Here is a 71,642-nt window from a genome sequence, read left to right on the forward strand (position 1 = left end):
TATGGAAGATATTCTGCGTAGCCCCAATCCATCTTGGCTCTTTATACAGATAACCCAGCTGTGTTAGCTAGATCACTTCCTCCACACCTTGTAACCAAAAAAATTTCAAGAAAACTTTCTAAAACTAGAACAATGATTTGCCAACTGCGATTACAAATTAACCCTCAGAAGAGTTATAGCTGTGCTCTTCACTAGAATTCTAGCATCTCCCAAAGGGGACATCTTTCTGTTTATTATCAGAATTCCATGCAAGTAGAAGCCAGATATGCCGGAGTGCTGCTGGACAAAATATTACGCTTCAACAACTATATTCAGACCATTTGTACAAAGGCATCTAAAGCCATCGTCTAACTGTACCGACTGATAAACAGAAAGAGCAAATTAAACACAAGAATCAAATTGCTTTTCTACCAGATGGCGATTCGTTTTATAATTACAAATGCTTCTCCAGCTTGGAGCCATACCTCCAATGTTAATATTCTTAAAGTGAATCTAGTGCAAAACAAATGTTTACGAATGATCCTAAATGCTCCATGGTTCGTCAGAGACGTTCAGATGCATCGGGATACAAATATCCCATATATCTACTCTTTCTTATTTTCTCTAGCAGCAAACTTCTTCTTGAAAACGACGACACACCCTAATGAACTGATATAAAAAGATGCAAACTACAGGGAAAAGACCTTTACAAACATAAAAGATCTAAAACCATCTTAATATCGAGTGAAAGTACATAACCTCCAAGCCCTCACATGCCAGCCAATAGTTCATAAATTTTTCCCCTTCATTGTATCTAGATATCAGACAACGGGGAGTATAAAAAGCATATTGCTCCGCCCTTTGAAACAGTAATGTTCTGCATTCTGACAATAAGAAAGTCGGAATGAGAAAGTTGCGTGAATGAACAGACGCACACTGTTTTTATTTTCAGAGGCGTTTAGTGATTCTTACATTGCATTGGCTCCGACCCAGCTGGAAACACACTTTATCCCCCCCCCACTGCAGGAAGGTTCACGATGACTAATGGCTGTATAGGCTCCACCCGCAATGAAGACCAATAGTGGAGACTATATTACTTAGGGAGGTAGGAATTTAGAGTTGAGGCCATGTGAGAACATAGCACTCCTTCCCCCGAACACTAAACGTTTTTAGATATACGGGATTTTGCTATTAGGCTTTCTGGTCTACAGGATTATTTGCTGTGCAACTCAGTAATCCTCCAGGGACCGAAAATATCTCCAAAAAACCGGTATTGTTCGATCACGTATGGTGAACATTAATGATATTATTCAGAACTTAAACAGTGATCAAGCACTTCACCTTCCGAGTGGCCCGGTTTTCAAATGTGTATGCTCGGACAAATAATCCCGATGAGGATGACGAGGATGCAGGTGATATCACAACTGTCCCACCACAATCTAAGAATCCCCGACAGATGGATTCCCAGGGGGAACATGCAAATAAAAGACAGAGTAGAGCAGATGAGCATGTGGAGGAGGTCGCAACAACACAAGAAGTCCCGGGCAACAAGGAATGGCTCCCCCAATTATTCTATGGGACAAGGAAAAAGTAGACCTCTGTCTCCCTGATCCTCAGGAAACAAAACTTCTACTACTCCTAGGCCAAAAACACAGGTCAGGGGTGAAAATTCAACCTACCGTTGTAACCGACTATAGACAGATTACCAACGTCATGCATAAAGCTAATTGCTGTATCATACTTTCGCTCTAACTAGCAAAAGGAATCTTAAGGTGATGCTCAGAGGGTTGCTGAGGGCCTCACTAATGATGAGATCACTGCAGACCTCATCAATCAGGGTCTGACCCCAATCAAAGTACGCAGAATGCTTAGAACAGATAAAAGGCCAATGCCACTAGTGCTGGTCGAGCTTATCAACATTCAGAAGAGGATTTACGAGCTGACAGCTCTGAAGGTCTCAGAATAACAATAAAGTTGCTCAGGAAAAAGGCATCAACAGGGCAGTGTCATAGATGCCAAAAGTTTGACCATGCCCAAAAATTATGCAAAGCAAGTGTCTGAAATGCGGTGAAGGTCATCAAACCAGCACCTGCACCAAGCCAAGATCTACTCCGGCCAGATACGCCAACTGTGGAGGGCTACATGTCACAAATTACAAAGGGTGGGATGTGGCCCTCCATCCAAAAAACTGTGGGGCAGTAAGAACTATCCAGTCTCTCCCATATGATACTAGATGCAACTATGGTGGTCATCCTCCAGCTCAAATAAATCCAACACTGATAACTCAGGAAAGAAAGCAACTCCCAACTATAACCACAACCAAAACATATGCTGAGGCAGTACACACAAAGAATACAGCATCTCATGAACAAGCAAGTCCAACCTAACATTAGTCTTGACTGCCTCACTAGCTACCATGCTACACGAATTCAGTAAAACCAGTATTTCACCACCCTCCACATAAAGATTCCTGCAAGTAACCCACTCAATTCTAATAGCCCTCAGTCATGAATAAAAGAAAATTCCAACCAAACTACCTCCTGATCACAGCGTGGAATGGCAATGGTGTCTGACCAAAAAGATTCTGGAACTAGAAGAATTAGCACACAGGCACAATTCTGACATAATGTTAATCAACAAAATACACATCAGACTAGCTAATAATCCCAAACTCAGAAGTTATTTCATGTTTAGAATTGACTGACTCAGCGCCACTGGAGGAGGCACTGCCATCTATATCAAAAACTATCTAAGCCATAATGTCATAACCAACCCACAAACCATCAACCTGAAGGTAACCAGCATCGAACACTAACAATGCTAGCAGACTCAAAATTTATACAGCATGCAATTCACCAACCATTCCCCTACTAATATTAGATTTGGACTCCATCCTCCGCTACACAGATTCCATTATCATAGCAGGAGATCTAAACATACAGCTTGGTTTAGCACTGCAATCAATAAAAATGGCCGCACTTTACACAATTATACAACACTCAACTCTGCTGTTGTAGCAGAACCCACCCAGCCCTCATCATAACCCTCAAGGAACTTCAGGTGTACTATTCGTCATCATTCTTGGAAACATCAGATATCAAACCAACTGGAAATGGTAAACGAGCTATCATCAGATCAGAACCCCATCATGCTTAAACAAGGTACTCAAGATCAACTCTCTCCCCTGCATCCCTTCATAACATGGGACAAGCTATCCAAAATTCTCCCAGAGCATACCGGCCCAGCACCTGCCATCCACAAAAAAAAGTAGATAAACAAAGTGAATAACCTAACAAACCAAATCAACAAAGCAATAACATCAGTCACTAAATCCACAGTCATCCACTCGACCAGCCGGATCCCAGAGGATATCATGGACCTAATCAGAACTAAAAACAAAGCCAGAAAGAGATATCACGACACAAGAGTCCCACAAGATAAAACAATTCTAAACAACTTGAACAGACAAGTCAGAGATGCTCTTAAAAAACACAGAAATCCAAAATGGGAAAGTAAACTTACAGCACTCAATCCAGATGATCACAATCTGGAAATTCTTAAGAATCCTTTGTACCGAAAGTTTGCCCCTACTCCCCCATACAAACTAAGCACGGAGTTATACACACAGATAAAGAAAAAATAGAAGCGCCAGTTGATACTCTGGAAAAACAATAAAGTCTATCCTTCGAAAACTTAAATATTAACCTCGTTTACAAAGTTCACGAACAGGTTAAGAGAGCTTTAAGATAACCAAAGGACAACTCCAAACGCATCACCTTCACTATCCCAGCAGAAATATTCAACATCATAATCCATTTGGATAACAAAAAGGCTCGTGCCCAGATGACATCACCAATATAATAATAACGCTGTTCTCACGAAAGGCCGTAGTGCATCTAGTTAATATAACTAGATTGTAGCACTTTCCCACAGCTTTGAAAAATGCTGATATCATACCATTAAAAAAGCCAGGAAATAACCTCCACTTTCCTACAAAGTTATAGACCCATTAGTCATTATCCAGCCTGGGAAACGTTACTGAAAAATCATCCGCTCAAGACTACAGGAAAAAAAAAGATAAGCTTGGAATCATCCCAAATGAACAATTCGGATTCCATAGAGAACACGGCACAGTATAACAAATCCACCAATTAGTGGAAGAGACAAGATGGATTTAACCGGAACCTGTGCACAGCTGCGGTATTTTTAGATGTCGCTAAGGCCCTCGATAAAATCTGGCATCAGGGCCATCTCTACAAACTTATAAAAACTAATATACCAATAAATTTAATAAGGATAATTAAAGCATACCTCAGTGAAAAACATATGCAAGTAAAAGTAAATAGAATAATCTGATCCAGGCTCAAAATCTTAGCAAGTGTTCCACAGGGTTCTTTGCTGGCCCCTCTACTATTCTCAATCTATGTAACAGACATTCCACAAAGCTCGAGAACAACCATCACAGCTCTATATGTGGATGACACGGCAATACTAGCAAGATCTCTCAGTCCCAATCGGGCAATCAGATGGCTCCAAGATAGTATCACTACACTGGAGAAATGGTTCGGGGGCTAGAGGATCCAAGTAAATCTCCTCAAAAGCTCAGCCATACTATTCTCTAGAAGGAAAATCCCCAACAAAGAAGGCATCCAGCTCTTTGAATAAAAGATTCCATAGCAGACAGAAACCAAATATCTTGGAATACAACTAGACAAAAAAACTCCAGTTTAACAGCCACATAAAACTCATAGGTTCTAAGACATTCAAAGCCATAGCTTAACTCTACCTCATGATAAGCGCAGTAGAAGACTAAACATACACAACAAGTTGCTAATTTACCTGATGGTAACACGTCTGGTAATTACTTACGCTTTCCTAGCATAGAGCCATACCACAAAATGAAAGATTCTAAAACTGCAGCGAATTCAAAATAAGTCTTTGTGGATGATTCTGGACGCCCCATGTTATTTTTAGAAACACCCAGATTCATCGAGAGGCCAGAAATCCACATATATCTATCCTTCTTCATAATCTTGTCGAAAAGTTCTTCTCCAAGATAAGCAATCACCCAAACCTTGGATCTTTTGTAGTTTGCAAATACAAAAGATCCAAGTAAATTCTACTCCCAGAAGAACACAGATAATTCTACTGGCACCAAAGGGCGAGCGTGAAGCTCAAAATCGCATCCACAAAGGGAAATATGAAAAATATGTTAGCTTCACCCATTTAGTCAGTAACGTTGTTGTTGTTTCTTTATATGCATGATATTGATGAACTTTTTCCCTTGAATATTATTTTTAAATAACATGCTATTGCCCATGAGTCAGAAATGCCCTTCCACTCTCAAAAAAAAAAAAAAAAATAAATAAATAAAATAATAATAATAATAATAATAATTAATAAATAAATAAAATAAAAATAAAAGAGCACCAGTCCACTCAGTTTGGGTATGATAAGCAGTATTGGAGAATTCATTGCATATTTATGTATTATGCATGTATGTATCGTGGTCACACACACACACACACACACACACACACACACACACACACACACACACACACACACACACACACACACAAAAACATGATATTCGTTAGTGTCTGTTTAAGGATTCGAAATATCATTAAAATTTTTTTTTTTTCTAAAATATCAAGCGATATGAACGGTCTCTGATATTGCTTCTGTTGAGTTGAATAAATGCAATAGCAATAATTGTGTTTATTTCTAAAAATGCATCTCCAACTACAAAAAATAATGACATAATGATCATTAGATTTCTTTTATGATTTGCTTTGTCTGCTTTTTATTAATCCGTTGCTAAAAAGAGTTAAACGCCTTTTAATATTTAGTTAATTCTTCATTATCAAAGATAAGATTAAAAAGTCATTAAAAAATACATATATTAACCTATATTTATAAGAAAGGAAAATCTTGTTAAGGCAACCAAGATGAGAGCAGATAGAAAAGATATTCTCGCATTGGAAATCGTCCTTCTTAAAGACAAGTCGGCCATGAGAACGTACGGAATTTATATACAAAAATAATATTGTTGGCTATTATGGTCGGTAGGTGGCGTTGATGGTAGAAGTGTCGATGTGTGCAGTTGGAGAAATAAGTGGTAGGGCAGATGGTGAGATATGGGTAGCAAAGTGAAGTGGAGCGCCCTCCAGCGACGAGTTGTTTGACTACTTGAATCTGTCACATAATAATAATAATAATCTCCAGAATATTTGAGAAAACATGATAAGTTAATCAGATAATTAATATAAAAGAAAAGGTGTAGTGTAATAAAATATTTAATCTTTTCCATTATTGTTTTATTTATAAAACAATAAATTCATTCAATTCATTTCATTCATTCAACATAATTTATATTTCATGCACTCATTTCGTCCTGCAATATAAAAAATGTATACTAACACATCTATAGGTAACTCTCTATGTTCATTTTACCACAAATTCATATTTTTATGAACAAAAATTGGCTGTTTAAAATTTAATTTAAAAAAAAAATCATATCGAATGCAGACATTTCTAATATTACACAGTGAGTAGTACCTTGCTCTCGGTTACGTAGATATGTTTTTATTATTAATTCAAAACCTTTAATAAATGAGATTTCCATTTTTTCGTAATGTAAAAATTATGTTTTTTGCACAGAAATATCAATTCATAAAATGGCATTTTTTTCCTATTTTCTACATTGCTTGCAGAGTAAATACAGGCCCCCACGCTACACAAAATATCAAAAATTAAGAAATTCTCGTCCCATTGTTAAATGTTTGGATAATTGTTAATACTGGAATACTTTTCTGCTCTTTAGTTTTCATCTGGGGGGGGGGATTAAAATCTTGGCCAATTACACTGGCCAACAAAAAAAAAAAAATTCTGCTGATTATGATCTGACACTTGTTTTTTACTAATTTGGGTGCTCTGATTTCAAATATCACACCCATTTTTCCCTATCACGTCAGGTTTTTACTCTATGGCATTTTCTTTTTGATAATTTGTAAGTTTTTGATAGTTCTAAGGAGGCAGTACTATTCAGAGGATCAAAAACAAAATCGATTTTTTAATGTTATTTTCTGAAAGTATGTACTTTTAAAAATCTGTTCCTAACTTTTTATCAAGAAATTCGAAAAATTCCCGAAGATATAGCCTATTATTCAAAGCGGTGCGCAGATCAGAATCGGAGCGCTCACCGCTCTCGCTTATTAGTAAACGAATAAATGCGTAAGAACCTGCAACGGCACGCCTGGCGCTTTGAATGCGAGAGAGGCCGATAATTAGATACATAACTAATTAACAATATTCATTAAAAATTACAAGAATATTTATAAAAAAATAACAATTTTACTTACACATGAGTTTCAGGGAATAAGTTCATCGCCTACAGCACCTAAATTCTTGGGAAATCTATCAAGATGACTGTATAGGAAATGAAGCTTTATGCTCATGTTGCAACCTAGGTGCTGGAAATTTTCAAGCGTTGTTTCCACTAGATCTTTGTAATTGCACGCTTTTTTGTTTTCAAGAAAATTATTCGCAACCATCGTAAATGAAGTCCAGGCCTCTTTCTCAATTTCGTTCATAGAGTTGATGAAATTTGGGTCTCTCATTAAAGTTCTAATTTGCGGTCCATCAAATACACCGGCTTTAATTTTTTCATAACTAAGGCGTGGAAATTTTTCACATATGAATTGGAAACAGTCACCTTGTAAATCTAAAGCTTTAACATACTGCTTCATAAGACCTAGTTTGATGTGTAGAGGTGGAAAAATGATTTTTTCTCTGTCAATTAAAGATTGATTTATAAAATTCTGTTCTCCATCATTTAAGGATATTCTAAGAGGCCAATGTTTCTGACTCCAGTGTTGGTTTCTAGCTCGACTATCCCAGAAGCATAGAAAACACGGAAACTTTGTATATCCTCTTTGAAAGCCATGTAAAAAGTTCACCATTTTAAGATCCACACAGATGATTCAGTTATGGTCTGTATATTTTAATAACTTCAGAACCTTTTTAATGTCCTCATATGTTTCCTTTAAGTGGACTGAATAGCCAATAGAAATTGAGCCATATACATTCCCATCGTGTAGTAAGACACACTTGAAACTTCTGTTTGAACTGTCGATAAATAAACGCTACTCATTTGGATGATATTGTACAACACTCATTTCAGTTAGTAAACCTGACACATTGTTACAGTAAACAAACCCACACTCGTGTTTAAAATATTGTACAAGATTACTTTCCCTGCTACGATAAAAAGTTATCTTCGTATATCTTGCTCCAGTAAGATTTTTTCATTTAATATTGAAGCTAACAATTCGGATGATTCCTTTGATAGACCCAAATCTCTTACTAAGTCATTCAATTCCGCTTGAGTAAAATATTGCGGTCCAGAACTAGAAATTACATTTTCATTGTCTAAATTAACATCTGGGTCTTGCTCCTCAAGAACATCTGGCACATCCCGATCATGCTCGTTCTCGAGTAAAGGAAGTCCTTTATAAATTGGCACGGCTATTTCATTGGAATGAGCAACTGGCCGAATTGCTGAGTCAAGATTTGGATACACAATTTTTTTCTTATTCTTCTTATTATAACCAGAAGTCTCAACTAAACAAAAATAGCAATCATCTCCTTGATTTTTCGGTTCACGCCAAATCATTGGCATGCCAAAAGCTAATTTTTGGCGTTTTCGCTTGCTCTACTGTCGTAAATTTTCTACACATGACTTACACACTTCATTTGGAGCCCATGACTTGTCCTGATCTGCAATTGTTACGTCAAAGTATGCAAAGTACACTTTATTAACGAAATCAGTGATATTTGTCCTTTGACTGGGAACAGTAAAGCTGCTACAAATGTAGCAGAAGGAATCTACACTATTGACACAATTTCGAGTAGTAGACATGATGTATTTTCTTCTCTACCGACTAACATACAATTAACAAGACAAAAAAAAAAATCAGCGCACCCAAATTAGTAAAAAACAAGTCTCATATAAAAGTCAGCAAAAATTGTGTTGGACTGTGTTATTATTATTATTACATCACACCTCTAGGTAGTTCAAAGACTCATCGAGGGAGGGGCAACTCTACAACTCTTCGTTTCACTACTCCACCAACCTTCATCATCTAACACTAACGCTATCTACCGCCGACTACTTCCACTAGTACTTTCACAGACAATCACAAACATCCATGCCCACAGCGGGATTCGAACCCGCAGCCTTTTGGCTGGAGAGCGGATACGCTGACCACTCGGCCATGCAAAAGGAAAACCTAACGGCAAAGTTAATCAGATATTCCACAACACATTAACACTCAGAAACACAAATTGAGCATTTCGAGTTCCAGTTTCAAAAATATTGATACTGATTTTGTAAAACCAAGTACCAGCAATGAAAGAAGAGTTATTGCTGCCGAAATAACTAGGGCAATAATAATAATTGACAATTGATTCACAGCAATAATAATAAATCTGGCAACCCTGGTATATAGGGGGAGCGTAAACAAAGCAAAATGGCAGCAGTAATACAAGGTCATTCGTAAGTATTGAAATCCTGCGTATGTTATTCAAAAATTTATCTGCAGGGATATTTTTATAAGTAAAACTTTCTGTGATGAGACATGGAAATCAGAAAGGCATTAATATTTATGCTACACTTCAGACCTACCGTACAGCACATTTAATCCGAATTCATTAAAAAATGGGACTTACTATTACCAATGGCCGTACATTGAGATTTTGGGCATCGATAATTTATTTAACATTGTATATAGCGTTTTCGCATCCATATTTTTATTCTGATTAGCAACCGCGAGGGAAATTATAATACGCAAATTAATTGTTGCCGATAGGAACCTCCACTGATTCATGAGATGTGATGTCCCTTGCCACTACATTTGTTGCGACTTTGACGAGTGACTGCTAGCTTTTGTAAACAGTTGTAATGACGAAGTAAAGATTATCTGCGTAGTCCTTTTTTCATTAACTAACAATCGAGAGAATTCCTGAAGAAAATCGTGCCCTTTTTTGCGCCATAGCATATCCAGTCATCCACAGATTCCATTTGAACGCGAAACGTTGATTTCAGAAGATTGTTCAGTCGCTTTTTTTTTTTTTTATTTGTGTGTATTGTACGTTATGAAAGGTGAAATTTTGTATATAGTAAGTATATACAAATTCATCCAAAACCTTTAGATTTTTCCATTATGCAGGAACCAGCGTCTGTTGGTGCCACAAGTGATGAAAATCATTAATTCATGATATTCATTCTCTGTGTGTGTTGTGTAAATTATGCCCCTGAAGAAGACAGCCTGTTAGTTTTGTACTGAACCAAGTACTAAACTAACAAAAAGCACCAATATGTTAATAAGTTCTATACCTATTATAGTACTGAACCAGCGGGTATAAAATATGATATTATAGTTGATAATCAAATGTGAAATACAAACACTGATGACAACTGAACCATGTTATGTGTTTCAGTCATCATCCATTGTGAAAATTCAATTTCAAACCAACTGCTATTAAATGCTCCTAATGGTTGTTAACAGTATTAATTGCCCCTGTTATCATTAATCTTTAATACTTCTGTTTTATGGAAAAGCTTCCTTCATCTTCATTCCCAGAATCTGTGATCTGGAGTATACAGAGCAAATATGGTTGTAATTTTCTCTTTTTGAAATTTCTGATCTTTGGTTCACCAAATATTATTATTATTATTAACACCTGACCTCCATGGAGTCAACAGACTCATCACAGGAGTTACACACTCTTACTTAGAAAGTTTATCAAACTATCGTTAAACTTCTTCATGTGGACTTATAAATATGGACATATGTTTACATTTACCACACTGTCATGCAATGCATTCCACTCACTTACCAACCACTCTTTTTGTGCAAAGAACCTGCTTCTTACTTCCTTGTAGCCTCCATTGCCTTGTTAGTTTTAACAATACCCTATGGTTGGAAAGACCTGGGTTTGAATCCAGTTTAGGATGTGCAGAAACTTTATCAGGGCTTTGTAGTTGGTGAGTTAGTTGGTCAAGTGCTATGGAGTGCAAACGCCACTTCCACTGAGCTACATAGGCTCTTTCAGTTTTTGGTAACTTATGAAATTAAAGAATTCCCATTTTTCATCATTACTTATCTTAGTCAAATTGATACAGTAAAAAGTGCCCTAGAAGACACAAATGTAAGATCTGATAATGATGTAGTCTTGACAGGTAACAGATTGATATGGAGAAAAATGGTTGATAGAAGCTAGTAATGATGTAAGTTTTTCATGTAGTACTATCATATCCTGTACACCCCTGGAGGGTGCATGTCACAAATTTGATGATGAACTTTATATTTGGTTCTGCAGCACGTTTGTCTTGCACCTTACTAATTATGCAGTTTAATATAAAAGGGCTCTGATTTATATATATATATATATATGTATATTAATCAGAGCGTCTGTAAGCTCATTTGGTTTCAACAGAGCTCTTTAGTTGGAAAGACCTGGGTTTGAATCTCATCTATGATGTGAGGAACCTTTATCGGGGCTTTTCAATCAAAGGTGAGGTAGCCAGCCTCATGGAGACTGATGATTTTGATTGGTGATGGAGGCAGGTGATTTTTATAGGCCAGAGGAAAATTTAAAGCAATGAACTTCCAAAAGGTTTTCACAGCCTGGTTGGACAAGTGGACAGTATCTGTACTTTTCAAAACCAATAGACTGTGGATTTGAATTCTTATGCCATAGACATAGGAAGTTTTTCTTTTGGTTGTAACCAGCGGTGAGCTATAAGGGGCTCATGCGAGCCCCTTATAGCTCACCGCTCTTGTTCTTCTTGTTTAATAATCTTTTAGAACTAGAAAATACCACCGTGGAATGTATACATGCTACTATAATTGCTACTTTAAATTCATATGGATTTTCTGATAACTATATGAAAAATCATTTCATTGCATTTTGTTCTGATGGAGCTAGTGTAATTAAAGAAATAAATCATTTTGAAATATTTATGGATAAATTATATGCTTTTTATCATCAATCACCAAAAAATCAACGAGAATTAAATATGATTGCAAAAGACCTTGGTATCGAAATTTTAAAGATTGGCTGTGTGTTTGGACCACGATAGGTAGCTTGCAGTTTACGAATGGCTTTTGCTTTGTGGAGAAATTACCCAAGCATTTATGCAAACATTTTGCATCGAACGATAAATATAAGGGCTTTTTAAACCGACTTCTCAATTTGGAATTTTTAAAATATCCAGCATTAATGATTGATATGCTACAGGAATTATCATATCTGTCAGAAGCTCTACAAAGTCGCAATATAAGTATTATAAGGACTAAGTTAGGCTTTTTTGCTTAACGATGTGAGCCCTTTGTTAAAATTTCCATAACTCACCACTGGTTGTAACCAAGAAGAATAAATTTACAAAGTAAATTATTTTTATCAGCCTCTTTTGGACTTCTGTGCACAGATCTCGCTTGGTTGTATTGGTAATCAGGAAACATTGGAGAGATTGCAGAAGTGAATAACTTCTGCAATCTCATTATTGCAGAAGTGAATAACTTCTGCAATAATGACCTTTGGAATATTGAGTATGAGGAGAGATTGAGGGAATATGATCTTCAGAGCTTGACAGATAGGAGTAGGAGAAATGATACAATTGAAAGGTATAATTTGGTATGAGGAGCCTATCAAATAGATACAGAGGAATTATTCCATAGAATAATGGGTGAGGCAACAACAAGTGGTCATCCCTGGAAACTGTACAATGGTCATTTGAGCAAGGAAGTGAAAAAGTAGATTTTTTCACTTGTGGAGTGGAATGCAGCGATTGGGTGGTGAGTGCTCGAATATTTAATTTATTCAAGGCAATGAATAAATTCATATTCCCACATCAGATAAGTTAAGCAATGTATGACAGATTCCATGGAAGATTGGAAGTAATGTTAATACTAATTCTAATACTAAATTTACAAAGTAAATTATATTTGACAAATTATATTCTTGTAGAAATTTTTTTACCTTGGGTGTAATATAATGACAATTTCTAACATTAATGGCAATGTTAATTAAACGAAATAAGAATATAATATAAATTATATTCTTATTTAATCCTTTATCCAAGTTAAGCAAACAAAGTTTGCAAAAAAAATACTCAGCCACTGCATACAAGGCTACTTGTATGCAGTGGCTGAGTATTTTTCAAGCCACATCAGACCTCCAGAAAGCAGGATATTTGCACACTCGGTAACAAAAATTATCATCAACATAAGTTGATAAAAAGTTGAATTTTTATTATGATGCGACCTTTCTTGGTTTTTTATAGCTGTTACACAAGGATCCTAAGTTTTGTCTAAGATGCATTTCTGCAAATGGTAACTAATCATTAAATGATTGAATTTCAGGAATAACTTTCCATCGTGTTTATGCAATAATGGGGAGATGCATTCCAATCAAATTCTGAAATATGTGTGCAGGATTCTTGAGATCTAGTGCTCTTGATTTTTAGATAAGTAATTCTTCTAACAGTTGAGGTTTTCACAAAAAAAACTTAGATGTTAGAAGCGGTGGGTGGGGGGATGGTATATGAAAATGAAATACTTGTTAAATATTTGCTGGGTCTGTGCCATTTTATATCGTTGCTCTTCCTAAAATAATTTACTTCCTTTATGAATTAACCTCTCTACAATAACTATATGACTTATAAAATTTTCCTCACTCTAATATCTGTATCACTTCTTACGTGTTCATTCTATAAGGAAAGCAAATTCTTTATCTCTAGTTGATTCCTAATTTTACTCACGTGCTTACCCTGACTGTCATTCCTTGCTAAAAGAAACGAATCCTCTAATTTCTTTCTGGGACCATCTCCTCATCAGATATTGACAAATTTATTTTTTAAAGCTGTGCCAATATTTTCTTAGAATAGAATGGACTCTTATTCAGGGAGACTTTTCCAGGCCTTTGGTGCACATAGGTGAATAAATTTAATGCTTAAACTCATAAATTAAATGCTCTACTGTGGCTAAGTAAATTCTGGTTTGCAGTCGTAACCTCTATAACATGTTATGCCTTTCTTTCAATCCCCCCCCGCTATGGTTCAGATTAATGAGTGGTAGTTTTGGTTCATATCTCAGGCAAAACTCAGGTATAAAAGAAAAAACATATTTATTGGAATCTAAAGACATAATATACACTGAGACCAATATCACTTTCAATTAGTTCAATGACATGCTAAATCAAACTTTTTCAAACTGATTAATACTCTGATACATGAACAATAAATCCTTCTTTTGAGTTAGAGACTTAACACACATAATATACACATTATACACTTCTTATACACATTATACACTACCAAATTTTCTACCTACTATTTTAGTCTTGCAAAATAAACTGGTCACAATCATCTATAATCATTCCTAACAATTTGTCTTATGGATATCAGCCACTGCTAAATAATCACTTAAAGTTCTCAAATACTTTCCATACTTGATTAATACACTACAATGATCTTTCTCTTTTTCAACTGGGTAATTATACAACAAAATCTGTACTTTACCATTTCTTGGGACAGAATCTCCAGGTCTTTTAGTCACAATCATCTATAATCATTCCTAACAATTTGTCTTATGGATATCAGCCACTGCTAAATAATCACTTAAAGTTCTCAAATACTTTCCATACTTGATTAATACACTACAATGATCTTTCTCTTTTTCAACTGGGTAATTATACAACAAAATCTGTACTTTACCATTTCTTGGGGCAGAATCTCCAGGTCTCCCGGTCCGTCTGAACTGTCCTTCTTTGTTTGAACTACCTTTCGATTCTTCCATAAGCCTGCGTCGATGTGGTGGGTCACTATGGTCATCAGATTAAACTATGCTCTGCACCTGGCGTTTTTTTCCTCGTCTATTCTCGATCTGTTTCGGGCCATCCTCGTTTCTAACTTCCAGTTCATAACATACGTTCGTGATAGTATTCTGTCGGAACTTTCAGCGAAGGCAGCATGTGCCGACATCTCACGCTTCAGTACCGGCAGAAATTCAGACATCGAAGGGAAAGGTGCACTCTCCAATATCGAACTATCACCAAGAAACACCATCAGGAACCACCGGTCCACGAGAGAAGTCAAATCATCATACAGCAAAACAGGCAAAAAAAGCCTTGAGAAAGGGGTGCAAACCCTTTTTATTCTCTCTTCACTTTTCCCCTTTTTAGCACCCTCTTACTACTGTCTGCGATCTTTTCCTACCCACTACTTTCTTCGTCCGTGGCAACTTTGGCACATCGTGAGATCATAGCAGCATCTTCTGGGAAACGAATGTGCATCGCTTTCCAAGATTGCCAATGCCTCAGGCCCACCCGTGACCTTTGGACTAATGTTTACATCTAATTTACCCATTCATTGTATACATGATGCATGGTATCACAATTCTACTAAAAGGAGGTAATTCTATTTCTATTTACAGTTAGTACTTTATTTCTTCTGCTTGAGTACAAGTTTTTTCTCTCAGCTGATTTTTCTGACTTGTTAAATCCTGAATGAATTGTTTCTTTAATAAAGTGCTTCATTCAGGATGTAACATACTCCTCTTAAACATGCTCTGAACACTTTCAAATATGGTTAAAATGCATTAAAAATAAAATCATCTTATAACATTAGAAATTGCATAATATATTCTTTCAAAGGTAGTTAGTCTAGTCTAGTCTTGCTGGTCTAGTAATCTTGTCATGTCATGCTAGATTAGTCAGAATTTCAGGCGTGAGTATCAAGAATTCTCATCTTGTCTGACAGATGTTACGCAGCATGACAACATGCACAATATTTGGAAATTTCAAATGCCCTAATATATCAGCTGAACAAAATTATGAATACAGAAATAATTTTAATTATTATTATTAACATCTGACTTCCATATGCATTCCACTTTCACCTACCACTCTCTATGCAAAGAATTTGCTCTTCACTCCTCTGCTCACACCCTCCTTATACAATTTCCAGCAATGGCCTCTAGTTCTACACTCCTCTTCCATTCTATGAAAAATCTCCTCAATGTCAACCTGATAATAACCCCTGACTAGCTTATGTCTCAATCATATCTCCCTACCCCTATTCACGAGGCTTTGCAATTTAGATTCTCTCAATCTGTCCTCATACTCCATGTTCCAAAGACCACTGGCCACATATTCTCTGGACCTTTCTAGCATATCCTCATCATAATGAAAACCTGGCAACCAAATCTGTGCACAATAATCCACATGAGGCCTGATCAGAGCCTTATACGATGGCATCATAACCTCTGTTTCTGCACGTAAGGGTCCTCCCATCGTTGCCATTAATGTTAGAAATACTACGTTTATATTTTTTCTGATAGACAATGTTTAATTATTAGCTGTTTGTACCTATACTATAGCTAAGTGGTTAATTCAGATCTATATCTATCTATCTATCTATCTATATATATATATATATATATATATATATATATATATATATAGCCAGCCTGTTTGTTTAGTGGTTAGCGTATCCGCTCTCCAGCCAAAAGGCTGCAAGTTCGAATCCCGCCGTGGATGTTTGTGATTGTCTGTGAAAACACTAGTGGTGGTAGATGGCATTAGTGTTAGATGATGAAGGTTGGTGGAGTGGTGAGATGAAGAGTTGTAGAGTCGATGCCCTTCCTCGATGAGTCTTTGGACTCCCTGGAGGTGTGATATAATCATAATATAATGATAAATTACTAACTTAATCTTAATTCTACTACAATCAAGGGTTGTACAGGAGAAGTAATATTTCAACACAGTTTCCTGATTAGTTTTCTGTCAGCATATTTTATTTTATTCTTATTTTAAATTTCACTGCTATGTAGTTTTCTGAAATCGGTCCTTATTCTTCTGTGGCAGTTTCACTAAACATGCATCATAGCCAATGTAACTCTGTCACAGTATGTTTGGTGAAAAATGAAATGTTTTGTAACTTAACTTTCTATTGTTGTTTCATTTTGCAGAATGGAGTCCAGTATGAGAGACTCGGAGGATTATATAATAGAAGAAAGACATTTTTGTTAGTATCAAGGTTCATGAAGAAAAGACAAATATGAAGATATAAAAGCACAATTTTTATACAGATATAATTAGCCTATGTCTCACGTTAATCATTGCAATCATGAATTAAAAAACCTTTGCAACATCTTGTATCATGCATATATACTGCTCATTTAGATAAAAAATCAACTCATTTAGATGACTGTAGATATTGCTGAAGCATTCTGTTCAAGATCACAACAGAAACACTCATCAGAAATGTGGCCCTTGCTTGTTCATCATTTCAAAATTAAGAAAATTAATTGGAGGTTTAAGTCATCATTATCAAATTCCTTACATATACCCCTCAAGGGATGTATAGGATATCATGGTAGTACTACATGAAAAAATTACATTGTTACTAACTTCCTGGCAACAATTTTCCTACAAATTAATCTGTTATCTGCCATAATTCCAGTATTATCAGATCTTATATTTCTGTCTTCTAAGGTAGTTTTTACTGTATCAGCCATCATCTTCCTCTGGATCTTTCCTACCATCTGGCAAATAACACTTTCTTTGTTTAACCTTTTCTCTCCCATTCCATTTAAGTTACATACCAGCTGAGCTTAGGTCTGCTAACAGATTCCCGAATGTTAAGCGTGTCAAGTTCTTTTCTAATTTCCTTTTAATATGATACTGCCATTGATGCCATCCATTCACTCCCTACTCTTTCTCAGAATTCTCATATCTGTGGTCTCCAGTCTTTGAACAGTTGTCTTGCATGCATCTACTTTACTGTTTTAATCAATTTCTTTCTTATTTCATATAAATTTATTCACTTGACTTCCTACCATACCTGCTTTGCTAATTCTGTTGCCTCTTTCCATATTTAATGTACCATCTTCGAGAAAAAATTGTGTCTAAATAGCTGAAATGTTTTACTTGTTCTATAAGTTTTCTATTCAGAATGTAGTTGGTGTTTTCAATATTTCTGCCTATTTTTGTCTGTCTTTTTTATTCTAATTTTTATCTCAAATTTATTACAACAGTTATTCAATTTAGTCAGGGAATCCTGCAGACTTGAACTGGATTTATTTAGAAGTATAGCATCATCTGCACAAATTAAAGAGCTGAGATTAACATCTCCAATTTTTATATCAGATTTAATACCAATTTTCTTCATAATGTGATCCATATAGATGATGTATAACAAAGGGGATAATGTACATCCTTGTCTCACACCTGATTTGATATCAAGACTGTTGATATCAAATCAGGCTGATTTACAACTGAAATACATGAGATAATATAATATACATATAATCATATAATACATATATAACATACGTATAATATATATACAAAATATAAATTTATAGGTGTAAATGCCAAATATAGCATTTGGCATTTACGCCTTTTATCTTGATACCTTGCCATATGCTTTTCCAGATCTACAAAACCTAAATACAGATAGTTGTTATATTCCCATGATTTCCCAACTGTTTCTCTTAAAGTGAAAATCTGATCCTGGCAACCTCTATTTAGCCTGAATCCAGCTCTTATTCTTCTCCAATCTTGCCAAGAACACTTAGTAGGAAAATTCCTTTGTAATTCTCACATTGTTTTATTTCCCTTTTTTATAGATGGTCACTGTGAAAGCTGTACTTCAGTCACATTCGGAATTCAATCTTCTGATTAAGACTTTTGAATTATGCAGTGCAGCCACTGTAAAACCTTATACCTTCATATTTGAGCATTTCTGGTCAAATTTCATCTACTCCAGCTGCCTTTCCACATTTCAGGTTTTTGATGACTTTTTATGAGGACTTTTCAATAAGTAATAAGACTAATTTTACTGTCTCTAAACCACTCATCACAATATTAATTTCTGTGGAATAAAGAAATGTTGCTATCTCTATTAACAAAAGAGGTTGATAGATGGCGTATACGGGCTGATGTGCCAGACTAAACGCAAGCTTGTTTCGGCGCAGCTCATAGGTGCAGCAAAATGGAAGCATCCTTGGAACAGCGTATGCAATTAAATTTTGTGTGCATTTGCAAAAATCGGTATCGGACACTTTTAACATGATACGTGAAGCTTTCCACGATGAAGCAATGTCGAGGGCAAGTGTTTTTCGCTGGCATAAAACTTTTAAGGAAGGAAGGCAAAATGTGGAAGATCTTGAACGTGAGGGAAGACCTTCAACGTCCATCACAGGGACAATGATCAACACAGCAGCAATTATCATCAAGGAGGATCACAGAATTACAGTACGCCATCTGAATGTTGTCCTGAATATTTCTGTGGGAAGTGTTCGCTCAATCATGGCTGAACATTTGGGACTGAAACCTGTTTGCGCCCAATGGATTCCCAAACTCTTGACACTGGAGCAAATGCAGCATCGAGTGGATGTGTGCACAGAATGGAAAGAAAGCCTGGAACAAGAAGGCGACAACTTCTTAAAACACAGCAGATGAAGCTTGGTTGTATCACTATGACCCTACAATGAAACAACAAAGCAGTGAATGGAAGCATCCGTCTTCGCCTATCCCCAAGAAAGCAAAAACTGTAAAATCGGCTGGTAAAGTTATGACCATAATGTTTTTTGACTACGAAGGCATTGTTTACCAACACGCTGTAGAAGCCGGGAATACTGTAAACGGCTCATACTATGCGGATGTTTTATGGTGAAATGCACTTCAAATGGAAGCTTCCATTGCTGAAGAATAGCTTCTTATTGCACCATGATAATGCAAGGCCACATATTGCTGGTGGTGTAGTGGACGTTTTGCAGAACAACAACATAGATATCCTACCACACCCTCCATACAGTCCTGATCTCACACCATGCAATTTCTGGCTGTTTCCTCAGCTCAAGAAACCACTAAGAGGCTGCCATTTCGAAAGCAACAAAGCATGTGTAAAAGCTGTGGAGGCGGTTTTGAAAGAACTCTTAAAAAACGGACTTTCACATGTGTTTAAGAAGTGGACGCAACGTTGGGACAAATGCATCGCGTCTCACGGTAGTTACTTCAGAAAAGACCATGTAAATGATGACGATTAAAGGTAATCTGTTTTCTGTATAAATATAGTCTTATAACTTATTGAACAGCCTCCGTACTTCAATTATTGATATGTATTCCTGATTGCATTCCTGTATGTCACTGTTTCATTTAGTAATCTTCAGAGTAATTACTTCAGACATCTAGAATATCTTTATCTTCAGTTTTCATATCTAGGTTTAAGTCTGGAAATATTAATGTACTTAAGACTTGGATGTCTAACAGGCTGCCTGAGGTATTCTTACCGCATTTTTACATTGATAAATCAAGTTGAAACACTTTTTTTTTTTGACTGAGATGAGTGCATGATTGAGGTAGAATGTTTTTCTGCCTTAATTATGCACTCATCTCACTCTCACTACTTAAAGGAGAATGAACAGCTGTCATTGCACATCATGATGTTGGCAGAATATTAGAACCATAACCAGTCTGTAGTTTTGAGAAAAGTGTTTATTACATACTGCATCTGAACATGCTGTACAAAATGCATCTTGCAACTACTGTATTTAAGCAGAATCTTAAATCAGTTCTTTTTGTCACTCATTTGGCATGTCAATAGTGTTCATAACTTTTATTCTTTTTTTAACCTCCCCAGAACTCTTGACACCATTATAATAACTTAAATAGTAACACAACCGAATTCATACAAAATAAAATTTTTTCCCCTCCATGAACCATGAGAAATGAACTACAAGATGATGATCAGGAAAGGATTTGTTGTGGTGATCATAAAGTCATGCAACTGAAAGGTTGAATTTGTACCAACTGGTTTCAAATTGTTATAATCATTCCTTATGCCACTAGATGTCACCCTCACATCACAAATATCGGAGATGCCAAGTTCACCGTGACATGTATAGGTTGTTCTCAGTGTAGCTTTGTTCATTGTGGAAGTAAAATGTCTTTTCCCAGCCACAATGAGTTTTCATTTTGGAAAGTTATATCACTAATTGTTCTTACACACCTGTTGCCAAGGGATTTACTGAGAAATATCCAGGTACAGCAGTCCCTCAAAAGTCAACCATAATGAGAATAGTGCAGTGTTTTTGGGAAACTGTATCTATTGCAGATAGGAATCGCTCTGGAAGACCATCTATTTTGAATGATGATAAAATTGATGAGGTAAAGAGAGCACTGCAGCAATCCCTAACAAAAAAGCCTCAAGAAACTTGTCATGCAATCATCAATGTCATACAGTAGTGCTCAGAAAGCTGCGAGATCATTACATCATTCATATTGTGTGCACTCAGTCCATGAACTGAAGGACCCTGATAAAGGCAAATGAATAATCTTCTGCAGATGATTATGCTCGTTCATTTAAAAACATGGTATAGAGATGCTTGATATAGTTTTCTTGAGTGACTAGGCCTAATTTCACCTCAGTGGATATGCGAATAGTCAAAACAGTAGGATTTGGCTATGTAAAAATCCACATCACACAATTGTATAGTGGGACCCATTTTCTTTGAAATGTCGGCGAATAGTTCCATTTACCAAGACATCATCATCATACAGTTTGTGGCATTCCTTGATGTCAGTAAACACCATTGTTGGTTCCAGTAAGACAGTGCCACATGTCAAATAGTACTGTACATTTTTTAAGAATTTTTCAGTGACTGCCTCATCTCGAAAGAATTGTGACCTCCAAGTCACCAGATTTATCACCACCAGATTTTTTCCTTTGGCGGTATCTCAAAGGTGTTGTTTATTGGAATAATCTCACACACTGGATGAACTAAAAAATGAACATTTCAACAGCGATTGAAAACATTAGTGTGCAGGTGCCTCCTGTTTGATGCCTCCTTCACAAGGAGGCATCAAACCTGGTAAAAAGAATGTAAGTTTGCATTCATATTCATGAAGGAGATGGGCGCTTTCAATATACGTTATAATGAGGTTCCTATTCTTCTTTTGTTATAAAGGTCCGATTATAAGCTGTATTTGTAGCTGTTTCAATTTTTATATACTTGCAATTAACCTCAAAACAAATGTGTTATTTCTGGTTGAGTGACCACAATCACTTTGTAGTCTTCTTCTTTTCAGCCATTTTCTGTCCACTTCTAGATGAAGGCCTCTTTCAGCTCCTTCCACCTTTCTCTGTTCTTGGCAGTGGTTGACCAGTTAGTAGTATTCAACACTAAACATGAAGACCAACAGTATCAAGTGCAGTGGACATATTTCAAAATAGAAATATTGAACAGTGAGACTTATTTGCATCTGTGGTCCAACAGAAGGTTCTAGTATTCAAAGTAAAGAAATTTTTCAGCTAATTAAAAAGTGTATCTGATATAAACAAAAGAAATGTTGGTTCTTGTTAGAGAAACCTAAACAGTAGAGTGAGAAATGAATACCAAATGTATGGAAATATGAGAAAATTTAGAGAAAAAAGCAACACTAATAATAATAGTACATTATAGATTTCTGTTCAAGATATGGATTAATCATGACTAACCCTATGACTTAACATAAAGAGGTGTCAGAAGTTCACATGGCAATCAAATGGAGAGAATTTCACAAGAAATAGTCTTATGACTGTTATTGTTGGTAGTGCTATCCTCACTGATACAAATAATTCAAAAACAATATTAGTTGAGCAGCCTTTCACAGGTGAATTGTGTAGATGCATATATAGACATACAGTATTATTGAAGAAGAAAATGAAAGTTTGCTGAATAGATTAATTCAGCAGTGAGACATGCTGTGAAGTTATCTGCAAGGATAGAAAAATCAGACCTTAGAAGTATTCGACTCAAAAAGCTAAAAGACACTCCTGCAAAAGAAGAATATTGAGAGTGGCCAGTAAATCATCAAATGTCATGAGAAAATACATAGAAAAATTATGGAAAGACTATAAAATATAAATATCATGCAGGGGGACAAATGTTCTGAAGGTTACTGAAAAAGTGTATACAAGAAAAAAATAGTGAGCAAAGAAAGACAGCTGGGGTAGAAGATATTTGACCAGAAATGCTGAAATATGAAATTATTTTTCCTTTGCTTTTTTCTCCGTAGCAAAAAATAAAATAAAATAAACCAATGTGATAATTATAGAGGACTTTACATTCTGAATGTTTCAGATAAAATTTGTGCAAACATATCTGAGAAGAGGTTAAGAAAAATTGTGGAAGTAAAACTTTAGAAAGAACAAACTAAGTTCAGGCCAGCCCAAATTGTAAGGGGGAGAGATCAGATGTTTACTTTAAGACAACCAGTTAAGAAATTGTAGGATATAATTGATCTATATTTTTAAATTTTGCAAATATGGAAAATCTATATGATAGGTGCCAGGAGAAAAGATATCCAAGCCGCTACAGTTATATACATTATTGCAAAATTATGAAATCGCTACCATACTGGAGTAATAACTTTAAAATAAATTAAACTAATTACCATATTTTGACCTTCATAATAAAGTCATCCTGTGAAGTATGCGCTTAAAAAAAAACAAGTCCTGTTTTTTTAAGCATAAACTAGAGATCAATTTCAGTCATATTATCTAATGGATAAAAAATTGTTAAAAATGTTGGTTTAAAGTGAGTAGCATTAGTAGTTGCCTAATTGTATGAAAATAAGAAATCAGATTATTCCTGTTTAGTGCCTGCAGTCCTAAAATTGGAGGTTGCTGGGAACTAGAAGTCCCCTAATTGTTTTTGACCCATTTGGCTTAAAAACAGAAGTGAATCAAATGTGGGCCATCCATATTCTTGAGATTTTTAGGCCATCATTACTAGGGCTCCAGAAATCCACTCACCACAGGCGAGTTATGAGAGACAAGTGGCGAGTGAATTTTCAGTCATGTATTGTATTACCTTGTATGTACATTGCACTGTATTTTTTATCATGGACTGCAAAACACATTTTTAAGAAAGAAAGTTTCCAGAACACTAAACTCACAGTATACAAGACTGCCCAAGCCAATATTAAGTTGTATATTATTATTATTGTTATTACATTGTGACAGCTCCAAGGACTCATAATGGGAGGGCACTCTGCTAAATACATCTTGCTGTCTCTCCTACCAATTAATTTTCCAATTATAACACAATGATATACTACTACCATCAATGCCATGTACCACCCACCACCAACAACTGTATTTTTTGTCTGTAAATTGCATATGCTCTCATAGCCGATTTGCCTGTACATGAAATGAAAAACCTGAGTTTCTGGGAGGAAAAAAAACCTGCTATCTCTTTATGAGATTAACTAACTCACCTTCAATTGAAAAAGCCAATATAAAGATTCCTCTCGTCGAATGCAGGTCTTTTCCAACTGAAGGGCATAATGTTTCTCTATTCTTCCAGTTGCACAGAACCATTTATTGAGAATTAGGTTAGAAAACACCACAGGGAGGATTTCTAAAAGCTAACAGGTGGCATCAGTAGTAAAACCATATCAAAAATCAAGATATTAGAAAGGAACTTGAGTAAAACTATTATCACATGTGCCTTCACAGACTCATTGTAGGAAGACACTCTTCACACCAATCCATCCTCTACATAATCTTTCATCTGCACACTATGCCATTTACAACATAGTGTTGTATGGTCACTTAAGCAGAATGGAAGAGGAAAGGTCAGCAAAGTAAGTGTTTGATAACAGAAAAATAAGACCAAGATCTAGGTGGATTGATGTAGTCATCAGTGTCTTAGAAGACTAAAATGTAAGATCTCACAATTTTGGAGACTTGACAAATAACTGATTAATTTGGAAGAAATTTGTTGCCAAGAATAAACTATTATAATCTCCTGTATATCCCTTGAGGATATATACCAAGAATCAGTAATTGTGATGTGTATGTAAAATATATTGACGTATCTGTTCTATGTTCTTTATCTTTGACTAATGACATAATTTATTGTGAAAATATTGTAATTGTGTAAACATTGAACTAATGTATTTTTTTTCCCTTTCTCTCTCTCTATCAGATCATTTATTTGTTCAAGCCAAGTGAATTCTATACAGTTATTTTCCAGCTTAGTGCAGAACATTATATGGGAACTCTGAGAGTTAGTGTTTGCATTATTATATGATAGTTAAATAATATGAAGGAATGTGTAGTGGAAGAAATAATTATGAATTCAATCTCAAGCTCCAGGAGTATGAAAGAATGCATAGTTTATTCAATTCATGAAGCACAGTTTATGTCTGAAATGTCTTCTAAGCCAGATAGAGGTTTGGAATCTCTGAAGCAGTGCACATTACCTTCTGTTGTTGAAGCTGTACCTGTTATCTCTGAAATTTCTGATAATTCACAAGACATTACTAATGAAGTTGGAAATGAAACTCCTGATGAGAAACTTGTTGTTTCTGAGTCACATGGTAAAGCATTTTCAGAATCAGAAAATCTTCAAACACATAGGAGAATTCGCACAAAGGAGAAACCATTTATCTGTGAAACTTGTGATAAATCATTTTCACGATATTCAAATCTTAAAATACACAAAAGAGTTCATACTAATGAGAAACCTTTTTCTTGTGAAACCTGTGGTAAATCATTTTCACAATTAGGGACTCTTAAAACACATGCAAGAGTTCACACTAATGAGAAACCTTATTCGTGTGAAATATGTGGAAAATCATTTTCTCACCCGGGGAGTCTTAAAACACATGCACGAGTTCACACTAATGAGAAACCTTTCGTCTGTAAAATTTGTAGTAAATCATTTTCATATTTGAGCAATATTACATTGCATATGAGAGTTCATACTAAGGAAAAGCCACATGTATGTGAAACGTGTGGTAAAACATTTTCACATGTTGGAAATCTTAAAATACATAAAACAGTTCACACCCAAGAGAAGCTTCATTTGTGTGAAACATGTGGCAAATCATTTACCACCTGCTATAAACTTGAAAGACACACACGAGTTCACAATAATGACAAGCCTTTTCTCTGTGAAACTTGTGGAAAATCATTTGTGTCATCTGACAAACTTAAAATACACACACTTGTTCACAATAATGAGAAACCATTTTTATGTGAAACTTGTGGGAAATCGTTTTCTCAATTTTCAAATCTCAAAACACACAGAGGTGTTCATAGTAGTAATAAATCTACTTTGGTCTCTCAGACATTGGGTAAATAATTTCAGTAATGTTTCTCTTAAAGGATGCAAGAAATTATATTATTGAATGACTTTTACTTGTAATTCATTTTGAAGCAAAACCACTTATATATGCTGTACTGCCTTTCTTTTCAAAGGAAATTAAGAATGAAAACCTGTATTACACATTAGTACTATGGATAAGGTAACTAGGAGCCCTACTGTAGAGACCAAATGTTGTTTTGAAGTCACTTCAAACTTTGAATAAGCAAGGGTGGCTGTCTCATACTAGGTGGTGCAGTCAGCTACCACCTAAAGACAAACCACTGTCTCATTGGGATTTGAACTCACAGCCTGTTGGTTGGGAAATGAAGATACCATCCACTCTGTTGACCATTTTACATTCTTCACAAATGAAGAATTTATAGAGTCAGATTAAAGTTATTAGCACCCATAGTTATTGTTTTAGATGCATATTGTACAGCTATGTTACTCAAAATATAGTTAATATAATTTAGGAAATCATATCTTGAACTACCCATTATAATCTTTATTTGTCACTTTGGAACAGCAGTTATGGCTGGAATAATGAGAATTATTCACCTGTTTGCAGAGAGAACAAATGGGAAGTAGTTTATATGAACAAAGCAATGAGAGAGAGAGAGAGATCAGTGAATGAAAAGTATATTAGACTGAGATAATATAGTATAATAAAGAAATCTTTTGAAAAGAAGAAATAAAAAATGATTATTAAACAAACACTTAAAGAAATATAGCAATTAGAAAAATGCAACTTAAGTTAATAACATGATTTACAATTCCTGTTTTTCCTCTAAGTTATACAACAGTGATATGAAGTGGTTTTTTTTTTTTTTTTTTGCATGAAAAATATTGATATGTAGATAGACAGACCTCTAGGAAGAGTACTTTTTTAAATAAATTTTCTTAGACAATGGAATGAAAAGAATGAACATACATAAAACATTAAAGCAAGTTATTACTAAAATTAATTTTTTTTTTATAATAGGGAAAAAAAATCTACTTGTACTCCAACCATTGAATACTAACAGAAAAAAAAATGCTCTTATGTCTTGTCAAAACCGGTTATCTTCACACACTACACCACACTATGTGTATCTACAAAAAAAAAAAAAAAAACAGCCTGAATTTCACATTGGAATCTCCAATATGATATAATGATTCACTTGATAAAGAAATTAGATTCCTGTAGAATTTGGTTTTGAATGGAAAGTAATTATTACCACTACCTTTATATTCAAATTAAAAATTAATTTCAAAATCAACAGACATACAAAACTAACTATTCTTTGACATCAAAATTCAATCCATTTCAGATTGTAGAAATGGAATTTGTTATCAATGAATATATTTTATTTTCTGAAACATGCTGAATTGATACATGACCTTATATCTTATCAAGGTCTTCCATACTATACGGTAAACAAATGGTCTACCATCTACCAATTTACAATCATTCATTGTATGTCATGGTGGATGGTTTCCATTCTTCAGGTTTCTTCACTCATGCCAAAATACCAAGGAATCTGTACTTTTGCCAATGCTCCTCTTCATAAATGACCTTTTGTTACTGACTTCAAATCCTATCCACAGGTTTGCCAATGAGTATCCACCATTCCTGTTTTATATTCGACAGACATGCAATGCTCTGTATTCATAATCAGTGCCTTAAACACTCATCTCCTTGCTTTATTTCAGTGGGATCAGAACCATGTTATTGACTTCAATGCCACCAAAACATAATTCTTCTTTCATTTTAGACAAATTATGGCCTCTACAACTGTGTTAGAAATAATTTTAATTTCCCAACATTTCAACCTTCATATTAAGGTCATCATCTGGAGTATATAAGAGAATGGTCTGAAAGGTTCTCGGCCTTGACCATAGATGGCAACACTATCAGAACATTTTTTTTTTTCTAAGTTGGTACATCTGTCATAAGCATTCATGTGAACTTGCAAGTCATTCTATCAAGTAGTTTGTTTTATACAGCTGTCTGAAGTAAAAGTGTTGTCTGTATCCCTTGAAATGGATAAAAATTGATCATGCAGTTATAAAATTCTTTGTAAAAGCAGGTTTAATGCTGAAAGAAATTCATTCGAATTTCATAAAAGTTTATGGGCACTCTTCTCCTTCATGTTTGACAATTAAGAAATGGACTGCCAAGTTTAAATGTGTCCATACCAACCTTGAAGATGATCCATGTGAAGGAAGTCCAAAAAGTGTAACAATACCAGAAATCATTGCTCAAGTGCACAATATGGTATTGGATGACTGGCGTGTCAAAGTATGTGAAATTGCTGAGACTATAGGCATTTCAAAAGAACTTGTAGGACATATTTTGCATGAAGAATTGCAAATGAAAAAGCTTTTCGCAAGATGTGTGCCACTCTTGGCTCTTGTTCACATCAGATCAAAATTGCACTCGCATGAAAATCTCTGAACAGTGCTTGGAGCATTTTAACAAGAATAAAATGGATTTTGTGTGTCAATTTATTACCATTGATGAGACTTGGATTCATCATTACACACCAGAATCCAAACAGCAGTCAAAACAGTGAACAGAAGCCAGTTGTTCAGCGCCAAAAAAGACAAAGTCGGTTCCATCATCAGGAAAGGTCATGGCATCGGTGTTTTGGGATGCTAAAGGCATTTTGTTTATCTTAAAAAGGATAAAACAATAACTGGGGAATGTTATTCCAATTTTTTAACTAGACTAGATGAAAAAATTTGTGAGAAAAGACCTGGTTTGCAGAAGAAAAAAATTATCTTTTATCAAGACAATGCACCTGCCCACAAAGGCATTTTGGCAATGGGAAAATGAAGTGACCAGCACTATGAATTGTTGGAACATCCACCGTGTTCCCCAGATTTGGCTCCCTCTGACTTCTTTCTCTTTCCAAAACTGAAACTTTTCCTCACTGGTCATCGTTTTTCTTCGAATCAAGAGGTAATTGTAGCTGTAGAGGGGTATCTTGCAGATCTTACTGAGAACCACTACAGGGACGGGATAATGGTGCTGGAGCATCGCTGGAATAAATGTATTAGTCTTAACTATGCTACTAGCCAAGACATCAAGGTTATCATGGATGCGAAGTGCATATTAAAATTGTTATACCATTGATATTACATTGAAATACATGATGGATACAAAACGTATGAGGATGTGTATTTGATCCATAATGACTGGTAAGGTGATGAACTGAGATTATGTTGAAAAATAAAAATAATTTTGAAATTATAAATTCGTTTTTTCATTGTTAGGCTGGAAACTTTTCAGAACAAACACCCTTGTGTGTGTGTATATAGATATAGATATATATATATGCGTATATATATATATATACAGAGACAAGCTATATTACATTTGATCAATGGAATAAATGAAATAGAATAAAATAACTACATCAAAGCTACGTTCTTTTGAAGACATCATCAGGGAATTTGTTTTTCCCTATAGATTATCTTATTACAGCAAAAATGATGTCCTAATTTAGCATGGGAATTGTTATATTAGATTTAAGATCCTGGATTACCTATATTCCTATTTACAATTAACTCTTAGGGAGAAAGGTTATGTGGGTAGAATATGTGCTTTCCAATTCTTGGGATTTTTACATCATTATTGTTAAGATTAGGGTGATTGATAAGAATTTCACAGGCCTCATTAAATTTACATTCATACCATGTTTTGATGTGATGTAAACAACAGGGGCTTTTCCATTCAGTTCTATGTCAAGTATTCAGGGCAGGCCAGCTTCAACATAGTTATTAAATTTAATGTGCAATTTATATTTCTTTTGTCTGATAGGAATTATGTGTCCTGTTTCTCCTATATTGAGCAAATTACAGGTGCAGTGAATATGGTATATTCCAGGGTGGGCCTGCAGAGGAAGTGGATCCTTGAATGATTTGAGTGTTTTTTTTTTTTTTTTTAATTTTGCAGAAGGTTTAGAGGTGGCTTTAAGGTTGTATTTCTGTAGTATTCTGTTTATTTTATATGATAACCCTTTAATGTATGGAATGGTTACAGTTTTATTGTAGTTTAGTTTATTTTTGTTTTTAAGTCAGGTCTTGTGAAAAAATTTTGTTGATAGTATTTTAGGAAGGTATTGTTGATAAGTTTTAATTAATCTTTAAGTGCTTGTTCTTTGGAGCAGATCTTTAAAACCCTAGTTTATAGTGTATTAATGACACCTAGTTTTTGTGTTGGGTGGTGGTAGGAGTTTATGTGTATATATTAGCCAGTATGTGTAGGTTTCTGGTAAACAGTGAAGGAAAGACTGCCAGAAGGAAGACAAGTGTATCTAGAAATGGGAGTGTGTTCTGCTTTTCAATCTCAATTATGAATTGTATGAGTTCTTGTTCTTTGTTTAGGTGGCTGAGGAAAGTGTCCAATGTTAAATAGAATATGGCTTTGATGTAGTTATTTTATTTCATTTATTTTAATTCAATTTAATCTAATTTTTTACTAGAGGTCAGCAGAATAACTGTAGATCAAAGCATTGTCTCTGTATGATGACCTTAATATGAAGGTTGAAACATTGGGAAATTAATATTATTCTTTCTAATACGCTATTGTAGAGTCTGTAATTTGTCTAAAATGAATGCCTATCACCGTGTGATAATTCTACCTTATTTCATGCCTTGCTTCCACTCTGAACATTCAATAGTATACTAAGATTTTTTCCACACGGCAATTTGGGATTTAGCCGACCAAATTGTATTATTATTGGTTAAACCAAAATAAAAAATGATGGTACAACATGACAAAATTTCATGCCGGCTGGGGCGTCGCCCGGTTAAACAAGGCCCCCGTTGTTTTCTCCAGGGAACCAGGGCGAACAGCGAAAAGTCAGCTACTGGAACAAATCTGAAAACAAACCCCAACTCAACATCACCAGAGTTAAAGATCGGTACTATCAACGTAAGAAGCCTGAATAGCAAAGAAATGGAGCTAGCTGAGGAATTAGATAAGTACCAGATCGACATAATAGGGGTGACTGAAACAAAAAAGACCAAAACTGGTGAGATCTTTCTGAGCAATAAATACAAAATGTTATATTCAGGCAATGACAATCAAGGAAAAGAAGGGGTAGCCATAGTATTCAACACAAAATACAAGGCTAATCTTCTTGAATGGCAGTCAGTCTCAAGTAGAGTAATGTGGGCAAATATGAGAATGGGGAACTGGACAATGAGACTTATTGGTGCCTATGGTCCCACAGAAGGTTCTACTAAGGTAGAAGTGGAGGAATTTTTTGATGCTTTAGAAAAAGCAACTGACACAATGAAAAAGGAAAAGTTGGTCCTTGTTGGAGATCTAAATAGCAGAGTAGGAAATGATTGTGAGACATACAAAAATATTTTGGGAAAATTTGGAGAAAAGAGCAAAGCTAATAATAATAGCAAATATCTGTTGGATTTCTGCTCAGGACATGGACTGGTTATTACTAACACCATGTTCCAACATAAAAATGTGCACAAATTCACATGGAGAGAAGAGGCTAGGAATAAGAAAAGTCTCATTGACTATGTTATTGTTGATGGTGATGTTTTCTCCCTGGTGCAGGACACCGAGTGTACAGAGGATTTGAAATTGGAAGTGATCACTATTTAGTCTTGAGCAGGATAAAATTGAATTTCATATTGAAAAGAATAACATGTAAGAAAGTTTTAAAGCGAATAAAAGTTGAGTAGCTCTCAGATGTGAACTGTAGACTAAAATACAAAAAGATTATTGAAAAGAAAATGAAAGAGTTTGAGAACAGGAATCAAACCTTGGAGATTCAGTGGCAAACTCTGAAGATAACATTGATTGATTCTGCCAGAGAGGCATGTGGTGAGGTTGTGTGCAAGGATAGAAAAATCAGAACTCCCTGGTGGGCACAGGAAGTTAAAGAGGCAGTGAAGGAAAAGAAGAAAGCATATCAAAAGTTCCTGGCAAATAAGTCAGCTTGTGCTTTTAGAGAATACAGAGACAAATGTAAGAAAGCTAAACAGTGTGTAAAACTAGCTAAACAAAAGTCATGGGAGGACTTTGGCAAGAATATAGAAAATAAATATCAAGAAGGTGGCAAAATATTCTGGAGGTTGTTGAAGAAGCTTAGGAATGGAGGAAAGAGTGCTGTAAAAGGAGTTAGAGATGATAAAGGTGACATGAAAACAGGAGAAAAAGATATCCTTCAAGTATGGAGTAATTACTTTGAAAAACTGCTAAATAAAACAAGCAGTGATGACAGCATAGTGATAAAAAACACTGACCAGGCATGCAGTCAGGAATACATATCCATACTTGAAGTAGAAAAAGCCATCAAAGGCTTGAAATGTGGAAAGGCAGCAGGAGTAGATGATATTCGACCAGAAATGCTGAAGTATGGTGGTATAAAAATCTTACAGTGGCTGCACTGCATAGTTCAGAAAGCATGGACAGAGGGACGAATTCCCGATGATTGGTAGAGCTCTCATAGTACCCATATATAAAAAGGGAAATAAAACTGAATGTGAGAATTACAGAGGTATTTCCCTACTGAGTGTTCCTGGCAAGATCTATGCAAGTATACTTGAGAAACGGTTGAGAAGAATTGTGGAAGAAAAGCTTGGTGAAGAACAAGCTGGATTCAGGCCAAATAGAGGTTGTCAGGATCAGATCTTCATTTTACGACAAATAGTTGAGAAAGCATGGGAATATAACAAAGATCTGTATTTAAGTTTTGTCGATTTGGAAAAGGCATATGACAAGGTGCCAAGAGAGAAGCTATTCAATACGTTGCAGTCATATGGTGTCAATGGGGCATTATATCAAGGAATACTTAGTCTTTATTTGAGTTGTAAGTCAGCAGTTAGAATTGAAGGAAGTACAGGAAGATGGTTTAATGTTAAATCTGGTGTGAGACAAGGATGTACATTATCCCCTCTGTTATTCATTATCTATATGGATCACATTATGAAGGAATGTGATATTAAACCTGATATCAAAATTGGAGATGTTAATGTCAGCTCTTTGCTTTATGCGGATAATGTTATACTTCTAAATAAATCCGCTACAAGTCTGCAAGATTCTCTGACTAAATTGAATAGCTGTTGTAATAGATATGGTATGAAGGTCAACAATAAAAAGACAAAGACAATGAAAATAGGCAGAATCATTGAAAATGTCAACTGTGTTGTGAATGGAGAACCTGTGGAACAAGTAAAACATTTCAGCTACTTAGGCACGATTTTTACAGAAGATGGTAAATTAAATATAGAAATAGACAACAGAATCAGCAAAGCTGGTATGGTGGGAAGTCAATTGAATAAATTCATATGGAATAAGAGAGAAATTAGTCGGAACACTAAATTAGCTGTATACAAGACAGTGTTCAAACCAGTTTTAACTTATGGATCTGAGAGCTGGGTCAGAAGTAAAACACTTGACCAAAGACTAGAGACTCTCATATCTTTCTCAGATATGAGAGTCCTGAGAAAGATTAGAGGCATGAACAGATGGCATCAATAGCAATATCGTATTAAAAATGAGGATATTAGGAAAGAACTTGACATTGTCAGCATCCAGGAATGCGTTAACAGAGCTAATCTCAGGTGGTATGGTCACTTAAATAGAATGGGAGAGGAAAGATTAGCAAAACAAGTGTTCTCTGCCAGGTTGGCAGGAAAACGACCCAGAGGAAGACCAAGATATAGGTGGATTGATGCGGTACAAAGTGCCTTAGACGATAGAAATATAAGATCTGATAATGTTGGAGTCTTGACAAGTAACAGACTGATTTGGAGGAAAATTGTAGATAAGAAGTTAGTAATGACGTAATTTTTTCATGTAGTACTGTCATATCCTGTACACCCCTTGAGGGTACATGGCAGTAATTTGATGATGATGATGATGATTTTTTCCACACAAGATCAGCTTTTTTATTGGATTGACTTTCACCTGCAGCCTTTCCTAGTATTAGTACATTCATAGTCTTCTCTGCATCCAAAAAACTAGATTTCCCCCCACCTCAAGACATTATTTCTCAATAATACAACTCCAACACTATAAATCTCATATCTACTCTACATCAGAATGTTGCCCTCATATATAGTGTAGTGTACTACATCAGAAACCAGAATCCAAAAAGTCTTGATGGATACTGTCTTGTAAAAGATGTTCTAGTTAATTGATGAACCTTCTCTGATGCATCCTAGTCATTGTCTCATAGACATACTATATCTACCTTATAGTTCTTCTGCAGGTTACACAGACACAGTTCTACTGAAAATTGAGGAATCATCAACTCTGCTGAAATGAGTGACACCATTCCTCCTGTCTGTGCTTTTACATTTAACATGAGCAACTGTTAGTCATCTATTCTGTCCAGTTCCAGTGCTTTTGAACAGTTTTACCATAAGGACTATAGCTTCAGTTAATTCAAATTCCTTCTTTCTTCTTGACAACTTGTTCACACATGGCATGAATATCATATAGGTTTTGCAATATCTTGTGTGGAGAATTGATATTAAAATTAAAAACTGTATTTGATCCAGTTTGAAAAACTGCAGTCAGTTCCACATAGTTTGTGTGTGTGAGGGGTATCTTGAAATGCCATCAGATAAAAATATTAAGAACTGGGCATGATCCCTTAAATTCTGGTCATTGTTTAATCGTTAATTAAATTTTTTTTGTTTTAAGTGATATGAGATCAAAAACCAGGGGAGAAAAAGTTTACTACTAATATACAGTGATACCTCGGCTAATGAAGATAATTCGTTCCGGAATCACATTCGTTAGCCAAAACGTGATTTCCCGTAGGTTTCTATAGAAAATCATTTAATTCGTTCTGGATGCTGCCTACTATTTAAAGATAAGTTTTATGAAATAGTAAAAAGCGCACTATAAAAGGGCAAAAACTCACAAGGCTGAGATGAACAGCTACCCAATTAGATGAAGGAGAATGGAAAGTAGAATGAAAACTAACGATCTTTACACTATTATATACACTTAATTAAATTGAAAATATGTACACAATGTTTTTATTATTCTTCCAAATTTTCAAAGTTTATTCAAGGTAAGTCTCCTCTTCTTCAGTAGCTGGCCTCTGTTTCTTTGCTAAAGGAGAAGTCAAAAATCTGTCCCAAGTTGATTGAACTTCTCTTTTTTTCAGAATGTTTTTAAAGTGATTCAGACACTTGTCTTCAACCAAGGCACAAAGTCTGTTCATTTCAGTTTTTTGGGATGCCACTTTGTAGCCAAAGACTGAAACTCTTCTCAGTAGTGCAGCATTTTTTTAATGTCACCTGTTGGCAAACTTCCCTTTTTATTGCTGTCCTCCTCCTCTGATGAGCACTCTTTATCTTCCTTGTCTCTTTCCTGATTCAGTTGCTTTTTCAACTCTTCAAAATCTTCTGTTGTCAGATCTTTTGACAACAATCTCTTGAGTCATAGTGTCACCAGTCATTTGACGCGCATTTACCCAGACCATCAGAAGCTTTTTCATTTCTTCATTCACGGAACTTCTTTGGGATTGAGAAGCCAAGGTCTTCACACCAGCTGCCTTAATCTCCTCTTCCTTCAAAATTGTAGCTATTGATGATGATGCTATGCCATGCTTGATTGCTAAATCCATAATTCTCACTCTTTCATAAGCTGAAATTCTTTCTTTTTTTTTTTTTGCTCAATTGTGAGCAACTTTCTGCTTCCCTTGGGTTTGTCGTTTACTTGTTTTGGACCCATTGTCAAGAAAACGTTTTTCACTTTTAAAATTTTTTTCTGAAAAATATAAAAGAAATATGACATATAGCATATTATTTATTTAATTAGATAAGAATAAAATTTACTAATTATAAATTAATCTAAATTCTCCCATAGTAGAATTTAGCCAAGTAAAGAATAAATGTTATCACACTTACCTCTCACATTCACAGCCACACAGAATGTGCACCGTACTGACACTGGTATGAGGTGTCTCCCTTCTCACTGTCTCAAACGTGAACAATCTAGTCGGGTTGGTGGGTCTCCCCTATGTGATGTGGTCAGCTCATTTCTTTGTCACACACATACAGATGGAAAAGATAAGCTCCTGGAATGGCCTGACCATTCGTGTTTCTGCTTTATGCACGCATCCACTAAAATATTTGTTAGCCGAATCCGAAAAACAGCGAAAAAAATCTTTGTTAGCCGAGGTATCTCTGTATATATATATCAGTGTGCAACTGAGACTGTTGCTAATACACATTAGTTATACACTTATATTGCTTTCTTTTACTGTATTTACCTTGACCTGTTCCAGTCTCACCCTCCTTCTTCCTCAAAAAAAAAAAAAACAAAAGAAAAAGAAAAATCCTTTCCTTTTCTATACATATTTGACCCACACACAAAAGGTGCAAGATCTATGCCACATCAGTGGTGTGTGTGTGAATAAGGAGGAGTCTATTCATTGTTATGTTTCTTGGATAGTTGAAGCTATGGCCTGGGGAAGACAGGGTGAGGGATTCTATTCCAAAGAAGAGAGGGAGATGCAATGAAAGGGGAGGGACAGAAGTTGGTTCAATAAGCTTGATGTGGGACAGTAAATGGATGCTGAATGGTGACTATTTTTGTAGTTATAGTCTTAAGGAGAGGAATGACGGTTAATTATATAGAAGATTGTCCATGAAAGTACTAAAGAAGAAACGGGAAGAAACTGAACGTCTCGGAGAAAGTGACTTGAAGGAATCTGTGAGAGGGCCATCAATTAATTCGATTGCTATTTCTAAATAATAACGAACAATCTTAAGTTTGGGTACATCACCCCAAATATGTGAGCAGTATTCCATGGTCGGACAGATTTTCGATTTATATAGTATCAAAAATTGTACAGCTAAATAGTAGTTTCTTGAGCAGAAAAGTATATCAAATTTCTCAGACACTGAGGAAGCAGACTCCAGAAGAGAAATCTGATTATGTTTGCAGATCTGGACATTAAATTTCACAAGGTTATGTTACCCTTACTTTACTGAAGAGCAGCAAGAACGTTGGTTATTGAAGATCTTGAAACTTCTAACGATTGGGCACTACAAGGTTTATAAAATGATTAAGAGGAATGAAGTGTACTGTCATCAGCAAATTTATGAATCAAATTTGAAGTCAGGTGAGTGAAGATCATTTATATACAGGAGAAAGAGTGGATGAGAATGTGGATCCCTTCAGTACTACTGCACTCGTGGGAAAATTGGAATAGCAGAACCATCTTCCAGATACATAGCAGTCAAAGAGGAAGTTAGTTACCCAATTGCAGAGGATAAAAGGTAAGGCATAGGATAGTAGTTTGCTAGGCAGGTCTTTGTGCCTAGTCCAGTGAAGTGTCCTAGAAGTTTAAAGATGGGTGATGTAAGCTAGGAGATCAGTTATGAATCAAGTGGGGAGAAGCCATATTTCTAGGCATTAATTAGCTGGTGCTTCTCCAGGTGAAGAGTTGGCTGTTTGATATTCTCCATGGTTTTAGAGAGAACTGAAGTAAGAATAATCAGTAATTTGTTGGATGACTTTTATCACTTTTTTTTTTTTTTGGATTGTACTGAATGCAGTTTTGTTTCCATGCTGAGAGCAGCTGCCAATCAAGTAGGAAAGTTTCAAGAAATAATATAGGATTGGTGTTAATTCCAGAGCACATGTTTAAGCACAATATTGGGACACCAGACCCAATCGTGACTATGCAACATGTTAATGTTCAAGTTATTCAGAATTCTGATTTCTTTTTAAGAAGACTGACGGTGGTATGGGGTGAGTAGCTCTCGATCAAGTCATAGTTCTTTGTTGCCTTGGTTAAAGGAAGTCATGACTGTAAGCCAACCTTATTAGTATATTACAATGGTACCATCCAGGTGAGAGAGTAGTGGAAATATGGCATGACAGAAGTTACATCCAGTAGTCTTGGCAAGACTAGTAAGTTCAACTGCCATTTGGACAGGAGGCGAGCTTGCAACATTGGGCCCCTTCAAAATCAGATTTAGATTTGCTGATTTATTTGCAGTTGGAAGCTGACTGTAGGCTGAGTGCAATGCTTGAATTGTGGTTTTGATATGCTGAATATTTATCTTTGATTGCCTTGGCACTCTTGTAAAGGAACCATACCAACAGTGGTTGGATGTTTTGGGTGGAATGATTGATGAAGGCCTTCATTCCAGTAAGAATAATGTCTGTTATTTGGTCTCAGTAGGTGTTTAGATCTGAAGATTAGAAACAGTCAGACAGTGGAAAACAGAAGTAGTTTATCCCATTTAGCACCTATGTAATGCTGGAAGATGTAAGACTGAGAATGGCTAGGTGAAGATTTTCCTATATTGAAGAAAAGTTGGATGAGATTGTGGACTGAGTTACCAAATAAGAGAATTGACATACAGTGTATTTGAAAAGATGTTAAGAAGCTATGTAGGGTATTGGGGTAATGTTTATGACTTTTAGTTGTGAAAAAAAAAAATTATTTATCACAAATAAATTGACAAATTAAAAGCTATGAATTTTTTTTAAGAATGTACATGCAGTACATGTACATTGATGGATTATGTATATTAATTTATGTATATTATCTTGGAAATGATATGAAAAAAAATTCAAGCTATAAAATATGCAATTTAATTTTTAGTGGTTATATATATGTGTGTACACATACACACTGTTACACCCTCTGCCGAGCAGATGGGTGTATGTGGGTGTGATGGATGCCTGGTGAGCATCTCTTACCAGAGCGTGTAACTCCAACTATGAAATTCGGAGATAACAGTGTGATAGTATGGTTGTGTTTTTCCTGGTTTGGCTTCTGACCTCTGTGATACCATGAACATTGAACTCTGAAAGAACTCAACAGACACCTGCATGGGAAGGTGCATTGTGCCATGTAACAGATCACCTATTTGTAGCCTGTATAAATTGGAGGAATATGATGCTCCAAGTTAATGCAGCTGTATCTAGTTGAAATGGCTGTGAGGAGAAAACTGACAATTTGAAAGAGGCATGGCAGAATGCCATGTGGCCATGTTGACCTGGGCCATCCCATGTCAGCCATCAGTGATACTATATTGACATGGAAGCACAGGGAGTCAACTGTAAGTGCTAAACAGTGGGCATCCACCACACTCACTGTATGTGACTGTTGGGTGCTAATGTGTGAAAATAGCCATTCATCAGCCAATATGCTTAATGCAGAGTTCTGGGTTGACTACACAAAAAAAAATTAAGAACCATGGCTCACAACATGGTAAGACTGCAATATGCAAACCCCCCCACATTACTCGAACCAACATGATTATTATTATTATTGTCAAGGGCAACTCCAAGGAGTCGACAGACTCATTGAGGGAGGCCCTAACATCATGTCAAGAACAACTATTCGATTTTTACCAAGTATCTATCATACCTTGCCTTGAACTCATTCACGGTCGTAGCACCCACAACAGACTCTGGCATCTTATTTCACTCATTCATTACTCTCCAAGTAAAAAAATCCTCGCTCTAACACCCTTGTCAACCACGCTCTCGCCCAGCTTCCATTCATGGCCTCTAGTCCTCCCACCACCAGTCATATTTTCAAAAATATCTTCTGGATCAATCTTATAGAAACCCTTCAGTAATTTCAATGTCTCAATCATATCACCCCTATCGACCAATTTCTGCAACCCACAAATCTTCAACCTATTCTCATAAGGTTCATTCCACAGACCGGCTATCATCTTGGTCACTCGTCTCTGGATCCTCTTCACTTCCTCCCCATCACAAAGAAACCCTGGTGCCCATAACTGGGCACAGTAGTCCAGATGGGGTCTTATCAAGGCTCGATACAGAGGAACAACAACTTGTTTGTCTCTGCAGGTTAAAGTATTTTTCAGAAGCCAAGTGATTTGGTGAGCTGTTTTAGTCACTTTTGCAATGTGCCCCCTAAACTTCAATTCCCTATCCACCAACACTCCCAAATCCCTGGCCTCGTCAATTTCCTGGAGTACGGTTCCACCAATGTGATATACTGCTGCTATTCTTTTCACCCCAAAGTGCATAACCTTACACTTTGGCACATTAAATTGACATCCATTTTTCCTTGCCCAGTCCTCCAAACTATCCAAATCATTCTGTAAAATTTTGACTTCCTGTGCACTCATAATTGCTCTACCGAAATTGCATCATCAGCAAACAAGTGAACACTTCCTCTCAAATCCTTTCCTATATCATTGATGAACAAATTGAAAAGCAGTGGTCCAAGAACAGAGCCCTGTGGCACTCCACTAGTCACAAGCCGTCTTTTAGACTCCACTCCTGAATAAACCACTCTCTGGTATCTCTCCTTCAACCACCCTCCTATCCATCTCACCAACCCTATATCTATCCCCATCTGCTCCAGTTTACTGATTAGGGTTCTATATATTATCCTATCAAAAGCCTTGGCAAGGTCCAGTAGTATTACTGTAAACCCATTACCCCTATCCAGTTCAGCCATCACTGTATTATAAAACGTGAGCAAGTTACTGAGGCATGATCTACCCTTCACAAAACCATGTTGTCCCCCATACAATATCCCATTTTCATCTATCCAATCCTGTATTCTTTTCTTGACTAATTTCTCTAAGACCTTGACAATGATTCCTGATATGCTAGTCGGTCAGTAATTTACAACAGCAGTCTTGGAACCACCTTTATACAGTGGAACTATTTTCCCCTCTTTCCACCCCCTTGGGACTAACCCAGACCCGAGACTCAAACAAAATGGTCAAGGGTACTGACAATTCTTTAGCTGCTCGTACAACACGAGCTGGTATACCACCCAATCCCACAGATGTATTGACATTGAGGTTATGCAATAGACTACTCACCTCCACTTCACCACAATTCCCGTATAATCTACTGGCACATTCGTTTCTGCAATGTCACCACCTGGATGATATATTCTTGCAAAGTGCTCACTCAGTAACTCAACTATATCAACTGATTCAGTTACCTCCCCATCGGCATTCTTTAAAATCATTCTGCCATGTACATTTTTCCTTTTACTTGCTACATATCTAAAAAACTGTTTAGGATTCTCTTTAGCCTGCATGTCCAATATTCTTTCATAATCCTTTTTGCTTTTCTTACCACACTCATTACCCTTCTGGCCTGCACTTTATACCGTTCGTGTGCCAGTCACCTATCTCCTTAAATTCCCTCCATAGTTGTTTCTTTTTTTGAAGCTCAAGCTTAATGGTGTTATTCATCCATTTAACCCCTAGTCGACTTCTAGTCCTTGCAGTTGTACATACCATGGCACTGAACCAATCAAACTCCTAAGCCTGTCATACTTTCCAGCCCGATAATTCCACATGTACTCTGTCTTAATTGAAAATTCTACACCTTTAGCCACCTCCCAAGTCAAGACCCTATGATCACTCTCACTGATTGGTGGCAATGTGGTCATATTTGTTACAGCCAAATCCTCAGATGTAATTACTAGGTCAAGCACTCTCTGACCCATAGTATTTTCCATTACATGCTGCCGCAGATAGTTATCCCTTAATAACCGCATAAAATCCAATTCCGACTGCGTGTCATCTCCTCACTCCAATCAATGCGACCATAGTTGAAAAAATCTCCCATAACAATCACCGTCCTTCCACTCATTTTTTCTATTTGCTTGTGCATACTGTCACCACCATCTTTTCCATCACCTGGTCTATAGCAGCACCCAATTGTATATTTAGTTCTGTTAGCCACAATCTCACACCAAATGGCCTCAAATGTGCTCTTTTCTCTATCCTGCAATTCAACTTCTATTCTCCTTCGCTGCAGCTCATCAGCTATCATCAACAATACTCCTCCCCCCCATTTTATTCTCCCTGTCATTCCTGAACACACTATACCCATCACATTCAATCCCACTAGCTGTATCATCTACATTCAGCCATGTTTCACTAATACCAATAACCTCTGGTCTGGAAGTGCCAACCATGGCCAAAAACTCTTCCTTCTTGTTCCTAATACTCCTAGCATTAGTGTACATGAATTTAAGACCCCCATTATCCCCAACCCTACCTTGATGCCTTATATTAACAATCCCACTCTGATTTGTTGTCCTTATTTGCTTGGGTATATTATATTCATTCTTACATTCAACTGCCTCCCTAAGGACTGTATATCTACTCTCCCCCCCCCTTGATAAATCTAGTTTCCCTAAATTTGCACATCCACCACATTCAGCAACACTTTCTCAAGTCTTCTTACACCGTAACCATTCAAATGCAAGCTATCCATCTTATATATATCCTTTCGCCCATCGAACTCACTCCACAAATTCCACACCACTCGTCATACATAACCCCCGCATAAAGTCATTCGCAATTATGGCCCTCCTTTTAAACATTTTGCTGTCATACCGTGGCAAAAGACTAATCATTCTAACTCTCTCTCACTCTTTTATTTTGCTACCTCAAACAATTCATTCAGGTCTTCTATCATTTCCATTTTGTCTCCTTTCAAATCATTCGTACCTGCCACAATCATTTCTTTCACCCTTTTCTTTTGCTCTCTAATAGACTCAGTTACATCCTTTATGGTCGCACCAGGTTGGTACGATTTTGTCAAATCCTCTACCATCACACCTCATACTAACAAGTCTCCATACAGCATTCTATCCTTCATTTTGTTCATGTTCACACTCATACGTCTATTTTTCCTGTCATACCTTTTATTATTGGTTGGTTCATTCAGTCGACTTTTGTTCATGCACTCTCGCTGCTGTTTTGCCCTTTGTATCACAACATTCAACAACGCGATCTCACTCATTGCGTCTATCTCATCTTTTTTATTCTCAGTAAAACCATTAATACTATCATTCACACTCTCACAATTCTCTGGTATAACCTTGCCGGTTCTTGTTATATCCCTATTTTCTTCATTCTGAAGTTTGGCAAAAATATCACACTCACGATCCGAAATGCTCTTCAATTTCTCATTCTCCCTACATTTTCTACACACATTCACTCCTTTATTATCATCCAGCCACACTCCAATCGCACTCCGCAAAGCATACATTTCGCAGCTAGTACACTGAATCATCTCTTTTATACTACCGTTCTTTGATAAAGATGGCGAACCATCATTACTGGCCGCCATTTTCCTTCGTACTGGAGCCATACTTACTTGCAACGTATTTTATCAAATTATAAATTATAACACACCAAAAACACACAAAAAGATACACTAAGAGACGCAAGGCAAACAAAACTACGCAATATTAAATAAATTTATCAACGATAACTGAAAATAATACTTATCTTATCCGGAACTTTCACAAACACTACACACTACGAATCCCTCTAGCGGCGACTGCCCCAATAAAATATATTATAAAGACACACAAAATACTCTAAAAACACGAAAATCGTTCTAATATACTATAAAACCAATTTTCTAAGGAAAAACACACAACAAAACACCAATTTTACACGAGCGCTAAATTACACCGACCACTCACCATATAACCTCGAACCCAAGTTCTTTTTTCGAACTCAAACCAACATGCAGTTGGTTTGAGTTGTGCAAAGAGCATGTACAGAGGAAACAACCTTGGAAAGCTATGTTTTGGAGCAGTGAATCATGTTACACCATCTGCCGAGCAGATGGATAGATGGATGCGGGTGTGATGGATGCCTGATGAGCATCTCTTACCAGAGTGTGTAACTATGAAATTCGGAGATAACAGTGTGATAGCATGGTTGTGTTTTTCCTGGTTTGGCTTCTGACCTCTGTGGTACCACGAACATTGCACTCTGAGGTATCTAACATTCTGGACAATGCAATGCTTTCTACATTGTGGTGTGAATGTTCTATGGAAATTACCATTGTCTCTTTCAGCATGACATTGCACTGTCATAAAGGTACTGTTGTAATTGGTTTTTGAAACACCTTTACAGCCCTATCAAACATCTGTGGGATGACCTATTGCATCAGGTGAGATCAAAGGACATATGCCCCACAACAGTCCAGGACCTCATTACATGTTTACAAGAAGAATAGTCCAAAATCCCTATTGATCACTATAATAAATTTCGTTTAATCCTTTATCCAAGTGTAAGCAAACAAAGTTTGCACCTGAAATTATCTTCAGGACTAGGTAGTGTAAGGTAGTGTAACTCCAAGCAAAGGTGGACCCAGCTCTCATCACTCCTTGTTTCAGTATCTCCCATAATGCAAAGCACATCTCTTTGCGAACATGTATACTGCTATGCATTAAGGGAAGGGCCACTACCCAAACCGGTTTCAACCTTTATTGAGGTCTCGTCAGTGGGATCTATCATATGCTTGGAGAAAACGTATGTAGAAAGAATGGATTTCTGTGAGTGGGATGGTCTACACTTGATTGCTTGTAGTGTCAATATAAAGAAATTACCAGTTGAATGAGACCTAAAAAAAAGGCAACTAGATTATTATGGTGTGATATCTGTACAGAGAGTGACTATGTTAGGTAGCTGTTAATTATAGGAACATACATGGAAACGATTGTGAGGTAGGAACGATTGTATTTTCGCCCATTGTGGACTTAAGCATGTGCAAGGATATGGACATACATAAGGCATTAGAAAAGAATCTAAATGCAAGTTGTCCAGCTGGATCACACAGACTACAGAAGTGTAGATAACCAATATTCTATCTAGTCATCAGTTCCATTTTACACGTGCAAACGTACCATGTATCAATCTTTCAAATGCTTTCACAATATCCAAAAATAGTTTATATATTAATTACTTTATCATAAAATGTAACCAGATTGCTAAAGAAATCCCCCATTTCACAAATCCTCATTGAGAATCTTTTGCATATCAAACAAATTCTGTATTCTAATTGACCAATCTCTTCAGTGCTGTCATCACAGTTGTAGATATATTTATTAGTCCATGATGACGAACCTTATTCTTGTATACCTATTCTTGTGCAGTGATACTAATTTTAGCTCTCTTCCACTACTTTGTGCTCAATCTTATTGCAAGATTCTCATTAAGCAACTAACTCACTGGCATGGTCAACTGGTTTTCACAGGATTCCTTAAAACATGATGGGTTGTACATTAATTCCAATAGCCATGTTAACATAATTCCTACTGAATTCATCATACACCTTCGATAAATGTCATTATCACGATTATTTCAAGTTTCCATAGACTCAAAACTCATTGAAGAGGTCAACTTTTTTGTGGACTTCAGTGTGTATTGTGAAATGACTAATGGATGATAGCTAGCGTAGTGTAGACCTGTGTAGCTCAGTAGAGATGGCATGTCCCTTCCACAGCGCTAAATCGCCTGAACTAGAATTGAACTTCTACAGCGTTGAATCCAACTGAAACCGGAAGTTTGACTAAAATCAAACTTCTGGCGCTAAAGCGTCGGAAATTCGATTCTAGTTGACAACTAGAGGAACTTTTACTAAACTTTTTTTCACCGGTCCTGTAATTAGTCTATCTCTGGCACGGACAAGAAGGAATTTTCTCCCGAAAACCTCGGGTTTTTCGTCCCGTTAAATTAAGAAAATCGACCGTAGAACCCACACTATCTCAGATAATAAATATCTAGTGTTAGGATTAGGTACCACGAGATTGCAGCGCTTATGAGTCGCCTCTTTTCACCAGACGCCATGTATAATTAGTGATAGTCTTGGGCCAGCTATCTCTGAGTGGCTATCGGTGGAGATAGAACTGTCCCCTCAGTCTCCAAAAGTTAATAGGACTAAAACGGTTCTCGCCTACTTCTTATATGGGAATAAAAGGCATTAGCTTATGACTGATGGATGAGGTGCTCACCTTCCACATCTGCAATGCATTCACTCATTCACCATCCTCTACACAAAAAATCTTCCCACATCAATCATATGTATGTAATTATGCCAGAAAAAATTATTTCGATGAAATTCTCTGAACTAAGTAATTTTTGAAATTTCATTATAAGATAGTCTGCAAATGGCTTTTATTCTGTAGGGAGTAAGAGAGGCCGTTTTAGCCCACTATAACGTTTGGACACTTAGTGGGAAGAAGGATTTCATTTCCCACCAGCAGCCGATCAGAGTGCTGGCCCAAGGCTGTCAATAATTATAAATGGTATCCAGGAAAAAAAAGAGAGAGAGAGAGAGAGAGAGAGAGAAGTGCTGCCACCTGGTGATCCCTAACTCTAACGCATTATTTGTCTGAAATAGTGTGGATTATATTTTCTTGAGTTTCCAGGAGAAAAACCCACTTGCCCGTTCTAGAGATCGACGAACTCGGGTTGATGAAAGGGTTGCAAAAAGTTTACTAGTCGGTAAATAGTCTAGATTCAAACTCACAACGGTATTCTAGCACAACGGGCGCAATAACTGCCATTTTTGCAGTTACTGGCCTATAATAGAATGAAATAGATTTCATTGTGTTTAAGATAATGCTTTTATCTTAAACACAATGTTGAAGTCATTTCTATTTATTGTGGTTGTTAAACTACAGAGGAAATAGAGCCTCTGCTACTAATGGCTCAGTTAAGTAAGTTTGAGCGCGGTTAGTAGATGGAAGGGGACCAATCGTTGGCTGAGTCTTTGGACTCCCTGGAGGTGTCAAATAATAATAATGATATGTGAGTTTTAGCTTTAGCTGATTTATTTAGTTTTAATGATGTGATGAGTAGAAAAAAATCACTTTCGCTTCGAGTGACACATGTGTGTCTTCCATTGACTGGAAATGCAATTTGGAAAAGAAAACAAACCTAGGTAAAGAAATGTGAGAGAGCAACGGATTTGATTTTAATTTAATTTATCAGCAGCAATCCGCTAACGTCTTTTATCCCCTTTGTCTTTATGTTATTTTATTTATTATATTATTTTATTTAATTTACATTTTTGTTATTTGTTTATTTAGTTATTTTATTATTTTTTGATAATTATGAGAAATAGAATAATCACCCGCAAGGGGGAAGAAATATTTATGTGTTTATAGTTGTTATCACGTTTGCAATTCATTGTATAAATTACTGATTAATTTATTTGTTATTTATTATTATTATTATGACACCTCCAGGGAGTCCAAAGACTCATCGAGGGAGGGCAACTGCTATACGCTGCCTTTATTGGTGAACAATTGTTGTTTTGAAAAAAAAAAAAAAAGTGGGAAAAGCCAAAGGAATAAATATGCAGAATTTTGTCGAGTGAATTCAAAGTAAGTTTACATTAAATGTCTGTAAGTAAAACAGTGCGCAGGTTTTTGAAACCTAATGAAAAGTAGAAGAATAAAAATCTTTGGATATGAAAAGCCAAACGGCTATTTTTTTTCTGGCGAGGTTGATATACGTTAAGGGGATAAAAAAATTTTCTTCTCTCTCTTCCATCATCTGTGTGGATAATGAGAGGCTGAATGAACTCTTTCCACTTCCGTCTGTCCCAGGAGTGTCCGAACAATTCTGTCCAGTTTGGTGTCGCTTGTTATGATTTTGTTTTCAGGTCCTCTTTTATTTTGTCTATCCATCTAATTCTGGACCTTCCTTTTTTTACCTTCTATCGTATTCAGGGTTTTAGATGGTAGTCTTTCTGGTCACATGTCCAAACCATCGCAGTCTTCTGTATTTTAACCTTAACGGTAATTATCTCTCTCTCTCTCCTCAAGATCACAGGGCTCTTCAACATTAATATGCTGAAGTTATTACTGAACAGTGCTATTTTATTATTGAAGCTGTTATTATTATAATATAATAGCCAAATAATAAACGTAAACAGTAAATGACATACCTGGTACAAAAACATGCGATAATCACGCTATACAACGCCCTATCTAAATCAACTTTATTATATGGAAGTGAAACATTGCCCATAAAACAAATACAATTTTTTTTTTTTTTACAATCCCTGAATATAAAACCAATTAATTACTATACTGCATAAGTAAATATAAACGGAAATAGTGTCTTAATTAAATGGTCAGTAGCAGATTGCCAAAAATACTATATTATACGGATATAAAATAAATGGAAAACGAATTGGAATGAATAACCTCCACAATTCAGCTAGTCTAAATAATAATCTTCATATCATTGATTTTAGGCTAAGTGGCATGTTCCAGTCTCAATGATAGGATGAAGAAGATGATTATTTAGACTAACTGAATTGTTGAGTTTATTTATTATTTCGATTATGAATTGCCCTCATGTTGGTTCCAGGTTAGGGGTTCAAATGGTTTTGAACCAAAATAAAATATTCCTCTTGGGAAAATTCAAAAGGAACTTGTTATCTAATCACACGAAGTAATTCTTTATTTTATTTTATTTTATTGTGAATTATTTATGTATCCTGATAGGAACAGTTTACTTGTCCTCTGAAGATGTATTTCTGGATAATAATGCTCCATCTTAAAAATATATACATATTTATTGGCTATTCAGGCAATTTGGGACTTAGGCAATCAAATTTTACCCTCTTGCTTAAACCACAAAAATATGTGATGGAACAACATGATCAGATTTCATTCTAGCTTGGATATTGTCTGGTTAAACAAGGCCTTTGCTGTTTCCTTCAGGAAACCAGGGCGAACAGTGAAATGTCAGCTATTAGAACAAGGACTACATCCAGTTCCACCAACACAGCCACTTAGGATTGCTGACCATGCTTTGGACACCCACCACAAGATACGCTGGAAGGTCACTTTGTTACACCACTGCAAATACAAGTATGAAAGAGTATTCCTCGAATCTGCCTCAGCCATGAAAAACTTTCCAAACCTCGGCAAATTTGATTGCACAAGAACCACCCCCCTCCCAAAAAAATAAAAAAATTTGGGAAGCATACATTTTAAGATCATCAACCCAATTTAGCGAACTAGGGAGCCATTTAGGTCTCCAGGTCCAACTTCTGTTGCCTTTATTTAGCCTAATTTGCTCAGTGTTAGTGCCTGTATGCACATATCATTGTTTTTAGTGATCTCTGATGATGGCAATGTAACATTGTCGAAATATAGGAAGGTATTAATTTAAAGTCTTTTATAATTAACATTCTAGTATACTTTGTCAATTCTTGAAAAATTAAGAACTATGTGTAACCAATATATAAATTTATCTATAAGAATGAACCGAATGTCAAAAGAACTGAAGATAGGAACCCTCAGTGTAAGGAGTATTAATGGAAAAGAAATTGAACTTACAGAAGAATGAATTGGAAAAGTACCACATAGACATAATTGGCATTACTCAGACAAAGAAGAACAAAAACAGGTGAGATCTTACTAAATAATAATTATAGGATGTTATATTCAGGCAATAATGATCAAGGAAAGGAAGGAGTAGTGATAACGGTCAACACCAAACATGGAGATAAACTTCTTGATTGGAGGGCAGTTTCAAGTTAAGTGATATGGGTACAATTCAGATTGTGGAAATGGACAATGAAACTTATTTGAGCTTATGGTGTCACAGAATTCTTCCAGTTCTAAGGAAGAAGTGAAAGAATTTTTTGTCATTAGAACAAGCAGTTGACATAAAGAAAAGGAAAAAAGTAGTCCTCGTTGGGTAATCTAAACAGCACAGTAGGAAATGAATCTCACCAGGCATATAGGTACATTTTGAGAAATTTTAGAGAAAAGGACAAAGCTAATAATAGTAAGTATTTGCTGGATTTCTGCTCAGGATACAGACTAGTCATTACTGAAACCATGTTCTAACATAAAGATGTACACAGGTTCACGTGAAAAGAGAACACAAGAAATAAGAACAGCCTCGTTGACTACGTCATTGTTGATAGATATCATCGTGCTGGTTCAAGAAGAGTGTACAGAGGATTTTAAATTGGAAGTGACCATTATTTCAATGGAAAAACATTGAAAATAACAGTGTGTAAGAAAGTTTTTTAAAATATTAAAGTTGAGTAGCTTTTATAGATAAATTCTAGATTCAACTATGCAAACATTATTGAAGAAAATTGAAAAAAAAAGCAGTTGAAAACTAGAACTGACATCAAGGATATCCCTATCTTCAGTTTTCATGTAACCTTTATGATCTTTGATTTTTTACAGTACACTCTCCATTTCTAAGCATTTTCAATTGCCTGCAGAACATTTTGACACATTCCTGATATTTACCGTCTATATTCTTACCAAAGTCTCAGTGGGAAACTGAAGAAGACATTGAATGATTCAGCTAGAGAGGTATGTGGCAAGGTTATCTGTAGAGATAGAAAAATAAGAACCCCATGATGGACATAAGTTAAAGAAGTTCTGTAAAAGAAGAAAGATGCCAAATGTTCCAAGCATATCAGTCAGCAGGTACCCTAAAAGAATACAGAGAAAAATGTTAGAGACTAAACTATGTGTAAAAGTAGATAAACAAAAGTTGTGGGAAGACTTTGGTAAGAATATAGACGGTAAATATCAGAAATGTGTCAAAATGTTCTGCAGGCAATTGAAAATGCTTAGAAATGGAGAGTGTACTGTAAAAAATCAAAGATCATTAAGGTTACATGAAAACTGAAGATAGGGATATCCTTGATGTCTGGAGTAATTACTTTGAAAGACTGTTAAATGAAACAAGCAGTGACAAAACCATACTAGAACATTTTCAAGAAGAATGGAGAGTAATACATATCAATACATCTGGAGTAAATGATATTCAACTAAAAATGCTTAAGTATTGGGAGGTATAAAAGTTTTGCAGTGTCTACACTACATAATTCACAGGCCTGGTCAAAATGCCAAATTCCAGATGATTGGAGTAGAAAGGAATAAAGCTGAATGTGAGAATTACAGAGGAATTTCTTTATAGGTGTTCAGAGTAAGATTTATGCAATCATTATTATTATTATTATTACAGGACAACTCCAAGAAGTCCTTAGACTCATTGAGAGAGGCCCTAAACATCACATCGAGAACAACTATTTGGCATTCGCACAGTATCTATCATACTTTGCTTTGAACTCATTTACAGTCATAGCACCCACAACAAACTCCGGCAGCTTATTCCACTCATTCACCACTCTCCAAATAAAAAACCGAGTTCTAACACCCTTGCTAACTACACTCTTGCTCAGTTTCCATGGATGGCCCTTAGTTCTCCCATCACCAGACCTGTGCTGAAAAATTTCCTCTGAATTAATCTTGTAAAAACCCTTCAGTAATTTGAATGTCACAATCATATCACCCCTTTTCTGCCTGTCAACCAGTTTCTGTAACTCGCAGATCTTCAACCTGTTCACTTAAGGTTCATTCCATAGATCAGCTATCATCTTGGTCACTCGCCTCTGGATCCTCTCTACCTCCTCCCCATCAAGAAGAAACCCAGGTGCACAGATGTGGGCACAGTAGTCAAGATGGGGTCTTATCAAGGCTTGATAAAGAGGAACAATAACTTGCCTATCTCTGCTCATCAAAGTATTCTTCAGTAATCAAGTGATTTGATGAGCTGATTTAGCCTTTTGCTATGTGCTCCCTAAGCTTCAACTCACTATCCACAAATACACCCAAATCTCTGGCTTCATCAATCTCCTGGTGTACAATTCCACCAATGTGATATACTGCTGTTAATTTTTTCAGCCCAAAATGCATAACCTTACACTTTGCTACATTTGCTATATCATGCTTGAGAAAAGGTTGAGTATGATTGTGGAAGAGAAGCTTTGAAAAGAACCAGCTGGGTTCAGGCCAAATAGATGATGTCAAGATCAGATTTTCACTTTACGACAAATAGTTGAGAAATCATGGGAATATGAAAAGGATCTGTACTTCACTTTTGTAGATCTGGAAAAGGCATATGACAAAGTACCTAGAGGAACTTTTCAAAACATTACAATTATATGTGGGTTAAATGGAACATTATACAGAGCAATACATAGTCTGCATTTTGAGGTGTAAGTCAGCAGTTAGAATTGAAGGAAATACAGGAAGATTGTTTGATATAAAATTAGGGGGTAAGACAAGGATTCATGTCATCTCCAATATTATTCATCTGTATGAATCACATTAGGAAAGAAAGTGGCATTAGGCCAGATAATAGAATTGGAGATTTCAAACTCAGCTCTTTGCTTTATGCCGATGATATACTCCTAACTAAATCTTGTGAAAGTCTACAAGATTCTCTAACTAAATTGAATAAGAGCTGTAACAAATTTGGCATTAAAATCAGCAATAAAAAGACAAAAACTATGAAAATAAGCATAAACATTAAACACATTAAGTGCATTTTGAATGGAGAACCTATAGAACAAGTAAAATACCTCAACTATTTGAGCACAGTTTTTAGTTTAAATGGCAAATTGAATCTAAATAGACAACAGAATAAGCAAAGCTGGTATGATGGGTATTAACCAGCTGAATAAATTATTTGGAATAAGAGAGAAATTAGTCCAAACACCAAACTAGCAGTACAAGACAGTGTTCAAACCAGTTTTAAGTTATGGATCTGAGAGTTGTGTTAGAAATAAAGCACTTGATCAAAGAGACCACAGATATGAGGATTCTGAGAAAATTAGAGCAGTGAACAGATCATTGGCAAAATTGTGTTAAAAAATGAAGATATGAAAAAAGAATCTTGATTGTTAGCATTCAAGAATGTGCAAGAAGAGATAATCTCAGTTGGTATCATCACTTAAATAGAAGGGTAAGGATAAGTTAGTAAAACAGATGTTCAATGCCAAGACAGTGTTCAAACCAGTTTTCAAAGAATGAAACCCAGAGGAAAGCCAAGGTATGGGTGGATTGATTTCAGTTAAGTGGCCTAGAAACACAAAATGTTAGATATATGATAATATTGTAGTGCTGACAGATAATAGGCTAATTAGGAGGAAAATTGTGGATAGGAGATTAATAATAATGTACACTAAATCCTTTAGTGCTATCATAGTAGCCTGAACACCCCTTGAATGTACATATCAGGAAATTGATGATAATGATGACTACATAGGACTCATTTAAGAATTATGATATTTCACTGATGCAAAATGGTATTTCTTTATTTAGTTACTCTTAACAAGGAAAATGAACATTGATAATTTAAATTTATTGAAATTCAAAATGAAAATAAAAGAAATGTTTTATTTATAGACATCATCAATTTTCTGATTTTTACCCCCAAGGGTTGTTCAGGTTGCTGTGACAGTACTACATGATTATGTTATTATTAATCTCCTATCAACAATTTTCCTCCAAATCAATATATTACTTGTGAGCACTCTAGTATTGTCATGTCTAGCATTTCGTGCTTCTAAGGCACTTATGACTGAATCAATCCACCTAGAACTTGGTCTTCCTCTTGGTCTCTTTCCTGTCCTCTTTGCATCAAACACTTGTTTTGCTAATCTTTTTCCACTTTTAAATAGAATTTTAAGTGACCATAGCACCATAGATTAACTCTGCTTATCAGCTTGCTTATAGACCATAAGCAATATGTGTGCTGTCATGGATTAATATATATATATACATACATGGTTTTTTGTTTTTTTGTTTTTCAGATGGAGCATTGTTTCCTGAGAGTGAAGTTTTTTTCTCTGAATCAGAATGATTTACTGGAGCAAAAAAAAAAAAAAAAAATCACCTCTCTGAAGAATTAAATCCTTAAATATACATATCCTAGAACCTAAACATCAGTTGTTTCAGTAGGATAGAAATATATTTACAAAAAAAGTATTTTTTTACTCCAGAATAATTGTCTGAGGATCAAAAACAATTCAATCTTTGGATATTTATTTCAACTCCTGTTCCAGGTAGTGAAATGTATGATTATACAAGATTTAATGATTAGTTTAATTAACTTAAATTCAGCTGAGTAAACATCCATAATTTTCTGACTGTTATACACCCTCTGTTCAAAAAGAAATCAAACTTTTGATAGAAAATAAAACACATGCCAATTATAATTATTCAAATCATTTATTTCAATCAATATACTCTCCCTCAGCTTCAATACAGCGTTTGACACGATCAATTAATTCGTTAAATGAGTTTTTTATATCAGTTTTTGGGATACTTTTGATGGTCGTGGTTATTGCCACTTGAACGTCTTCAATGGTGTTGTATTTCTTTCCTTTTCATCGGCAGATGAAGTCGGGGGAAGAGAAAGAAGTCACAGGGTGCTAAATCAGGTGAATACGGCAAGTGATCCAACACACAAACTTGGTTTTTGCTCAAAAACTGTCTCACAATGTTCGAACGATGTGCAAAAGTGACCAGCTGCCTGCATCACGATATTTATGCCTTATGCGACGAATTCTAGTTATCAATCACTTCAAAACTTCAAGATAAAACTCAGCATTGACTGTTTGGCCAGGCGGGATGAATTGTTTGTGGATAATGTCCTTGGAATCGTAGAAACAAATCAGCATTGTCTTTACTTTTGACTTCTCCAAGTGACTTTTTTTTCGGATGCCCTTCTTCTAGTGGTCTCCACTCAGCACTCTGATGCTTTGTTTCAGGCTCATACTCAAACCACCACATTTCGTCACCAGTAACGATCGTTTCAAGGAAGTTGAGTTCCTTACGAGCAGTTTTAATGAGGTCCCAGCATCATTTTCCAACCGTTCATCAAAACACACTGTCACTCTTGGCACTATAACTCGGCTTCTAATGAAACAAATGTCATAAACAGTTTGACACAACACTAATAAGGTTGCCGCTTTCGAAAACAAAAAGATAAAACAGGTGGCTCCACTAGTTTCTTCTATTTTCGAAAAGTTCGTTTCTTTTTGGACAGAGGGTGTATATGTAAAAATTTGGAATTTTCTTAATTGCATTTGATTTTTGATTTTAGGGCTGTGATGAATTTTCTTTCATGTTAATATTTGTCTACAAATTTTAACCCTTTTCAGTAAATTTGGTGTGGTTTTTCTAGATTCATGGTCAGAATCTAAACTACATTTTACTTATTGCAATTGTCTCACATTTTTAGTTGTAACTTGTTTGATCAAGTGGCATCATGTCCAAGTAACGAGATGGAATTCTTGATTGTACATAATATATTAGCATTTGTTTTTGTAAAATCCTGTGGGAGTTGCATCTTCTTATAGAATATGAGATAATTTTGTTCATGATAATGGATGGAGGATTGTTTGAGTCCTCCCATGCTGTGTCTTTGGATGTATAATAAGAAATTTATTATTATGTCCTTAAGAAATTTCAGCTGGCAGGCTGAGATAGTTGATAGGTTTGTATGTATAAACCTATCAACCATATCAGCCTACTGTTATCTTCTACAGCTAAAATTCCTCTGTTATTGCTGCTTGTTGTTTATCAAATTTCATGTTATTGCTGCTTATCTCATTTTGGACAAAATAGCTATTCCATTTTAAAATGTACTTCAGAATATCAGCTTGTATCCAGTTAATTAAACATCACAAGTCTGGCCTTGGAGATTGCAGGATTAACAATACTAGCCACAGGATCTTCTCGAATGATGACGCAAAATTCCTGCACAGAAGCATCAACAAATCTGAATGCTTCTTCAAAGAGTGCTGAGATTCTTTTACACCATTCTGATCTTAACATAAACAGTGCATGCCCAAAATTTGGAAAAATTGTTATACAGCATTTCATAAGTTTTAGCTATTCCTTGTGGAATAGTCAACTACCTGGCATCTTCTTCACAGCACTTAAGATAGCATCTAGTTTTTCGTTTTGTCTGTTTGAATTTTGCATTGTTTATTCTTGTATTCTGAAGAAATTTTATATATATACCAGTGGCCTATTCTCACGATGTATTGTTTTCCCGCCATTAACAACTTGATGTGGACGTTATTTCCTGTGATTTGCATTTTTTTTCTCAATGGCAATACCGATTTTCGAATCGATTTCAGCAGAAATCTGCGCATTTCGGTTCTCAGGTGGCGTTGCTTTCGGCTGTAGTTTCGTTTCCGCCATCACGGTGACTTGCACGCGTGCAGCAGTACTGTAGTGATGAGCGATACCGTGAATTTTCAATCACAGTACAAATTGATATTGCAGAATTTCTGCAATGTAATTTAGCTTGTGAAAGTTGCTTTCAAGTTGCGGTGGTGGATTATCCATGTTAGTAACATGGAAAAAAAGACAGAAAATGTATTTCAGTAGAAGAAAAGATGGCAATTCTGTGACGTGTAAATTGGCATGCCAGAACACGTGTGCATTTAGCATAAGATCTTGGACTCTCCGTGTCCACTTTGAACACAATAGTAAAAAAACAGGTCAAGCATTGAACTCAATGCAAAGCAATCTGGTGCTAAGTCAAAAAAACGAAAAGCAAATACAATCAATAATTAAAGATTTTTTTTAAATTGATAAATGTAAGTACATTGTAAATTCCTTTAATTTCAGTTATTAAATTTTGTAATCTAGTATGTAGACTCACATATACTAGCAGTAAGTCATCTTTGAGCCTTTTTTTAATGTTTTTTTACATTTCCTGCTACTTACACTTTCCTGCTATTTGCATTTTTTTCCATCAGTCCCCTGAAAAGTGTAAAAAAGGGGGTTTTACTGTATATATATATATATATATCCCAAAGCCTGGAAACTGGCCTATATTCAACTCATTCCTGAAAATGGTGTCAAATCACTGCCATCTAACCACCACCCTATCTCACTCAACTCAGTCTTATCTAATGTGATGGAGAAAACCATCAACTCTCAACTCCTACTGTACTTTGTGCCAGTACAGATTCCAATCAACAGGAGATCTACTCTCATATATCACCCATCGCTGGACAAATGCCATGGAGAAATTTGGCAAATCCCAAGTATTTGCACTTGATATCCCTAAAACCTTTGACTGGATTAGCACAAAGGCTTACTGAGCAAACTCCAATCATTTGGATTGTCTCAGAATTTCTGCAGATGGATTGCCAGCTTCCTGTCCGGATGCACACTATGTGTGATGGTAGACAGCTCCCTATCCTCTCACCATCCAACTAATGCTGGGGTTCCACGAGGTTCAGTTCTCTCACCGACCCTCTTCCTTCTGTATATCAATGACCTACTTCAGTTGACTTCCAACCCAATACACAGTTTTGCAGATGACAGCACATTGCACTCCTCCCTTTCATTTGACAAACCCTACTCTACACAACCCACAGAACATCAGTCATCACTGCCCTTAATTCTGGCCTCCAAGCCATTCTCCAATGGGGCTCAGATAACCTTGTCAACTTCAACACTAGTAAACCCAGTTTTGTCTTATTTCTCACAAAAGAGAACCATTTTCCCTGAGCATTATTTTGATAACAAAGATTCCTAGACAAGATGAGATTTCTCTTTTCGGAATTACCCTGACATGAAGCCTCTCCTGGCATAAACACATCACAACCATTGCATCCTCAGCTTCCAAAAAACTACGTTTTCTCTTTCGCTCAAGATGTTCCTTCACCTCCAAACAGGCGTTAACCTTATACAAATCCCAGGTATCGAATAATGTTCTCACATTTGGAGTGGGACTCCTAAAAGCTCTCTCAAAATGCTTGACTCAATACAGAGGAGAGCAGTTAGACTGATAAATGACCCATCTCTTACCAACTTGCTCCCCTCACTTTCACACAGACGTTTGGTCTCTGCAATTTGTATATTCTATAAATATTTCCATGAGAAATGTTCATCTGAAACAGCATCAATAATTCTCCCATCTGTACTAAGCCCATTGGAACATGTACATCTGCCACCCAACATCATTTCACAGTACACTTTGATACCCACAGAACAAGTTTCTTTTCCTCCTCCTCCATCCCTGCTACTGCAGTACTGTGGAACAGTCTTCCCCGACGTATTTCCCAAGGAATACAAATACAGCCCTTTAAATCAAATGTAAACAAGTTCCTCCTTTCCCAGCCCACTACCCATATACAGTACTAATGTACTATAGGTTGACAGCTAACCTCTCGTATATGGGCCAAACATTAAAAAAAAAAAAAAAAAATTTTCCCAAATCCAAGCACACAGAGTTTGCATGTGAAATATCTTCACAAGTCTGTGTGTAGAGGCTGTTGACTTTACACTAATCTTAGCATCCCATAATGCAAAGCACACTTCTTTTGAGATGTGTATATTGCTATGCATTATGGGAAAAGTTACTACTCAGACTAATTTCACAGTAAATACAGGAATAGCCACAAAACTTGGTGATCCTTCAGATTACTAACCTCAATGAGTGATCCAAAAACATCATTCTAAGTTCATTGATCTGGGTCATTTCTAAGTTATACTTTTGATCTAGATCACTTCAGGATACAGCAGTAGGTTTTTTGAACAATACCTGTAAAAACCAGCCTTAGCTCCACCCAGTGAGAGGCAGATACCTATCACTGAGTCAAACACCAGCCTCCACAAAGCAGCCAGTAAGAACTGCTCTTCTAAGGGAAGTGCAGCTGAAGGGCCTGGACAAGGCTACATCAGTAGGAGCCATTCCATAGGCAAGCACCCAGTGGAAAGCATTGATCATGACCACTTCAGCAAGAATTTCTAAATACAGGAATAGCCACAAAACTAAGTGATCTTCCATATCACTAATTTTAAAGATCACTTTCAGATTCATTGATTTTGAATGAATTTAAGATTAAATGTGAGAAATTGAAATAGCTATCATGGGACTTTTGTGGCAAAGCCTGTCTCTGATTATCTTTGTAATCTCTGGAATAATTCTTGAGACATATGATAATTACAGATATAGGTGATTGTAGTCTTGAATCTGTCATCCAGTGATTTTAGACAGTTCTGCAGTAAGACTGGCTGCATTATCATCTCTTACTTTTGAAATACTACAGTATGTCTGCCTATCATGAGTTGTTTTGCACTGTTTAGTGCTGGGACAGATTTTTTTTTTTTAAACAGTTTTATAATATATGCAAAAAATATTTACATGTAAGAATAATATAATTCTTTAATTATATTCTTTAATGTGATGAGCAAAAATGTTTTCTTCAAAATATATCAGAGTATATTTCAGATATATCAGACATATCAAGATTATCAATGAATATCAGAGTATATTTATAGTAAGAGTGATCCAATATTCATTGCTACAATGTTTAACTTATGATTTTTCTTTAGGAGGCCAGTTCATTGGTAGAAGCAAGAATATTCTACCCAGCTCTTATCCAGTTGTTATTGAAGAATACTTCCCATAAACTCCGAAGCTGATGTTGTTGTATGTGTTTCCATACAAGAAGGATAAATGAAAGAAATGTTAAGTAAGAGAAATAATTCCAAATTCACTTTCACTGTCTAGGCTTATGAAAGAATTTACGAGTTGACAGAATAATTGGACACAGTTGACATCTGAAATGCCTGGAATGTCTCTCCAATATTTTCAATCTGGAAAGCAAAACATATTTCCTACTTGTGAAATCTGTGGGAAAACATTTTCAAAAGTTTCAAATCGTAACACACACAGGAAACTTCATACAAATGAAAGGCCATATTCCTGTGTAATTTGTGGAAAATTATTCACGGTCTCTTATCATCTTCAAATACACAAAAGGGTTCACACTGGGGAAAAGCCTTTTACATGTGAAACTTGTGGTAAGGCATTTTCACAAGATTCGAATCTTAGAACACATATGAAAACTCATACTAATGAAAAGCCAGTTGTCTGCGAAATGTGTGGAAAATTATTCAAATTCTCTTGTCAGCTTAAATTACACAAAAGAGTTCACACTAGGGAGAAACCTTTTACATGTGAAACTTGTGGCAAATCATTTATATCCTCTCACAAACTTACTTTGCACATAAGGACTCACAATAATGTGAAATCTTTTTTGTGCGAAACCTGTGGTAAATCATTTGGACAATTGTCAAATCTTAAAACACACAAAAGAGTTCATACACATGAGAAACCCTTCTCGTGTAAATTGTGCGGTAAATTATTTTCACGTTCCTCATGGCTTATAACACACATAAGAATACACACTAACGAAAGACCTTTTGCTTGTGAAACTTGTGGTAAATTATTTGCAGACCATACGAGTCTTAAAACACACAAAATAATTCATTCTAATGAAAAACCTTGGATGTGTGAAATTTGTGGTAAATCATTTTCACGTTTAGCAAGTCTTAAAACACATACAAAGATTCATACCTTCAGAGATTATCCATGTGAAATTCATGCACAATAATTTCAATCTTTTTTGTGTGCTTACTATAGAGCATTTGATTAAGTCTGGCACAAAAGCTTCCTGAGTAAGTGCGATATGCAATAAACAAATGCAGTATATATTTCATTTGTTTGTCCAATTTCCTTTTTTGCTTGTTCACCATCTAACATAATGGGTGCCGTTTTATCTTCTAATTCCTTTAGAACAGTGTTTGTTAATCCAACCTGGTGTCATGAAGAGTAGTAAAATTATAAAAATATTTTATACATATAAAATTGTAATGGATCCTTGCACAAGCAGCTAGGAACATTGAATTAGAATAGAATATTTTAAGCTCTGTGCTTCTACTTACTCTCTAAGATCTTTCTGTCACTGACACTGCAAAACTTATTCATCATTTTACTTATGGCAATATATCATATGCTTCCTTCTTATTTCAAAAATTGTACATACAGACAAGATCTGAAACACACCCAGTTCCTTAAATGGTAGTTCTCATTTGTATATCTCAACATCCAGTAAAGGTTGGCTTCTTTTACTTCAGACTCTTTACATGAACAGCTGCCCACTTATGCTGCAAAATTTAGCTGTGGTCATAAGAGGGCTCCCCAAACTTCATTATGAAGCCTAGTATCTGTTCATCAGGAAGTAATCAAACTCATTGACCTTTTTCCATTACCCTCTTTGAATAAACTGTTCTCTATCCTGATGCAATTTTCAATTTCTACTCTATGCTGTTATTTCTTATCCTTACTGCATTGTTCTTCTGAACTTGCATTTATAATTATCCCATTCCCTTCAGAACTTTTAACACTTGGGCAGCACTTTGTCAGCCTGTTTTCTCTATTCAGTTTCAAGCTCATCATACAAAATACTCTTCATCTCTGTTACCTCTGTTATGTGGAATAAGGATGCTTCTGCATCAACAATTTCCTTCAGTCTCAACTGTTGTCCTTCTATGCTTTTTGCATTCAGTATATTTTCAACTTTTTATGGTTAGGATTTCTATAAATAAAAAATATCAAAATTAATAGCATAATTTGCATCTGTAAATCTTTAGGAAAATCCTTTAGGTAAGCTATACCTTCAGAGTTAGAGCTGGCATGCACTTTAGTTGAGAAGATTTGGGTTCAAATCCAATTTCAGATGCAAGGAACCTAATATAAGGGCTTTTCAACAAAAGTTGGTTTAAGCAATCTCAATTGGAGGTGGTTGTTTTTCCTTTCAGAAACTCGGAAAGGTTTTTTTTTCCTCTTTACAAAACAAACTGCCAGTAAGAGAAAGAATGCATTTTTTTTAAAGCAACTAAGGTTTTTGTTAGATAACAATGTAATTATTATGATTGTATTATTGATTTCATTTTTTTTTTTTTGTAAGTCAATAGTCGACTTGTGTAAGAATTGTATTTCCAATAAATATTTTACTTCACATTGGCTCCTTTCCTTGGGAGGCCATAGCTTTGGGTTTTACAGTTGATATTTACGCAGTAAATTTTTTTACCGATAAGATTTAAATGATTTACTGAATATTACACTTCATTATTGGCCAGGAGTGCCTGATCATCTTCATACAACAGTGTGCAAAAATGGTTATCACTCTGTAATAGGATATTTCGATTAACTGTCAGTCACCTTTGTTTGACAGTGGCATTGTATATATTAGTGGTGATGAAGGACAGCCTTGTCAGATGGCATGATTTATTGGTTTCCAATTTAATGCTTCACATAGTCAAATATTTTCCTTTAGTCTATAAATGCTACATGTATTTGTTTATTGAAATCTTTGTGCATTTCAAAGAACAACAAATGCTCTGCAGAACTGGCACTGCAGAATCTATTTTGTTTTCATCTATCCTACCAATGTAATGATTCTTTAAATTATTTTTTTATAATTTTTGCATATGTTTTGTAACCACTAGTGAGAACATATATTTTGCAATAATTTTCAGTTTTAAGGCTTCATGAACTGGAATAACTAGCCTTCTACTAGGATTCTGGTAGATCTTGATTTAAGAGTTTCATCAGCATATTTGAACCAGTTTCATGTTAAAATTATGATGGTGCTTTATTGTCTTTAAAACTGTTTAATATAATTCAATTCCTATAGAAAAGTGTTATATCAGATTTTTTTGGATTGTGGTATTTGTAATTCTTTCATATTTTTGGGATTTATGTGACCATAAATCCCAAAAATACTGTAACCAGGTAGTTTTATCATTTTATGTTATTGGACTGAATTTTGTTAAATATCACTAATTAAATATGAAATTATTCCAGCTTTATATCTTTTTTATTTCCCTTTGAGCTATGGCTTTCTTCCTGTTATATCAGTCTTATCTTTATCTCATCTCATTGTTACTTGAAAGCATTTCTGTTGATAAAATAAACTTTATGATCACTAATTGTTAATTAAGAAATTGGGTTTTAATTAGTCATTAACAAAACATAAAACCATACAAGAGGACACTGACTAATTTCATGAAAGGATGGGTAACTTCCTCAGGGTAAATAAACATGAAGATGATAAGCAGGGAGAGAAAGTACAAATTATCCTTTAAAAAAACCCTTAAAACTATAGCAGTTTCTCTCAGTCAAAGCATGGCACAGATATCAATGAGGATATAATTTCTTTTAGAACAATGTGAATTGAATGACAGTTCTAGATTCTTTTTAATATGATGAGCAAGAAAGTTTTCTTCAAGATATGTCAGAGTATAGGCTTTGTCCCATTTGATATCATGGTATGTTGGAAGAGTGGTGATATTCTTTTCTTTCTTTATTTTTAGACGGGCACCTCCATAGAGTCTGAAGACTCATCACAGGAGGCCTAATCTATCATACCTCACCTTGAACCCATTAACAGACAACGCACAACAACTGACTCTGGTAACTCATTCCACTCATTCACAACTCTGTAAGCAAAAAACCAAGTCCTCACAACTCAGCTAACCATACCTTTATTCAAATTCCAGGAATGACTCCTTGTTCTGGTCTCTCTCTAGCTAAGTGCTGAAACATTTCCCCTGCATCTATCCTATAAAACCCTTTAAGCAACTTAAATGCTTCTATCATATCCCCTCATTTTCTCCTATCAACCAACTTCTGCAATCCACACACTGTCAATCTATCCTCATTCCACCGGCCACTCGCCATCTTGGTGACTCATATCTGAATCCTCTCCACTGCTTCCTCATCCTCAAGAACCCAAAGGGACAAGACTTGAGCAATAATCCAGATGTGAGCATATCAAGGCCTTACAGAGATTATTTTTAAACTTCTGCAAGTCTGATCTATGTAGGAAAGACTACAAAACAAGGAAACACTGTAGACCAGTGTTTCTCAACCTGTGGTCTGCGACGATGGGACAGGTGGCCCACAGGCAGACTTAAATTAATTAAATATATTTTTTAATTATTCAAACAAAACAAATTAAAATTGAATAAGTAAAAATTATTGAAATCAAACGGAGACTTAAAAAAAAACTAACAAATAGCATCAGAAATGCTTCCAAGGCAGAAGCAATAAAACCATATTGTTGTTCACTTCACTCCCTCTTTTATTATTCGTCATTCTGTCGCTAAATTTCTAGCTGCGAAATGACGAATAATAAAAGGGGGGTGAACAACAATATAGTTTTATTGCCATAGACAGTAAGGCAAGATTTCTTAAATGCCAAAAAAGTGCTGTCCCCGGCTACGCCTCTGTAACTTAGTGGTCCATAGAATTGTTTTAGGCATTTTACTGGTCCTTGGGCTCAGAAAGGTTGAGAAATGCTGCTGTAGACCATCTAGATGATTATGTGAGGGGTTGCTGTCCTTTGGAGAATGAAGGCTGCATATATAAGAATAGGCTTTAAGATAAATCTGATATGAAGTTTAAGGAAGTTGGTGATTTTAATGGATAAATTGCTGATATAAATGGCATCTGTAAAGACATGATTTGGTCTTGGAGGAGGATTAGAAAATAGTATTTTTTTTTGGATTTGCCCTACTTGAATACCTATTGAGGATGAACTGGTTGAGGTTTTTTTTTCCGTATGTGGGAATTATGTTTTTGTGATAAATGGTGAAGAAATAAGGAATGTAATTAATGTCCTGTGTGAATAGGCTTTTAGTAGATATCTAATTGAGACCATTCTCTGATGTTTTTAGATCAGGGCAGCATGAGCTTGCCATTTGTTCTTGTTCTTCAAATGGAATGATTAACTCAATAACTTTCTGGCCTAACCATAGGAATTTCCCTTATTCTCCCCACCATCACAGATCTCTTATGGAGAACTTTGTAAAGTTTCTCCTGTTTACTTGTTGGAGAGCTATATTGCTGAAATTTTTGTTTGGGAGCAGATTTCTAATTTAAACAAGTTTTTAATTTCACAAATGGAATATTTTTATTTCATAAAATATAGCTTACTAAACATTTTTTTTTTAACTTTTAAGGAAACACAGATACAGCATCACTAATCACTTTATGTAAAGAATGACAGCTCTTAGTGACTTAATAGAACATATTATTAAAAAAATGGAGAGGTCTTGGCAAGTACATTTTTTGCAATGCAAGTAGGTCTTTTCATAATTTCTTGAGCTATGTACAGAGCCGGTTATAGGGTCTTTGCCGCCCGCATGCAATCGCTATCTAAGCGCCCTTGTAATGATCTGGGTGTGTGTGTGGTTCTTTTACGATAATCCTCTTCTTTCACTATGCGTTATTCCCGTTTCATGCTGCGTGTTACTTACATGTGACTTCATGTTAGTACCACTCCCAACCGATCGGTCTGCCGCTGGGGGGGGGGGTATATTTTTGACTGTAGGTGCGTATGTTCACGGGGCCGGTTTGCCTGCTTGATAGCTGATGAACTGCAGCCAAGGAGAATTGAAGTCGTATCGCAGGATAGTGAAAGGAGCTCATTTGAGGCTGTCTGGTGGGAAAAACCTTACTTCCCGTGCCCAAGACCGGCTAACTTGGCTATGCCTGAGAAAGATCCTCGAAATTCCTCATGTCTTTGACGGGAATCAAACCTGGGACACTCCTTCCCCAGGTTGCGAAGCGCAAAGCCACTAGGCTAACCACGTGGACTGGTTCTTTTACGAGAAAAATTTAAACTATTTGAAATTTCTTAAATAAATTCTGACAGAACAGCCACATGTTGGTTCGCTAAATGTAACGAACCAGGGGTGTTGACTAGGCAGGATAATCTTTAAAAACCCGAATATTCAAAAATTTTCAAAAGTTAAAGGAAATTTTGATAAAGCCACTTCACTTTAATCATTCAATATAATGATACAGGGATTATTGCCTTCTCACTGACCTGAATCGCTAACAAAATTAAAATGAATTTTAATTAAAGTTAAAATTTATTTGAACTAAAGTTAAAAAAATTCTTGCATTTTACAAGTTACTAAATTCTTAGTAACTTGTAAAAATTGTTTAATAATTTATAAGTGGAACTATCTTTTAGGAAAATAAAAGAAACTCAAGATAGATGAGAAAATAAGAAAATAATTCAGAAATAATTAGAACATTTAATATAAGTATTCAGAAAATAACACCTTTAAAGAATAATAGAAAATAAATTAAATTGCATAAATATACTTGAAATTTTTTTAATTAAAATTTTAGGGTTTTTGATTTCATATTCACAAAATTAGAAATCTAATTCCGCACATCATTTTCAATAGCTATTAATGCCAAATTAACAAGCCTTTTTTGTGACATACTTGTTCTTAAGTAGGTTTTAATCAATTTCAACTTGGAAAAGGAATGTTCACCACTCGCTACACTAACAAGTAAGGTTAATAGTATTCTTAAAGCAATTGAAAAGTTAGGGAAAGAAATTATTGGACACAATAAAATTAAGAATATCGAAAGAGTTTTGAATATTTAAATTATCCTTCCGAAAAATATCTCAGAAAGCACATACCTCGTCATATAGTTCAATTGCATTTACGTCTTTATTGTCGCCGTCCTTCAAGAGAATCTCTAAATTGTCACAATTTTTTCATAAATCTTCGTTATTAATTTGTAGTAATCTATACAAGAAATTGAAATTATCATATGTGTTTAGTTGTTCAAAACGTTCTATTAATGAACACATTGCAACGTCTAGAAGTGTATAAAACACATTCACTCTAAATTTATCTTTTGCCGATCGTGGTGTTTCGTCATGATACTCGTAGTCAAATTGTCGTGTCTTCTTTTGTCGTTGAACTTTTGTACCAGTTTTAAATTCTTGTTCTCCATCCACCTCTTCACTCAGTTCTTTTGCCGTTTTTAGAACTTCTTTAAAATTTGTATCTGATCGATACTCTTGTAAGAATATTTTTAAGTTTTCGATAGATTCTAAAGCGAGTGTAATGTTCATTTTTTTTTGTCTTGAAGCATTTTACTCATAGGATTTATTCTGTTAAGTAAATCATGCCAAGTTATAAGAGAGCAAATAAATTTGTAGTCCTTTATTTTAGCACATAATGTTTGTGCTTCATGCTGAGTTTCTTTATTAAAATTTCAGAGTGCATCGTAAATTTCTCCTAACAGATATCCTAGAAGGCGGATTGCATTAATTTTACTTTCCCATTGCATTTCTGATGGCTGTTTCAATGTTAAATTTTTTACGAACTTTAAAAGGATTGCCCATTGTTTGTGAGAGAATGAAAAGAAATTGTATATTTCTTGAATGATTGCAAAGAAACTAATTGTATCTGCATTCTCTTTGGCTGCATCGTTAATGATTAAATTTAGAGTATGAGCAGCACATGGCATGTAAACAGCTCGAGGATTTTTGTTCAAAAGCAAATTTTGGAGCCCATATTTTTTCCCTTTCATATTTGCCATACCCTTGACCTCGCATGTCTTCAATGGGAATGTTCCATTTTTCCAGTTGTTCCATTATTGTTGCACTTAAACCACGTCCTGTGGAATCTGATATATCTGCAAAACCTAAAAAGTTTTCCCTGATCTTGACAATTCCATTGTCACAGGAAACAAAGCGAATAATAATGGTCATTTGTTCTATTTTACTTGCATCAGGTGTGCAGCCTAAAATTATGGAATAATATTTAGATTTTCGAATTGATAATAAAATTATATCCCTGATTGCGTTACTTAAAGTTTCCAATGTTTCATTTTGACTGTCTTTACTCAAATAGTGTACCCTATTGTTTCGTTATAGAGCCCTTTCAACATGATTTTCCATAATGGGGATCAAACTTCGCAAACAGTTCGAGTCATTTTAAAAAATTGCCGTTATTCCTTTGATATAATTTATCAGATGATCTGCGAAAAGCAAAATTTTAGCTACCAAGGAATTTTATAATTTCAATCAAGCATTCTAAAACACTCGTCCAATGTTTCTATTCCATTTCATACATGCTTTGAGTCTGGCAATGAATAGTAGTTTTGTTTTTTTAAATTTTTATCAAGTTCCTTCCATTTTAAGAAATTTTTCCTGTGAGTTAAACTGGTCTCATGTCTATGCAAAGTTGTACTTACATTTCTCAAATCGCTATAACCTTCTACAAGACTACTTGATTCAGTAGGTGCGAAAAGTTTGCTACAAAAGCAAAAAACAGAATTTAAAGTTTCGGAATAAATGAGCCGTGTTCTTGACATGAGCTCCCCGTTTTCCATTTTTCTATTATAATACGTGTCGCCAAATTTACGACCATACGTATCTCTGGGATATATTTTTTTTTTTTTTTTGAACAGGCCCCATTTCAATTAAAACAACTCGTAATTTTTCATCAATATTTCCCCATTCACCTGGATATTCTAAATTTACAGAGACTAACAATGTGTTAGTTTCGTGGTCAACTACAACTAAATCTTCTCCTAACTGTTTTTCACTTAAATCATGCATCTTGTTATCTTGTTCAATAGTTACAATAGTATTTTATGCAAACTGGATGATGTGCATGGTTCTTCAACTCTGATTTCTGATGTATTCAGTTAGTTACAATCTGCATCAGAATATTTTAACAAATTTATTAAGATCCCTAGTTTGTTTCTTAATATGTTTCTTTCGCAACATTTTTGTGCACACAAAATTAATCATGATTAAAAAATTAATCATAATTAATTTTTGATTCCATTTCTATTTTATACCCACAAGAAATTATTACACAACACGACACAAAGTCGAAATAATAGTCTGCACTGCACTACTGTCAGTAGCCTACTGAGATGCATACCATATGACTGGTTAACTAGCAACAAATGTTTTGTACGAAAATTTGTTTCTGCACATAAAAACCGTTCACCGTTTCACTTTAGATAGACTGCAGTAGACGCAACATTCTGCAGGCAAGCATTTAGCCTGCTCTCGCTGCAAAATTGTAAAAAGGCGGCAATATACATTTTTTTTTTAATTTTTATTCGGTGTATCTGGCCTTATTTATTTTAATATTGATCATTCTAAGAATTTTTTGTTTTTATGATAAAAATTTTGTTTCTTAAAAATGAACTTATGAACCGGTGGCGGCACCCCCTTCATAGCGGTGCCCGCTTACGCCAGCCCTGGCTATGTACATATATCCCAACTATATTTATATATTACATCCTGTTAACTTGGATTATAATTAACCTAAATTTGGTAACAATACATGGTTAATCCTACTTCTATGGACAACTACTTCTGGTTCTATTATTTCATTTGAACAGACTTGGTTTGTTTTACAGGAGAAACTCAGGTTTAGGGAACAAAAAAAATCCTTCAATTTTCTACTTGATTCATCATTTGAAAAGCCTTTATAATTGTTCCTTGCATCCTTGATGGAATCTGAACTCGGGTCTTTACAACTGAAGGGTACCATATATATATATATATATATATATATATAATAATAATAATAATAATGTATATATTATAATAATGGATGACTAAAATTGATGTCATGTCATTCTTCCATGTAATGGAATGAGTTGCATAATTAATATGCCAAAGGTATAACATACATGTATAGTGAGTATCATAGACTCTCCCAGAATGTAAGCAATAGAGTTTCCAGAAATGATTGTTACCTAAACTCTGTTCTCTTGTAGACTGTGTGGGTATGTGTAAAATTTTCTTATTGATATCTGCCTAAAGCAGACTTTCTTTTGTCTGCTTTAGGCTGATATCTCATATAAATAAGAAAATTCCTGCATGATTCATTTTCTCTGGAGGTCTAAAGCAGTTTTTTGTCTTTAGACTTCCAGAGGAAATGTTTTAAAATATTAATTTCAATGCATTAAATTCTTTTGATGTTTTTTTATGTTATTAAATTTGTTTTGTAAACAAGGGGATTCCTTTTGTCCATTGCACGACACTCTACATAACTGGAATGGTGTCCCCACTTTGTTTGCCAACAGTAGCTTCACCTTGAGAATTTATAATCATAGGCCTTGTGAAAAATTATTACTCATAAGAAACATTTAGTTTAAATGTTGACTCAAAGTATATTATGTCTGCAACATCTGTGAAATCTTAAGAGTCTTATTTAGAACTTTTATGTTCTCTTAAAATATTATATTTTATTGTATGATGTAAACTTTATTCTGCTCACCTTTGAAACATAAAAACTTTTTTTAACAATGAAATTATTTAAGATAATTGGAAATAAAGTTTTTGATGTTAAAAACTGGCTGTCATTCTTTAAATTATTTCTTAATCATTATAATATTAATATTATTACAATAACACAGAATAATAACATTTTCATATCAACCAACAAGGGGATTCATTGAAGGGTCGTATATGGATAACTTAGAGATCTCAATGTAGCCTTTTAAAGGAACCTGAACTAACCAACCAGGGCACTTCTGACCTAATGTCCAATCTTCAATCTTCTTGGTGTGCACCCCATTATTAGATATCTATTTGGATATTGAATAAATGAGTACATGCTGATAATTGGAGATTTAGCCATCCAAATTGTATTCTAATTGGCATAAATCAAAGCAGAATACAACATGATAGAATTTAATGCTGTCTGGGGCATCATCACTGGTTAAACAAGGCCCCTGCTGCTTTCATCTTGGAACTGTGCAAACGGTGAAAAATTGGCTACCGGAACAAATTTTACAAATTTCAGGTGTATATACGAAGTTAGTATATACACCTGAAATAACTTTTCATGTAGTACTATCATAATATCGTGTATACACCTGTGGGCACATATCAGGAATTTGATGATAATGACAACCATCCAGTAATAGATAAAATATACATCTTTGATAAATTTGCATTATTATAATTTTATCATCACAATTTTTTTTTCTTTCATAATTAAAGCCAGTCAACCTGGCATTTTGTTAACCCAATGTATGAGAGTCATTTATTAGCATCATTAAGTAGTAGCTACATGATTAGTGAGCTCATGAACAGTACAAAGTGCATTCCAAAAAGAAGACCAGCCTAATAAGGAAAGCAAAATCAGATTAGAGATATGGAAGTTTAGGTTTAATACAGTCCTATCTGGATTATAAGACCTGTTCACAGGCCTTATTATTATAGAATTTTTATTATTATTATATTATTACATAACACCTCCAGGGAGTCCAAAGACTCATCGAGGGAGGGCATCTACTCTATGACTCTCTGTCTCCACCAACTTTAACGAACCGCAACTACATCATCATCTACACCAACGCCATCTACCACCCATCATCACCACTAGTATTTTTCACAAACAAACATCCATACCCACTGTGGGATTTGAACTCTCAGCCTTTTGTCTGGACAGCAGATACGCTAACCACTTGGCCAAACAGGTCGGATTTCTTGGGGATGTAGGGAATCCAGGGGTGAATGGTCTATAGAATGCTTCCTGTGAGGATAGACTGAGATTTGTGGATTGCAAGAATCGATAGGCAGAAAAGTAGAGGATACGATAGAAACATTAAGTTACTAAAAAAAAATTTATAGCATTGATTCAAAGGATATTTCAGTACTTAGCTAGAGAGACAGAACAAGGGGTCATCCCTGGAAATTGAGTAAGTGTGTGACTAAATATTTCACTTTGAGAGTGGTGAATGAGTGGAATGGGTTGCAAATCCATTGTGAGTCCTTTATTAATGAGTTTGAGGAGAGGCAGTAACTAGATATTGTGTGGATAGTTTCGGTCTTCTGCAGTGAGTCTTCAGACTCCGTGCAAGTTTGCATTCAATAATAAAATTATGAGAGGAAATTAGCAGAGCAGGCCAGTGGAAATCCCAGAATTCTTTCACTGTGTGATTAGTAAAAAAGAAAATGGTTATTATTATTATTATTATTACCACGGGCTACTCCAGGAGTCCTTAGACTCATCGAGGGAAGCCCTAAACATCATGTTCACACAGCTGTTCAACATTCTCACAGTATCTATCATACCTTGCCTTGAACTCGCTCACTGTCATAGCACCCACAACAGACTCTGGCAGCTTATTCCACTCATTTACCACTCTAAAAGTAAAGAACCCAGCTCTAACACCCCTGCTAAC

At 35.5% G+C, this 71,642-nt stretch overlaps 1 protein-coding gene across 1 annotated transcript; it reads left to right on the forward strand.

Moving 5' to 3' along the window:
- Nucleotides 1-9,496: 9,496 nt before the first annotated feature.
- LOC150099207 (uncharacterized) lies at nucleotides 9,497-60,624 on the forward strand. The gene is made up of 4 exons (XM_090404282.1): nucleotides 9,497-9,538; nucleotides 25,026-26,178; nucleotides 37,807-37,916; nucleotides 59,371-60,624. The coding sequence occupies exons 2-4, from the start codon at nucleotides 25,143-25,145 to the stop codon at nucleotides 60,211-60,213; spliced, it is 1,989 nt and encodes a 662-aa protein (XP_090260408.1). The 5' UTR covers nucleotides 9,497-9,538; nucleotides 25,026-25,142; the 3' UTR covers nucleotides 60,214-60,624.
- The last annotated feature ends 11,018 nt before the right edge of the window (nucleotides 60,625-71,642 follow it).

This window comes from Typopeltis vanoorti, chromosome 14, assembly GCF_054136105.1.
Source record: "Typopeltis vanoorti isolate ZY-2024b chromosome 14, IOZ_Tvanoo_1.0, whole genome shotgun sequence".
NCBI lineage: Eukaryota > Metazoa > Arthropoda > Arachnida > Uropygi > Thelyphonidae > Typopeltis > Typopeltis vanoorti.

Coding starts and splice junctions, on each gene's coding strand:
- LOC150099207 (XM_090404282.1), top strand. CDS start 25,143: ATGAAGGAATGTGTAGTGGAAGAAATAATTATGAATTCAATCTCAAGC. Junction 26,179..37,806: donor TTTGGTCTCTCAGACATTGG/GTAAATAATTTC, acceptor TGTTAATTCCAG/AGCACATGTTTAAGCACAAT. Junction 37,917..59,370: donor TTTTAAGAAGACTGACGGTG/GTATGGGGTGAG, acceptor AATTGGACACAG/TTGACATCTGAAATGCCTGG.